Here is a 72,089-nt window from a genome sequence, read left to right as displayed (position 1 = left end):
ATCCATGTGCATGCTACCTTGATTAAGATACAGAACAATTCCCAACATCACTAAAGACCTTTGTATACACTTCTCTTGTCACAACTCCCTCCTTTCCACAAAGATAACTACTACCCTGAATTTTGTATTTATTATTCACTTTTTATCTCTATAGTTTTACCAAATATATATCCAAAACGTATATATTGTTGGGTCATATTTTTCAACACAATTTGGCTCTGTAAAGTCCTACCAAGCTCTGCTTAGGCTAGCATTGCCATCCCCGCTTATTTGGCCTTGGGAAATGTGTTCAATGTAGCATCTATTAATTTCTGAGGAAGTAGTGCTCTGAGGAATTCACCTGGGAAACATCAGCATGTCAAATGTAAAAGGATTTGCTAAGAAGAAATAGTGGATAGGCAGACTGAGGCCAGATTGTGGAAGGGCCAGAATGGCACATGAGGGAATTTGGATTTTATTCTGATGGTGTCAGAGCCATCTGGCCTGTTTTAAAGGACATGGCATGTTCTGACCTGTGCTACAGGAGGGTTCCTCTGGCAGCAAGAAGACAGATGAATGTGGCAAGAGACTGTAGGTAGGAAAGTTAATTTGAAGACAATTAACACTAGCCTAGTGAAAGGTGATAAGGGTGGGAGCTAGACTAGAGACAATAGTTAGAAAAGATATAAAGGTAGAGGTGGGACACTTCAGCTACATTTACCAATACTGGTGAACAGCAAGGGTGAGGAGATGGATGCTTAAGAGATAACTCAGGATTTGAGCATAGATGACAAAAATATAAGCAGTGTCTTTAGGAAAAAATGTCAGAAAGAACTAACCTTTTAGAAAAAAAAAATGTTTAGTTTGACCATAGAATAAGAGTACTCATCCAATCATTCAGTAATGTTTAATTGTCAAGCATCATGGTTGACTAAGATGTCTCTTGTTGTGTGTTCCTCAACACCAATTTTGTATCCACTCACAGATAAGAGTACCTTTGTGGGAGCTGTGGGATCCCGTACCATATGCCAAGAGACTCAGGAGGGCCTCAAACTCCCATGCTTTGGGTAATAGGCACATAGACTTGGTCCTGGCTGTGGACCCTGCAATGACCCATGAATTAGCTCCAGCCCCTTTCAGCTATGCTCCAGAGGCCATGCAAAACATTGTCTTAGACAATCACCCATGGACAAAAAAAGCCTCTGAGAAAGTTCAGATTTCTAGCAGGGAAGTTCCACCACACTGATGGAACAAAAATATATGAGTTTAGACACATTAGCAAGGCCAGTTTGTAACTGGAGGAAGTGACTGCTACTTCAAAGGCAAAGATAGTAGTGAAAAAACACTTCAACGGAACATGGGAAATCAAGAAAACATGGCACCACTAGAGGATTACAATAATAACCTAGGAGCCATTAAGAAAGACATGGAGCTCTACAATTTACTCGATAAAGAATACAAAACAGCTATTTTAAGGAAACCCAACGGGCTACAAGAAAACAAGAAAGACAATTCAATGAAATCAGCAACACAATATATGAACAAAATGAGAAGTTTAACTGAGAGATAAAAGTTATAAAAAAAAAAGCAAACAAATTCTAGGGCTGAAGAATACAATGAATGAAATGAAAAAAATGCAATACAGAGCATCAACAACAGAATAGATCAGACAGAAGAAGAACGTGTATGTCTGAAGAGAGGAATTTTGAAATAATCCCATCAGGAAGAACAAAGAAAAAGGATTGGAAAAAAGTGAAGAAAGTCTCCAAGATCTATTGGGATACCTATTAAAGAGCCAGTTGTGAGTTACTGGAGTTCCAAAAAGAGAAGAGAAGAAGGGCAGAAAGCTTATTTAAAGAAAAAATGGATGAGAACATCCCAAATCTGGGGAAAGATTCGGATATCCAAGTTCATGAAGCTCACAGGTCACCAAAACAACTCAACTTAAAGAGATCCTCTCTAAGATACACTACAATAAAACTGTAAAAAAAAAAAAAAAATCAAAGAGAGAATCTTAAAAAACTTTGAGAAAAGAAACTTGGAACTTACAAGGGAACCCCCAAGGCTGATCAAATCAGCAGATTTTTTAGTAGCAATCTAAAGCCAGGAGAGAGTAGGATAATATATTCAAAGTGATGAAAGAAAAAAATTCCATACAAGAATACTCTATCCAGCAAGGTTATCCTTCAGAAATGAAGGAGAGCTAAAAACTTTTCCAAACAACAGCTGAGAAAAAAAAATCACCAAAACATAGAGAATTTTCTTTGTTTTGTGTAAATATCCAAGCAGGAGTGTTTAAGAACTTCTGGGGTACATATAGTGATGATTTGGAGTCAGTATGTACCAGCTCATGAGAACCTACTGTTAAATTTTCAGAAATTTTGCAAGCTAGTTTTTAAAAATATGCACTTCAAAAAATGAATTACATAAACTTACAATTACATTTCATTTAAAACAAAGGCAATCATACACCAGTAACTGACACATTGTAAACTGACTATACTTCAATTAAAAAAAAATGCCAATCAATACTCAAATTATATTACTTTCTAATCATATTATAAATTTTACTATTATCTGTGCTCTTGAGTTTGTTACACCTCCTGCTATCTGTAAGGTGGTAGTACTACAACGGGGGACAACTGTGCTTCTCTGCCCAGCTCCATGTCCAGTGACATTGTATCCATAGCTTGTAATTGGTCAAGGTGGAAGTATTTACACCATAGAAATTGGCAAAAGCTACAAATCGGGCTTGGTTCCTTGTTTTGTTCACTGACTTTAGACTTAAGAAAGAGATGGGGAAAGTGAAGTGGGCAACATGAGAGAGGCAGAGAATCATCTGGAGTCTGGTCAGGAGCTGGGCAGAGGTTGGATTGTGTGGAGGCTTTCAGGCCATAGAAAGGATTTTATTTGTGGTGGAAAAGGAAGGATAGGAAAGTTGAAAATGGGAATGACATCATCTAATTCACATTTTGTAATGTTCACTCTAGTAGTTCTATTGAGTGAAACTGGAGAGGCTACTGAACCTCTCCAGGTGACATAATGGTGGGCTGGATCGGGAAGACGGTCAGTAGTACTGAAGAAAAGTGGATGAACATGAGGTAAATTCTGAAAGTAGAGTTGACAACCTTGGCATTATATACAGGTAAGCTATCCGACAAAGGATAAACACTCAATATAAAATTAAACTGCGACCTTTAAATGTGACTGGATAAAACTTTAAGGTACAATTTTCGATAGGCTTTACTGCCAGGTGCAAATCTTTTTACTGCTGATTTTTATTTCATTAATAAGAAGTGAAATGTAAGGACAACAGTCCACTGACTGTTTCACATGTTCCTTCAGAGCTAATTCTGAGGGGAACTGAGAGTCACATCATAATTTATCAGTCTCCAAATAGATCCCCATGCTTCCACACCTACATTCACTCTGCCTTTTCAAATTTCTGGTTCCTTCTCAACATTCGGGTCTCAATTTAAATGTTATTACCCGAGGGAGGGCTTTTCTGACCAATCTGAGAATGGATAGTATATTTTCCTCCATTATTTTTCTAATTCAGCACCATGTTTGTTTCCTTCATAGCAATAGTCATAGTTTATAATTATTTACTTGATCATTTAATGTATTTATTTATATTGCCTTTCCCCTACTACAACATTAATGGTTCCTGTCTTATTCAACAGTTCATGCAAATATCAAGAAACTCTTTGGCATATCAGAGGTATTTAGTGGTTATTTGGTAAGTAAGAAAAAAATGACTACGCTCATTTTCTTCAGGCAGAGTCTTAGCACTGTGGTAATGGTAGTAATAGTCAACATCATAAGCAATAATTAGCCACTATTTATCATCCACTTCTCATCTGCTAGGTACTAGTCTAAGCACTTTACATGAACATACTTAACTTAACTGATCCTCAGGGAGGTGCTATTATCATCATTCCCATTTTACAGCTGAGGAAACTGAGTCATAGAGGTTAAGTAGCCTGCCTAAAGTTACACCACTAGTAAGGGCTAAGGTTTGCTCTTGGGCAGTCTTACCCCACACCCATGGAACTTAAACCACAACACATTATTCTGATAGAATCATACAGGCTTGAGATAGGGTCAGCCTTATGTTTGAGCAAGCAAGGAGGCTACTTCTAATAGGATCCGAAAACCACATCATGTTCTATCAGACTCCAAATATATCCTTATGTTTTTCCAGCCATATTCACCCTGTCTCCTGCCTATACGTTCACCACTCTTGACCTGGTCTGATATTCCCACCATCAGTGTTATTCCATGTAACTGCTGTTGCCTTAGATTAGGAAAGTCAGAATAGTCATTTTTTTAAATGTACCTATAGCAGGGCAGGGGTTAGGGTCTGTGCTGTGGGTGGACACTTTTCTGGTAGGGAAGTATTTTCCTCAGGACTTTTTCCACTAAATGACTTCAAATGAATCAGTTTATCACTTACATTTTAGAAGCTGCAAAGAATCTGATGCTGAGGTTTTAAACTGGAGGAAATATGCTCATGAGTGAAAGTGTGTTGATGGGAAATCTTGGTGGTCTTTGCTGGGAAGTGGGGAGAATGCATGAAAGCACCAATCCAAGGGTTTGAAATCTTAGATTGTTGGATGAGGTGAAGCAAGGACCTTAGGAGGAGTCACTGATGGAATTACCAAAGAAAAAAGGAAGATGGAACAAAGTCAGGAAACAGAAATGTAGCACAAACACCCAGCTTTGCAAACCTTATGGTTTTAATTGCGGCAGAAAAATATAAGGCATTTTCCAGGCTGAGGCAACCTTTCTTTAAGCCACAAGTCCCTTTGGTTTCAGGTAGATGGAACTTTCTATTAACGTGCAGAGGGTCCATATCCCTTATTCTGGCTTCTGGATCTCTGGCTTTTATGTTCTCTCTTGATCATTTAACTTTCCTCTAATTTTTGTCTTTGATCTGTCCATCCTCCCAAGGCAATACTCCTCAAGGGCCAGCAAATTCCTATATTTTAGATGACTGAGCTATTAGTAAAAGTTCAACCAATACACATGTAGGCTATCAATTACTATTTTGATGGCATCACTGGATTTTTTTAACTTATCTGACTTTCTCGGATAGTCATCTGACCAAATTTTTTGGTTGTTTTATTTAGTATGTAGGCATAGTCAAATAATATTATTATCTCTTATCTACCTTTTTTACAGATTGGATTATCCTGATAGCATTAACATCTATACTTTTTCTGATGTCTCATTCATTTTCCTTTCATTCCTGTGAACTTTCTCACAATTATTCATATTCTTTGTATTTGGGACATAGGACTTCAAGTAAGTTCATATGATGTAAAAATTCCAGTAAAATAACAAAGGCTAAAATTCAGATATTTCCAAATACATATATTCTATGTGTGTATGTGTGCACATGTGTGTATATGTTGTATTTATACACATAGATCTGACATTATAGAAACAGAGCATCTTCTAGTTTCATCCAGATGTTTGACACTATGTAGTGACTATAATCCAGTCAGCTATTGGCTGTAGATCACTTTTTTTTCTTTTTTGTTCATTTATGGGTGTAACATGAAGATAATCAAAAGATTTGCTGCAATCAAGACAGAGTACATCTATTATTTCTCCTTGATCTACCATATTAGATTAGTTTAAAAGGATTTGGTTTTAAGTAGGACGTATTAGTCACTATCCACTAAGTACCTTCTTGTTTCAAGTTATTTGCAAATTGATTATATCAGGGTTTCTGCCAGTGTTTTCTTAAGTATCCGAGTGAAGGTTACTTGTCTGTTCTGCTTGTTATATGCCTCGTGACTTCATTTAGTCCTTTACTGGTGACAGATTTCCCTGTTAACACTTCAAGATAAAACCTTAGGAAACCTGGCCTATGAATAGAAAGAACACATTAAAACCAAAAGTGGTGAAGTTGTTTCTATTATTAGAGTTCCTACATATGAAATTCTGCCAGTATTTCAAATGCATACGGAATCCTTAAAAATACCATTGCCACTCTTAGTTGTGTATTTAATATCAGACTTAGCAAGCAAGACTGTGGAAGATCCTTAGTTTATTAATTTTTACAACCACTAAATGTGGCAGACTCTTCAGGTTTTTTAGCGTTACCATAACCTAGAAGGACCAGAAAGTTGAAAGTTATAATAAGTTTCAGGTTTTTCAGTTTGTATATTAATTATATGTAACACAAAATCAATGTTATTTCATGAACTCTGTGACTGATATGCAATATGCTATTCCTAAGTGTCTGCATTTAAAAATTAGGTTAATTTTACATATTGATATAGTTGAAAGAAAACATGGTATAAAAGGAATAGGAATGGACTTGGGAGTCCCACAGACCTGGCTTAAATCTTAGCTGGCCCACCTACAAGCTGTATGACCTTGGACAAGGAACCTAAGCTCTTGAAGCCTCAGTTTCATCCATCAGTATGTCAGAGGGGTACTTCCTATATCATCAATTTGTAATGGGTTTACAGGTTACAACATAATTAAGCTCAACACAATGTCTAACACAGTAACTGACAACTAAACATTCTGGTTCCAAAACCTCACAGGTTTTCTGAAGAGAGATGGGAACTGTGATGGGAAAATCTGCTGAACCATTTTGAGGCAATAGTTTTGCTCATTTCATCAGCACAGGGGCAATGCACTGGCATCTGAATTATCATTGTGTGGTTTCTGGGAGTCGTCAGATTAAGTCAGATTAACATTATATTACTGGCTATCAGATTGAGTAGAACTACCCATATAGGGCAAGCTATACTACATACATAAACTCTGAGATTACTTTCAGACATGGATTGAATAGTACTCAGATCACACTACCAAATATAAAATTGGTGTAGTGTCTAACCAAATGTCCAAATTCATAAATTTAACATCATTCCCTACATGTCAGTTCTATATAGAGTGACACACTGCTAAGAATTACACAGTAATACCTCAGAACAAAGCCAGGACTCTACTCACCCTACTCAGCATAAAAAGTGAGCCTCAGCACTCTCTGGGACTTTTTTGTCAAGAAGTTGTAGGATTGCTCCTGACCCTAAAGATGGCCATTATCAACATGTAAACAAACATATAAGGTCCATGAACACAGGGCTCTTGAATATATAGATCTCAGAAAAAAATTTAATGCATAGTAGGTTATTAAAAGCTTTTGTTGAATGAATAAATGAATTAATTTTAAATTAGGCAAATTCTTGAAGAATCACGAGTCTGTAGTGATTGAGCTTGCAAGTTTTCCCAACTGATGGTTAAAGAGTAACCCAGTCCTCTGTTGGTTCAACTCTCATGGTTTCTAAATGTTCCTCGAAATGTCTATACATAATTTCTTGCCTTACTAAATAAACACAGTCTAGTGAACATAACTACATCTCTCAATGAAGTGATGGATCCTTGTAGCCTCAGGATTATCATGCTAAATCCAATCTCATCTTTCAGCTGCCGGTATAGACATAGGATGGGTAAGAGTTGGGATGAAGGAAGTATGGCCCTTAAATATAAATTTAAGATTTTCATTAAAATAAATACCTATTATCAATAAATGTTTTGTCATATATATTTTTCCAAAATCCATATGGAGAAAAATACCAACATTTTCTAGGCTTATGCTATATAAGATCTGGATAACTTTTACTATAATTAAGATCTATTATCACTCAATAGGTAAATAAAGCTTGTTTTATTGCAGAAACTGTTTGTGAGCACTGATTGAATAAGTAGAAGATACATATGCTAGATGCTAGGATAAGATGCTAGATAAGATGAACATGACACGGCCTCTGCACCTGAGAAACAGACTCAGCGACATTTATCACAATTCATTATAAAAACTGCCATTTCTATAACAATATATAATTACAAGATACCGTGTTTGACTAGAAGTGATTATTCTGTGTACAGGACTTCCCAGAAGAGGCAATTTTTGAGATAAGTCTTAAAGGATGAGTAAGAGTTCACCAAGTCCAAGGTCATCTTGTTGTACAACTCTTAGGAGCACCATCACATTGTATATAAGTGGGACCCCTGAGCTTGTGCTTCTGAGGAAGAAGCTCTTTTTGTATATTGGTTAGGATGCCTTCAGGTGCAAATAAACAGAATGTTACAGAAAATGGCTTAAATAATAAGAGGTTTTATTTTCTCAAAGTCTAAAGGGACATGGTCCTAGGGTGGTTCAGGTGTATGGTTGTGTCAGCTAGGATCTTCCATCATTTCACTCTGCTGTCCTTAGCATTTTGGCTTCTGTCTTTGGGTTTATCACCTGTGGTCATAAGAAGGTCTAAAGTTCTCAGAATCATTTAAATACAGGAAAGAAATGGAGAAGGTGAGAAAACTCTCCCTGAAGGTCTCATTTATTTTTTTTAAGGGAGGAAAATCCTTCATAGACATTTACCCCTATGTCTCAGTGGCCAGAACTTATCATGACCATTACTAGCTATAAGGGATATTGAGAAGGAAATGAAATAATATTTTTAATGTCTATTGTGTGAAGCACTCTACTAGGAAAAATAAATATGGGAAAGCCAAGTTCTTTGCTAGGCAGCATCTTCAAACTATTCTAAGGTTAAAAACAAAATTAGTCTTTTGGTCTCAAGAACTAGACATTTTGACAAATATTAAGATTTTTCTTGTGTCTGCTAAAACTATACTTAAGTTTTAATAGCCTCTAGTATTATCTTTTCCTTCTTCAAAAGCAGTGTGCTTCACCTTAACATTTTCTTTTTATTCCACCAACACACCTATGAAATTGATATTATTATAGTTAATTTCCATCTACAGAGGAGAAAATTGGGGCAAGGAAGGGTTAAGTAACACAACTAGCGAATAATTAAATAACAAAGCCGAGAACTGTTCCTGATCTCCCAACTCTTAGATCAACTTTTTCCCTGTGACATCTCAAATGTTTATATTTTCATATATATTACAGTATGACATGGTAATATAATGATACAGTACTTTAATTACATATAGTATAGTACAGTTTGGTACTATAACATAGTGTAATAGTTAATCTCTGCCATATTTCAAACTAACCAGTTTTGCCCAAGATAGACAAACCAGCCTCCTAGGGATTATTCATTACAGGTTTAAAAGCAGCTCTGTTCAGTGGGGCAGTCTCTGTTCCAGGAGCCCACCATCTCCCCAACACAGCCTAAAAGAACAAAAGAATTGGCTTTCACTCTAAGATTAGAGGAGTTTGGGAAATGACCTGGATGTGAGGACAGCAGAGCAGAAGAAAAGTGACTTGAAAGGCAGGAACTCTACATTCCTTGGACTACTTCTCTCCTCTGTCCTCTAGTTTGCATCTGTATCTGGGGAATAACAAAATTCCAGCAAATTAAAAGAACACATTATGCCAAGAGACAAGATGAGCTTTTAGAAACCCACAAGAAACTAAAATATACTTTATCCCTGTGGGAAGGTAATACAAGGGCCATTTGAAACTCTGAGATGTACTCTATGCTCAAGATCAATAGATTTAATATTCGATAGCAGCAGCCATGGTCGCCATGGTGAGCAAGGCTCTGGCTATAATTACAAGGTTCAGCTGGATGGATTATAGGGAGAAATTCTTTATGAACAAAACAGCCTTGGCACCCTTACAAGGCTCATCTCCAGCATATTTCTGACAGTCAGGGACAATTCAAAAGATGGTGCCTTTGATGATATAGTAGAGATCACAGTAACTGGGTCATTTCATGCTAGAGCTTTCAAAGACTGCTCTTCTAAATCAGGTTAGCTTCTAAACAGCTCCCAGTGTCTACAGCTATAATTCAGGACTATGACCACATGTTTACTTGACTTCATTTTCCAACATAAAACATCAGCTAGTAGACAAGTAAAACAATTTCCCCAAAACAAGCACACTTTTGGTCAAAGTAGACTCATTCAAGTCAAACCCTGTAGCATGCATCTAAAGAACGGGAGAGGTCAATGACAGGATTTCCCTAAGATGTCATCATGTATTTTTAAAAGAGTGAGCCAGAAGTGGTGGAATGTCACATTCTTGAAAAGTGTTTCAGAAGCTTTTGCACAGCAGAGGAAATCACTGACAAAAAAAAGACAACCTGTTGAATGGGAGAAAATATTTGCAAATAATATAGCCAATAAGGGATTAATATCCAAAATATATAAACAGCTCATAGGATTGGACATTAAAAAATTTAAAAGTGGGCAGAAGAACTAAATAGCCATTTTCCAAGAGGAAATGCAGATGGCCAACAAGCACATGAATAGATCCTCAACATTGCTAATGATCACGGAAATGCAAATCAAAACCACATTGAGATATTACTTCACACATTTCAGAATGGCTACCATCAAAAAGGCAAGGGATAACAAATGTTGGCAAGGATGTGGAGAAAAGGGAACACTCATAGTTTGCTGGTGGGAATGTAAATTGGTGCAGACACTGTGGAAAATAGTATGGAGATTTCTAAAAAAACTAAAAATAGAACTACCATGTGACCCAGCAGTCTCACTCCTGGGTATACAACTGAAAAAAAACAAAACCCCTAATTCTAAAAGATACATGCATCCAATGTTCATAGAAGCATTATTTACAATTGCCAAGATATGGAAGCAACCTAAGTGTCCATCAACAGACAAATGTATAAAGAAGATGTGGTGTATATATGCAATGGAATACTACTCAGCTATGAAAAAGAATGAAATTTTGCCATTTACAGCAACATGGATACACTTGGAGGGCATTATGCTAAGTAAAACTAAGTCAGGCAGAGAAAGACAAATACTGTATGACACCATTTGTATGTGGAGTCTAAAAAAATACAACAAATTAGTGAATATAACAAAAAAGAAGCAAACTCACAGATATAGAGAAAAACCAGTGGTTACCAGTGGGGGAGGGGAGGGGCAATGTAGGGGTAGAGGAGTAAGAGGTATAAATTACTAGGCATAAAATAAGCTACAAGGATATATTGTGCAACACAGGGAATATAGCCAATATTTTATAATAACTATAAATGGAGTATAACCTTAAAAAATAACTTTGATTATATTCCATAATGAACTATTCATGCATTGGTGGCAAAATGACAAAAACAAAGTTGTGACTTTTTATAAAAATAAATATATTTGATCATTTTAATTCTAAAAAATATATATATATTAAAAATATAAAAATATAAAATAAAAAAATATAAAAAATATAAAAAAAAAAAATATATATATATATATACTTAGTTGTTAATTATTTCCACTATAAAACATGACTCATCAATTACATGCCTGGTTATTTATGCTAGATAAATAAAAATGTTTGTTCTCCCAAAAACCTCTATCTGAATATTGATAGCAGCTTTATTTGTAAGAGGCAAAAGCTAGAAGTAACCCAAATGTCCTTCAGTGGGTGATCAGATAAACAAACTGTGGTGCATCCATACAAAGGACTACTTCTCAGCAATAAAAAGGAATGAACATTGATTTACACAACTTGAATGGATCTCAAGGGCAGTATGCTAAATGAAAAAAACAGATCAAAACATACCCTGCATGATCCCATTTATCAAACAGTCTCAAAATAACAAAATTATAGTGACAAAAAATAGATCAGTGTTGCCAGAGGTTGGGATTGGGAAGAGAGCATGACTATAGAAGAGCGGCACAGTGGAGTTTCTTTATGGTGATGGAACATTTATGTAGGCTGACTGTGGTGGAAGTTACACAAATTTAAAAATATGATAAAATTTCATAAAACTATATATCCTCCCAAAAATGTCTGCATACAGAAAAAAAAAACAGATGAAATCTGAATTAGGGGTGTATAATTTAGTTAATAGAATTATACCTGTGTCAATGATCTGGTTCTAATAATATCCTTTGGTTATATAAGATGCTATCGTTGGGGGAAGCTGGCGGAAGGATACATAGCAACTCTCTGCACTAATTTCGCAACCTCTTGTGAGTCTAAATTTATTCCAAAATTTAAAAAATGGAAAGAAAATTTTATTAATTTTCCCCATTTACAGAGAAGTAAACTAAGATTCAAACAGGCTAAATAACTTGCCCTTAAAAAAACAAAAACAAAAATACCTCCAGTTAGGAAAAAGCCAAGCTGAGATTCGAACACCAGGACTTTTGACCCCAAAGTCTGGGTCTTTTATATCACAGTACTCCTATTAGCCATGTGTTTAGTTTTGGGAAGATAAAGATCCAGGTTATAAGTGAAGGTTGTCCAGGCGGATGGAGCAACATGTTCAAAGTCAGGTAATAAACAAGAGCAAGGGAAAGAGGTACAAACTACCAACGGCTGGGGAACAGGGGAAAACAGAGAGATAAGAGCACTGAGTCTTTGGGGATGGGACAAGAATGGGGATAGAGGGCACAAGATGATAGGTCAGGAGGTTGTGGACCGTGGACCAGATGCCTGATTAAGAGATGGAATAATTCCTGACAATGACAGGCTCTCGGAACAGGAAGGAGATGAGTGACCATCTGCTACTGGAAGAAAAGGTCAGTGAGTGTAAGATGATCAAGGAACTGGGAGGCTGGGGAGTCAAATGAGTGGTCCCTCATGACATTGGAGGGAGCAAGAATGATGATATGGAGAGGAAGATGGAGCTTTATCCCTCCTACTAGTATAAGCTTCCTAGGAGTAATGACTATGCTTTATCTTTCTTTGCTTTCCCCATAGAGCCTACAGTAATGCCTTGGACTTGGAGCTCGAATGGTGTTTGCTGCACTAATAAATGAATGTTCTTAACTCCCTGAAAACCTGAAACAGTTAATGAACCTTATTTAGTACCTATTTTTCCATGAAGAAGTACCTTTGGTTGATCAACATGACACCAAAATGACCATTAAATTCCATTTTAAAATACATCAATTTATCATTTGACACAATGAAGATAATGTATCTTGTTGATTTTTGCTTGTGTCAGATATTATGAATGAAATACTGCTCCATAGATTTCTGATTATCACTAACACCTTCTCATACACTCAAACCTATATGCACATACTCACACACATAGATGTGCTTCTATCAGAGAAGTAAAACCATGAGGAGAGTTGGTCTGCCATGGTCTTGATTCTAGAGCTGTGCTGTCCAATAGGGTAGCCACTAGCTTCACATGACTATTGAGGTTTAAATTTAATTTAAATAAAATTTAAATTCAGTTCCCAGTTGCTCTGTCCACATTCCAGGGGCTCAGTAGCTAAGTGTGGCTAATAGCTAGTATATTGGACAATGCCAAAAGAGAACATTTCCACCATCCATCCAACATTTCTACTATCCAGTATTGCCCAAAGTAACACACTAATTTGTCTTAAGAGGTTCAGCATTCCAGGTCTCAGATGGGACCCTGACATCAAAATGAGGATAGCAGCATCAATTAGTTATTTTCAGCACAATTATGTGGAATTCAACTATATTTAGAACCCTGATGTCTTTTATATAAACATATTAAATTTTATGAGTACGCTATTAATACACCATGGTATGTGTTTAATACGGTTAAGAAATACAGCAGACAGAATAACATTCCCCCCAACTCCAAAATGCGAACATCTTAATCCCTAGAACATGTGAATGTGATATTACATGAAAAAGGGAAATTAATGAAGCCGATGGAGCAGACAGAGTTAAAAGTTTACTAATCAGCTGACCTTGAGATGAGACTATTCTGGATTATCTAGGTCTTTACCAAAGTCCTTAGAAAGGGAAGGAGAGGGAAGAAGAGTCAGTGTCAAAGGATGCAAAGGGAGAAAGATTCGGTTGGCTACTGTTGGCTCTGAAGATGGAAAGAAGCCACAAGCCAAGGAATGCAGGCAGTCTCCAGAAACTGGAAAAGGCAAGCAAATAAATTCTCCCATAGACCCTCCAAAAAGGAATGCAGCCCTGCCAACACCTTTATTTTGACCTTCTCAGAGTGATTTTGGACTTGTAACTCCCAGAACTATAAGATGATACTCTTGTGTTGTTTTTAGCCATTAATTTTGCTGTAATTTGTAACAGCAGCAATAGGAACCTAATATAGGAGTTTCCTAAAATTTGGTATAATTGATATAACTGCTAGTTAATTATTTAATTTTATTTCTGTATCTTTTTTGGTAGTTGTGGGGAAGCAGATTTTAAAAGAATCAGAGGTTCTTCAGCTCTCAGGAGTGTTTTTCCTAAGATACTGAGGCTTCCTAATTGGCCACTTGACCCAGAACTTTGTAGGAAAGGAGTGGAAATTTGAGCAGAGGAAGAGAGCAGACCTTGAGCTAAGCCCCCACACAGAGTTGCTAATGCAGTGTGTTTGCCTGAAAGTGACACGCAGCTTTGAGGATAAAATTAGCTAATCTATTTTGCTTCATGAAAAGAACAAGGAAATGATATAATCTTTAAGAACATTAGAAAAGTATGCACAATTCTATTTATAATAGCAATAGGATAACTGTTCTATTGTGTTCAATTACTGAAATTAAATGTCAGATGAGATTTTATTTTCCATTTTGTCACTTTTTAAAAATTCAATGCGCTTCTCAAGACAAAAGGCCAAAAAAACACTGCATGTTAGTATCAAAATAGAAAAGTAGGTCTAATGAATTCGAGGTGGGAGGAAATTTGTTGGAACTTATGCTAAAATACAGCCTAGAGTTCTCATATGATCTCCCCCAAATCTATGCTTTAATGAGGTTAGGAACTACTTCAAAACTCCCAAAACTTACATACTCATGCCTTTCTATGCCTGCCTGAAATGTCCACATTATTTACTTATTTTGTTTGAGGCTTTAACTGCCAATGTTAAAACGAAAGAAAAACAAAACAAACAAAAAATGGAAAGGGGACTGGTAGATGGCTGAAGAAACCATGTAGCAGATAATCTCAATGAAGTTGCTATGGAAATTATAGGCAGTTTCTTAGTGTTTTCAGGAAATCTATTCTTAATACACTTGCCAAGAGCATGTCCACTCTCAGAGCCTCTGAGACCCTCTACCTGCCTTATATTTAGACTCCTGTATCTAGCTACCTACCACACACCTAAAACTGCCTCAAACTAAACTACTCAAATCTTTTCCACTCCAAACCTGCTCCTTCTCACATTTTTCCTGACCTATCCATTCAAGCTTGCAAGCTCAGTTATACAGAGACTCCCCACCTTTCATCCCCACCATTCCCAGCTCATGACCAAATCCTTACACTCTGTATCTCTCTGGTCAACACACTCCTTCCATCTCCACTTCTACAGCCTTCATTAATTTTGTTGGTTCTCATCTAAATAATCCATCTCTTCTAATTAATCCACCCAATGAAAAGGATTTATAATCACAGGGCATCACCTTAATTCTTTCATTTAAAAATATTTTTTGCATACTTGTTATCTGAAAATCACTGGCAAGACATTGCCCTTGATATCAATGAGTTTAAAACTGAGTGGGAAAGGAAAGAGTAGTAATGTATGATAATAATAAAAATAATTGCCATTATCATTTATTGAGCATCTCCTATATTCTAGACATTGTTCCAGATAATTTGTATATTGTTTCTAATAATCATAACAGCCCTACAAGGTAGGAATTGGGCTCATTTCATAGATGAGAAAACTGAGGCTGAGATACTACTAACTTGCCAAGATCTTGCAGTCTTAAGCGGAGTAAAACCTAACATTCTTGAGAGACAGTCTGTAATTCAACTTTTTTATTTGTTATTGATTCCAGAAGAAAAGAATTTCAGACAAAATAGTACTTGTTTTGTGGATAATGATAAATAGTCTCAGTCAGAGAAAAACTTTAGCCTTTAAAATGGTATTTATATTCCTTAAACATCTTCCATATCAAGGCCTCAGGTTCTTTCCTTTTATGTTTGTGGACTTTCTTTCTCCCTAATAAGCCTTTGTCCTATAATTTCTAGTACCTCTTGGAAAGAAAATATGTGAAATTAATGAGAATTACTCCACAGGAGTGTTGTGAGCATTTAATGAAGGAATGCCTGTGTATTGCACACCACAGTGTCCGACAAATAGAAGACCCTCTATAAGAAATAGTTAATACAGCAAAATGGCCAAAGAGAGTGGGCTCGGGAATCAGTCCGTCACTACTACTTACTAGATGTGTGACTTTTGCTAAATCACTCAACCTCTCTGAACCTCACCTCCTTGTATGTAAAATGTGTCTAATAATATAATACTCATTTGGGGTTAAAGTGGAATCCAATTGGATAATGCATGCAATGTATTTAACACAATTTAGTAGGAACTCAATAAATACTAGCTTTCAGCATTTAGCTTTTCTCCAGAAAAGTAGAGTTGCAGCAAAAGTGTTATAGTAAAAAAAGAAATCAATGCCTGGTTTTAATCCATACCAATCTATTTTGCCAGAAGCTCAATTGGTTCATAATGTGAACAGAAAGATATCAAGTCATGGGATTTGGGAATGCAGAGAATACCTCAGCTGAATTCCAGCTCAATCTGGCCAAATTTAGAGATTTAATAGAGGTTCATAAAAGAAAAATTGACTTCCCAAGGTTGTTAAGCTCGTTTAAGGCAGTTCCAAGAATAAAACTGAGATCTCTAGCTTATAATTTGCTGTTCTTTTAATTACCAAGAAATGTACACCTTTTTAGAAGTCAGCTAAGCACCATTTCATATGTTAGAAATTCTAAAATATATCATAAGTCATATTATTCCTGTGTCTAAATGACTATAGTAAGTGAACTATCTATAGCTAAGTTTAAAATTACAGTAAGAGCAAATTTATATGCTACTGGATATATGTCTATATTGCTTTAAAAGATTTAGGATAAAAATACAAATACTCTTGTTGAGTTAAACTTTCTAAGGTTAAAAGAATTGTATAAAAATGGTCACTAAATTCAGAAAGCAATGGAGATTGATTAAAGGAAGGATTGTCAATAAAACTTGGAAAAATAAAATAAAGATTTAAAAATCCTGAATCAGACAAGTTTTCTGCCCTCAGGGAGATGCCATTTCCTGATAGAACAGATCACAGAGGAGCTCACTACGCACAATCTTCAACTGTATCACCTTGGAGTTAATAGCTTTAACTGATACAGGTTTATCTTGAGTAATACAATGAATATCCTCATTCTCTGGATTTACTGCTGACTGAGAGCTTCCTTTTCCAGGAATGGTGGTAGGAGCTGGAGCAGTAAGAATGAAATAAGATATGTCCCTCTCCTTAAGAATCTTAGGAGATAATAGGAGAAGCAGACAAGTGATTAAGGAAGTACAGTCCAGGATAATGGACATCCACAGCTAACATTTAGGATAATTGATATCAACAGCTAATATTTATTCAACATGTATTATGTGCCAGGCAATCTGCTAAGCACTTCCAGATTGTTTCACAAAACCCTCTGTGATGGCTGCTGTTTTTAGCCTCATTTTCTAATGAGGAATCTGAGGGCAGGTGCTTATTAGAAAGCAAGGGAGGCAGGACTCAATTCCCAGTCACCTGAGTCCAAGCCCTGTCTGTTAACATGACAACAACTGCCTAAGTGGTGGACGGAGAACACATAATGTGCAACAGAGCCCACAGGTGAGGCTCCTACCCCAATCTTGGTGGATCAGGGACCATTTGCTAGAGAACATAGCATGTACGTTTAGATAAGGATTAGGCTAGTTAGAGAAGGATAAGGAAGGCCTTCCAAGTGGATAAATAGTATAAGAGGAACTGCTTTCCCATTGCCCGAAAAATTGTATGTGGCCAAGTCCCTTCATGATATGAACCAGCCCCTTCTCTCACCACTCTCCACTCCAATGCTTCAACTGTAATTTGACATTTCAGCTGTGTCAAAGAACCAAGTTCATCTTCTTGGCTGGGTCTCTGGGCATGCCTTTCTTCTGCTTAGATTACAATTTTGCTCCTAGGTAATGCTTAGTCATTCTGCAGATTTCAGCTTGGACACTGTTTTCTCCAGGGAGCCTTCCAAGAGGTCCACCCATACCTTCTCAAATTGCCTTTAAGGTCCCTACCATGCATGTCTACAGTCCCCTGCATTTCTGTCATCACATCACTAAGCGGACGGCTAAATCCACATTTAAACACTTACTTTCTCCACGAGACTGTGAACTCCATTGAGCAAGGTCTGTTTTATTCATCACTGTTATCCAAGAGCCTGGCACGATGCCAAGCACTTAGTAGGCACTCAATAATTATTTGTAGAATGAATGGAAAGACCTAACTTTGTGGAGTAACATCCCCATCTTGTGGCCTTTTAGAAGTAAAGTCATCGTACCCTGCTGTGTTTTCAATTCCAAAAGCACAGGTGGGCACTCACAATCCTTGCTCCAGCACTGGAGGAAATGAAAGTAAAAGTGAGATCCCACCTGCCAGATCAATGTTTCTACCTTTAGTTGACACAAAGCAGGACAGACATTGGGAAGGGAATAATCCTGAGAGCATGGTTGTAAACAAAAGTGAAAGAACACTCAAACCAGACAATCTACTTGCCTTGTCTACTTCCATTTTTGAAGTGAAAGATTTTATTCAGGATTACCATCTGAAAGGACATTTTCCAAGCGCTTATTTTCTCATAGACTGAGTCATTCTCAGTTAGATTCACAACCTTCTTAGAACCACTGCTCCTCAGATGGAAGGAGAGAGCAGATAATTCAGAGAGAAAGCACACAGCTAGCAAGAGGTACTGCTAGGCTAGAACCCAGACCAGCAGGCTGCTGATCCAGGGTCACCCTGCCGCTGCTAAACCTCAATTGGGTTTGTTAATAATTAAACAATGGTTAGTGAACTGTGGGATGAGTGATGATGACATTTTTTATTATTGCTTCATCATAATTAGTACATAACTTCTCTATGAATGGACCAGAAGAGGGTGGCGGCACATAAATTAAATCAACACCCTGAATACGATGCTTTGAAAATGTTGCAGAAAAAGAGCAATAACATTAAAGTGCTACAGAGAAATTAGAATTAAAATGGAAATTTTTATATACAAATCATTAAATTTTGACAAACAAGAGTATTCATCTGGAAAGTAATAATCTAAAACTTCAGAATCTTGCACAATTGAGAGGAATGAGGCTTAAAGGAAGATTAGCTCTGATAAAAATGAATAAAAGTTCAAGAAGTCTTTGACTTCCGCTAAATAATTATCACTAATACGTATTGAAGTCCTTCCTGTGCATCATAAACTAGATTTGCATGAATTATTTTATTTATCCTCACAACCACTACTGCCCAGTAAGTAGCTGTTATCATTAACTTCATCTGAAAGATGAGGAGACGAAGCAAAGGAGGGGCATGGATCTTGTTCAAAGTCTCACAGTAAGTAAAGGGGGGACTGGAGATTCAAGATGCCTGAGAGATTTGTGGCCCTTTGCAAAACTGAGAGTTAAATCCTTGCTTTCTGTCATTTGTCACTCTTAAACCTCCTTTTGAAGATGTATTAGATTTATGATCTCACTTCTTTGCAGACACTCTATCGATGCCTTCTCAGCCTTTTCTCTAATAGAAACTGCTGGCAGAATCATAAGCCACAGTGAAGTCAAAACAGTGCTGTAGTTGGAGCTGAAAAACAAGGGCTTTGGAATACTTGGATCTTTCATTTTATCAGGTCGCTTAACCTCTTTCAAAATTTTTAAATCTGTAACATGGGAGCAACACTTACTTCACCAAAGTTGTTGAGAGAATTTAATGAAATAATATATTTGAAAAGGCCTGGGAATAGTGTGTGCTTATATATTTGTTGGCTCCAAGTTCACAATTGTCCTTGGGTTCCACAGTACCCTCTGGAAATGTCCCCTCCCGTGTAAGAAGCCTGGATGTAAGGAATTAGTCCCTGAGACAATGGATGGACTGAAGGCACTTCTGTTGTTTAATACTCTTGAAGGCCCTACCAAGTCCAATAAAATATTTTTCCTCAGTTTTGCCTCCTAAGCAAACCAAATCTGGCACTTCTCTGACCACAGGTCCATGTTTACTTAGCCCAACTTTAAAAGTCAAATGACAAGTCATCACTGAATACAGAAGAAGCAAACAAGCCCAAATGAAAACATCCTTCATTTATTTTTCAGGCAAAGTCAATCACCCAATGGTGAGATTCACTCACTCAATACCCATAAACATTTAGTGTGTGCCTACTACTATGTTTGTTTTTAATAAAATATAATTCCAGGTGTTCAGACTATTTGGAGATCAGTAAAGTTCATATAAATTGTCAATATTTTTACTCTCTTTCCAATAATTCTCCAACAAAGAAATTCAGAGTGACAAGCTTAACCCGTGTGAGTAGCACAGAAATGAGTAAATTCTGCAAGGTGATGACTTTCCTTCCCTGATGAGACCTGTCCTCTTCCATGGCCTCTTCAGTCCTTTGCTATTAGTAATAGGCACCTCCCAGTTCTGATTCAGCCTCTTATACATATTCAGGATTATGACTACCACACAATCTGCTCAAGGACATGAAGTCAAACAAACAGATATTAGGCAAATGTCCTCTCATCTCTTGCCATAGAGATAAAAGGGGAAAAAAAAAGGACTGAAGAAACAAATTAAGCCACTTGCTCTGAGTGTTAACAAAACTTAGAAAACTAAGGACTTTGAAGACTGCTGTAAGCACCGAGCGCTGTTAAATATTATTTGGTACAAGCAGGTAGGCTTTAAGGACCAATCTGTAATTGAAAGAAGCTCTTAGCTTTCCCCTCTTTGACCAACGTATGAAATAGTGATACTGCCCCTTGCATTCATCCAGGGGTCAGGGAAAGTGACATGGAGGCGAAAGTGTTGCGTCAAGTAAAGAGAACCACCCTGATACTCTGAGGTTCATGGCACACTTTTGACCCTGGAAATCTCTTCTGCTTTCTATGTTGCTCTGTTTCAGAGGACTGGAGAGGGGATAATGGAAAGTAGAATGGCGTGGTAGACAAAATAATGCACCCCCAATGATGTCTACAATCTAATCACTGAAACCTGTGAATAGAGTACCTTACACAGCAAAATGGATTTTGAAGATATGATTAAGTGTCTAGAGATGGGAGATTATCCTGGATTATCTGGCTGGGATCAATGTAATCATAAGTATCCTCATAAGAGAGGGGCAGGAGGATCACAGTCAGCAAAAGAAAATGGGATGATAAAAGCAAAAGGCTGGAGTGGAGTAATACAAGGAAGGGGTCATGAGTCAAGGAATGCAGGCAGTCTCTAGAGGCGAGACAGGCACAGACATAGATTCTCCCTCAGAACCTCCAGAAGGACCCAGCTCTGCCGACACTCTGACTTTAACCTAGCGAGACTGATTTTGAACTTCTGGTTTCCATAGGAGCAAGATAATAAATGTGCACTGTTTTAGGCCATTAGATTTGTGGTAATTTGTTACAGCAGTCATGTGAAACTAATACAATGGGAAGCTATGTTCTCTAGTAAAAAGAGCAAAGGACTGAGGGTCAGAAGACTTTGGTTCTGGTTTAAAATTTGCCACCACTAGCTGTGGGACCTTAAACAAGTCACACTACCTCTCAGGACTAACTCCTCAGTCCCTTCTAGCTCTGAGAGTCTACGATGCACATGATGCTAAGCGTGCAGAGCCACCTAAATAAACATCCTCTTCGTCCTCCAGATACCTAAAACTCAGTTTACATTCTTCCTGCCATACTATACCTCAAGCGAATATATAGCCAGATCATAAATCCCAGACATTGGCACTGAAGACACAGCAGCACATAAAATGGGATGCATTTTCTAAATCCTGGGATGCATTTGCCTGGTACTTAAGTTGTTTTTTTTGTTTTTTGTTTTTTGTTTTTTAAGATGGTGCCTGCTTAGGCAGGTTTATTTTGGAGAAGGAACTTCTTAGTTCTGGCCAAACATATGGCCTGGTGATTCTACTACACCCACTGAGTGTTTATCTTCTTCACTCCTGTGCAGTAATTTTAATAAAAGCCCTGTACCAGCCCTCACCACAGGTGGTGAGCCAGCTCCACCTGTCTCTTCCTGACAGACTGTTGAACATGGATGCCTTCCAGCAACTAAAAGTCATTACTTGGCCTCCTCAATCTTTCTGCTTTTGCTCCAGGTAGCTGTTGCACAATGTTGTATATTTAGAAACATGATGTCAACTCTTTCTTATTTTGCCATCTTTGCGATGTCGTGTGACTTAAGAGTTTCCAACAAAATAGATCCCTCTGTGCACCACTCCCCATTCTCAATACACAAAAGAAGATTAAGTAGATTAAAGGAATCCCACTATTTTATCTGCATTTCATCTTCTACAGTATACATAAGCCCACTCAGGCACCTGTCAGTGGAAGTGAGCTGAGAACAGCCAAGTGATGCTTTAACCTTCGCTAGCCCTGTGCAGAGGATTTTTTTTGTCTGAAATTGAGCTGTTGATTTCTTTCAACCTGCCAGATTCTGTGAGGACATTTTCACCAAAATCAAAATAGAAGCCAGAATATTCTGAGTACACATTTAAGAACCAGATTGCAGGTACTCAGCAATTCTGACACAAGAGTGCTCACTGTTCTTTGTCAGCTTGACAAAGAATTGCTCCTCCCCTTTGTGAAGCCAGCAAACGTGAGGATAAAAGAGAGGTACACTCCTTTCTCTCAGACTTACAGAGGGTGAGTTTTTTTTTTATATATATATAATGACCATTTTGAAGAATCTGGAGACTCTGAAATCTTGAATAATAAATGGAAGCTTTCTAAAATGTGACATTAAGATGGTGGTAGAAATTATTTCAGCATATTAAGATATAAGAGACATGCTAGAAGAGGATGAATATTCAGTGTGGAAAGGTCTGACCTGTGCAATACTCCTCCTGAAGGCCAGACACTAATGAAGTCCTTTTCTCTCTCCCCCCTTTACCTGCAGGATCTGAAGCACTCACTACACCATTTCTGCACCTGCAGGTCAGCTCCACCCAGTAGTTGAACTAGATGAAGAAAGGGGCAACTAATCCACACTGCAGGCACAAAGGAAGAAATTTGCTTGTACAAAACACAAGAGAAATTCAACAATATTCCCCTTTGTGGATAAGCATTTATCTCCGTGAAAAGGGTTTAATTTTCCATTAGTGGAAGTTATTCTACATTTTTCCTACACTTTACTTTATTATGTGAAAAAGTAAATGAGTTTAAAAAAAAACCAACAATCATACAAATTTTTAAAAATCTGCAGTGTTTTTCGTGTAACCCCTAATTTTTTGTGGCTCACTAGCCCTAGATAGAAATCATACATTATCCACAAATCAGTCTTATAAAGGTCAAGGCTTTTGGCTGCAAGCAGGGGAGACCAAATATCACTAACTTCATGAAGCAGAAAGCTATTTATTGAAGGGATAGTGTGTTGCTAACTCAATCAATAGGAAGGTTAGCAAGGCCAGGCTGAGAAAATGGGCAGGACCCAAGTAGAGTGAACAGCAGGGCGTTGGGAGGCCACTTCTGGTTACCACCAGTAACAACTCAGTGTTGCCACCACCGGACACTTCATGCCATCACCTCTAGAATTTTGGCACTAACCACTGTCCTTGCTGAGCCCAGCATCATTACCCAGCTAGCAGCAGGAAGCATTTTCCGGTAGCTTTGTAACTTTGTGTCATTCTCCCAGAATACCAGAACACGCAATCCCAGGTAATGGGAGTCACGCCCCAGCACCAGGGGCCAGGGAGGGACGTCTGGCCATTTCAGCCTCTGTGACGGGAGGCGAGGCCTTCCTTCACCAAAGTTCACGCTCTGGAGGATTTCCCACAGATGGAAGGATGTTTGGATGCTGGGGAGCCAAACAGCAGCAGACCTCTAGTGCAGTCCAGTATTCTTCCTACTTGATATCTGCATACACTTCTCACCAGAAAATATTCCTGCCTTACATAGCAATGCTACGTTCCTCAAAGGATCAAGACTTTTCAGCCCCTCTCAGCAAAGGAAGGCAACCCTCAGCCTTGCCAGTTACTGCCTCTGGATCCAACTCCAAGATCTCTGAGTAATGTTCTTTTTTTCCTCCATTTCTATTGGATGCCTGCTTAATATTCTGCAATGTATAACCTGAAATGTAAAGTTAACTAACAAATCTTATTTTTAAATGGTATAGGGAAAAGATATGAAAGAAAAAGAAAATTAATTAAAATATACAAATCTATACATGACATGAGAAGGAAGGAAACGCTAGTCGTGGGATGAAGTTGATAGTTACGGCTTCTCCCCTCTGTTGCACAGTTTGGTCCCCCTTCTCCCTCAGTTAGCACTGTAACTGGTATGAGGTCGTTAGCCACCTGGACTAACAAACCTTTTTCCACCCTGGGGACCTCAGCCCTGGTGGGTTGGCCTAGAAGGGTCTATTGAAGGTTTTTATCAACTTACTGGTCAATGGAGTGATAAAAGGATGCTGCCCAAGGAATTATCTATACTCATCTCTCTCCCTTCTGAGCAAATGAAACTTTATTTCTCCTGGATAGTCAGAATCCGTCATCTCAGTCACCAACATGATCTCCTTTCCCTTGTTCTCCCAGAAGCATAAGTCTATCTAAAATGGGCAAGCTTAGCTTCCAATTCAACTGAAAACTACTGTGTGCCCTCTGGAAGAAGCATTTGTCCCTGGGCAACTGACATGACTAAACTAACAGAATCCGAAGCCACAGGGACAGAAAGCAAGGTTTGAGCTATACCAGGTGGAAGATCCGCCCCACCTCCAGTTCATTACTCCTGGTCGTGCACATTCTGGCTGCGGGAGAAAGAGCACCATGTTTCAGTCACCTGTTCAGAGTGCATGCTGAATTTTGTAAGACAGCACCCAGCTTCAGAAGGTGCTGGCAGGAAACCTGAGTGCTGCATAGTCCACTGCACCACTCTGTAACACTAACTGCTTCTGGTGATGAAGATAGAAATCCAGTTAATTGCATGGGCATCAACCGCAGTTTTGTTTCTTTCACTGTGGCCTAATGTCCAGTTGGCCCTTCCTACCATAATAGTCCTTACTTCACAAGTCAGGAAACCAATGAAGATAATGGCTGAGCACTCAGGATACCTATTCTGATTGTACATAATACGTATACTTATTTTTACACATATTTATATGCATACATATATACTTATATACGTACAGGAACTAGGTAAATAATCATGTTCAGGAACCCACTAGACCTACTATGAGGTAGGCCTGGGCCAAAACTCTAATTATTATCTGGCTTTTGTGAACTCCCATTCTCCCTGGTAGACTCAGTGGAATTTGGGTCACCACAAGTTAGCCTGAGTTAGAACCTTCGTGAAATCTTCCCCAGAACATGTGGGCCCATCTACCATGGTAAATAGCTGTAAGCCCTTACAGGATAGCTAGTACGTAAACATGTAAAGAGTCCACACTTGTAACTTTCTGGCTTGTTATTTCTGAGGGGTCCCGGATCTGCCTTCATGCAAGGAGCTCCATCCAGGTCTGTGCTATGGCTCAGGGCTGGGAACTGGGTGAGAAGCTACAGCTCTCTATCGTAAAAGCTCAACCCAAGCCCCCTTTCACTTTTTTTTTTTAATTTAAATACATCAAGAAGGACCACAGAGAGCTTTTATTTATTTTTTTCTCCCAAAGGCTTCCCATTGCTTTGAGGAAAAAACTATAGTCTTATACTTCAGGCCACCAGTGACCTACTCAGTCTCTTCCCAGCCCCATCACTCTCTCTAAACAGATCTTCAGTTGACCGCTTGACTTCCACCCATACTCTCCAAGGTAATCTCAAGTGCCTGCTATTTCTCATGTTCACCCTTCTCAAATTCATTTCATCATCTCTGGTCCTGTTATTCCTTCCATCTTGTAACTCCCAATCCTCCCCTCTCAGCTGGACTAGGTAAAGAACCCGAGAACTGAAGGATATATTAAATAAACAAACAACGAAAAAGGGGAGAGAATTCAACAATTAGATGCTTAGGATATCCTGGGAAGGGTAACCTCGGTTTAGCCAGGTACCTTCCTGGCTAAGTCACAGGAGTGAGGAGGGGAGAAAACTACAGAAATCTCTGGATATTTGGAAGATACAGAGCGAAAGGAATCTGTGCCCTGTGTCCAGCAGAACCTGAACACTGGCAAGACCTTAGTGTTCCCACGTTCAGCATACACAGAAGAACAGAGCAGACACAGCAGCGGAGTGGGGAACCCAGACCAAGAGCCTTAGGTTGTCTCATACAGGGCCTGGGTGCACATTCAGTGTCAAGTAAGAGAATTATTTCATTGCAGCAAACAGCATATTAAAGCAGCAAACAGCATGGAAGAGGGGACTCAGCACTGACAGCCCCTCCATAACCGAGACAGTGCTCATGGTTGGAACAAGGAAGGTACAGCAACTGCCTGAATGAAACGACCTACGACCAATGGGATTCTGTCTCAGCTGATGTCAGAGCAGTTTGATGACAAGGACTCACACAGCACATAGTCCTTCTCAATGCCTGACGATCGCAAAGCCTCTCTGCCTTCTCCCAACCCCCTCTCTCCTCCCACGAACAGTCTGGGTTGGGGAGGCGACAAGTGCTAAACTGACGAAGATGCAATACCAGCATCCTAGCACAGTAGGGACTCCGAACAGAAACTACATTCAATTACAAAAATATATATAGTTACAGTTATTAACATAGTTTCAACCACCTGATTTTATGTTTGAGATTCATAACTGCGTGTATTATGTGTATAGGTATGTATACATTTTTTTCAGTCATAGATCATTGATGAATGTCTTAGTCCATTTGGCTGCTATAACAAAATACCAGACTGAGTGGCTTATGAACGACAGAAATTTATTTCTCACACTTCTAAAGGCTGGGAAGTCCCAGTTCAAGGCACCAACAGATTCAGTGTCTGGTGAAGACTCACTCCCTGGTTCATAGATGAGTCTTCTTGCTGTGTCTTCACATGCAAGAAGGAGCAAGGGAGCTCCCTGAGGTCTCCTTTAAAAGGACACTGATCTCATTTCTCAGGGCTCTACCCTCATGACCTAATCATTTCCCAAACGACCTACCTCCAAACACTATCACACTGCTGGGGATTAGGTTTCAACATACGAAATTTGAGTAGACACACACATCCAGTCCATGGTAATGTGGTTACAAATATTATGACAAAAACAACCTGTCAGTAAAAAGGAGTTTGTGATTAGAAGGAGCATCGTTCTAGACACTCCTAGATACAAAATCAAAGCCAACTAACCAACAAAACAAACCGAAGTTCTCTGTGAGAGCTATCCTTAAGGACCTCCAGGGAGTCATTTTCACAACCTTTCTTGAAAAATTCACGTAAGAATCTATTATAAATAATAGCATCTGACAGCATTGGGAAGCAATTTGTAAATTCCATTCTATGATAAAATTGTGAAGCTGGAAACTTGAGGAATGAATAAGATGACCTTAGAGGTGATTTTAAAACAGCAAACCTCGTTGTATTTTTGGACCCTGATTTTCCTACTCCCTATCTAATTTCAGGACATCTAAATTGCCCATTGCGAGAAGAGATCAGATCAAAATATTCAGAAACTTAAGATACTATAGAAGATACATATCAAAATATGTACATCAAGATATATATATCTAAATATAGAATGTTAAAAATATGCAACTATATAATTCATACTTATATATTGCATATTTATGGGCACATTTTTAACCTTTTTGTAGTTGTGTCTCATTTTTAAAATATCTTGATATGTGTGTATGTGTGTGTATGAATCAGTGGGAGACACAATGATTTACCTAAAATCACTGACAAAAGTAGCTTATTGATGTAGAAAACCAGCAGAAAATATAGGAACATGTCTAATTATAAAGGATGGAAGTTATACATGAAGAAATTTGCATAAAGATATTGAAGCTGAGTCAAGTCAAAGGAAGTCTCTAAGCTCTTTTTTTGAAAATAATTGTTAAATATATTTCTCTGCAATTATACTTCACAACATATTAATTCTCTGTCCCTGAGGGATTCCATTTTACATAGAACCTAAATAGACTGCCTGAAAAAACTCTGAAGAGATTGAGATTGGACTTAATTACCAGACCTAATTCTTCAGTAATGGAAATCAGCCAAACAACTGGGGGTGGGGGCGGGAATGCTGACTGTATAGAGACCCGAATGACCTAGCTAACTGGAAGGGAACAACATTTTTGATTAACTGGAAGGACAAGAACTTCATCTTAAAATGTCCAAAGGTGAGATGTGTAGAACTAAACAAACCTGTAACATTGTTTGACAGCACCTTTCCAGTGACCCTGTGGAGTACTTTTTCATATTATAACATGTGAAATAGCAAGAAGCACATTTTTGCAGGCATCTTTCTACACCTAAAGTAAAAGTTAATGTTTTTTAGACCTCCAGAACAGGCATTTCGACTGCTCATAAAAACAATTTCATACATTTTCAGGGTTACTTTTACTGTGAAGGTCACCAACTGTAATAGGTTGCAGTACTTCTGTATGGCACAGTTGGAGTTGGCAAGAGACTGTTAAGTGGAAAATCATTTTTGGAGCTTCTAAGTGGAGCTGTATTTGTCCTTACAAGACGAACTGCCTCAAGAGCAATGAACTGCAATGACTCTACATGCTATTTCAAATGTGAAAATGTCATAATTTTTCCCTTTGCAAAACCATCCTGCAATCAGCAACAATTAGCATGCTTGTTAAAAAAGAGACCACTTTACTGATATTAATTCAATGCCACGTTAAAATCAAGTTTATTATGATGGTTCTAACAAATCTTGAAACTAACATGCAGACTTTAACTGCTGCATTTCACTTATATGACAATATGTTTTTAAATACTAAATGATTTATTCAAATGTTTCTTAAATAATGAGAGAAAGAAGGGAATTGGCTACTTTAAGAAGTCACTGTAGGACTTGTTTACATTTTATGAAAATGAAACATTGCTAACCAGGAGGAAGTTATTTAAAGGACCAAGAAATGGTTGTTGCCAAAGTAACCTCCCCTTGATTTGAGGAAAATCGTAACAGAGGAATCATGCCGCAGACAGAAACAACACGTCTCATTTTCCTTTCTTCTCTCCTTGCTTTAGCCCAGAGGCAAAGAACAAGGAGTTTCTCTATCCTCAGAGCTGTCTACACCACATACGGAGTCAAGTGCCACTTTAAGAAGCTAAGAGATAAGGAGACACACATCCAGAGACAAGCAACCAGCAGGACAAGGCGTTTAGAAACCAAGTCACCAAATGATTATTTGCAGCACCTGTGAATGTCTAGTTTGGAGAAGGGAACAATTAACGAGAAATACAATAACCAATTCAAATATTTGGAGCTCCATAATATAGGTGTCTTAAAATGTTTGTATGGTGGCAGACAGCAAAACGTACCTGCATCTAAGCAAGTGTCTGATGGTAGTCCCCACCCCAACTCCAAGCCATGGACTTCTGTCCTCCTCCTCCACATTACTGTCCCCCTGATTTCCTGGTGAGGGATTTGGCCACTCTAGGTTTTTCCTCTGGCTCTTTTACCTCTTCCAAAAAATATCCGTACAGATAGATGTATAAAAATATATCCAAAGATAGATACAGTCTTATTCAGCCATCATATAAGCAATGCCGTTTGCCTGGCCTGTCTACAGGAAACTGTATTATTTATGTCAAACTGTAAATATGTATATATATGTGGGGGGTGTATACATTTGCATATACATACATCATATATGTAATGTTTTGATTATAAACATAATTTGTGTTCCTTAGAGGGAAAAATTAAGAAAATGGAGAAAATGGGAATTATCCATAGTCCTACTACCCAATCACTGCAAAATTATGCTCCTTTTCCTCATGACTTTTCTATTTCTATAAAGTTGTGATCTTTGTACACAATCACTTTTATGTACCATTTTCTTCACTTGTTAAAACAAAGATTTTTGTGTTATTAAAAATACTTCTAAACATTAAACAATTTTATACTTTTCCATTATAACATTATTTTACTATTCTTTCATTCTGGAGTATTTAGAATGACTATCAACTATCCCTATTATAAATATACTGGGTTACTTTGTTATTAATCCATCTATTTTTTTCCCTCAAAATTCTTGTTTTGCTCCATGACTCTCTCTTTTAGGTGTGCAGGCTTTGTCTCAGGGAAAGGATGAGAGGGCAAGTGAAAAGGGTTCATGCTCAGCTTCCAAGTTTTAAAGCAGACTTTTGAAACATGCAGCAAAGACAAAGTAAAAAGTTATTTTTGAGTCTCAAAAGCCTGACTTTTGAGTATCAAATAAAATCATGATGTATCTGTGGAATTTCATTTATATCATAAACAACAAACTTCAAAGCATCTGAAATTAGCCAAGGTAGTTTAGAAGGGATAAAAATTTACAAGGAAGAGAGAGTGTGAGATGTGAGGGGGAGCCATGGAATCAGATGGTGTAGGTCTCTGAAAACAGATCCTGCCCTCTGACCATCATTACCAAGGCCAAAACAATTGGGACAGGGTGAGGAGCAAGAATCCCACATGGGTTTCAGAATCTGAGCATAGAGGAGACCAGTGCTCTACTTCCACTAGAGACTAGGCAAAAGGTAAGCCTTAAAGGGGTCCCTGGATCACTCTAGCACAGTGACAGTGGCTAGAGAGAGTGGCATGAGGATGTCTACATAGAGGCACCTGAGAAAGCTCCACAGAGCATAATTTTGCCTGTGCCTCCTTGAGAGGCAAAAGGTGTCATTAAAAGAGAGCTTGCACACTCACCACATCTCCTGGGTTGGGACACCCCAGTGGCCAAAGGGTGTGCCAATGGAGAACAGTAACTGGAGACAGACCAGTGGGAACCCCAATACTCAGCTGACACCAAACTGGGACAGTTACAGAGCCCAGGTAACCAGCAGAATGATGCATCTTGCCAGATGCAGGCCTGAGCAGACAACATCCCAAGTGCACTCTCTTATACATGCCTTGAGGTAATGAAACTTCCCCACAATTGAGATGCAGTCTCCAAAGGGAATCCTGAATGTACGGTTGCGGGGAGGGGGACCTGAATTGACTGAGAAAACCATAACTTGACTAGGTCTACCATGAATTGGCTGAAATTAAATGTCCAAGTAGAATGAGAGGCCTATTACTGATATTAATTTCATTCGTCAAAAATTGATTACATTTTTTGCACACCCAAATTTACCAACTCTGCATAACCCATATTGTATTTTATAGTCTCACAGCAATCATTTGAATCACTTTTCAGCTGTGTTCAGTCATTTACCTTTTTGTCCGTTTACTCCTTCAACAAATTTGTTGAGCACCTATTATTTTCTAGGCACTTTTCTAGATGTTAAGGTTAGAGAAGAGAACAAAACAGATGTAGGTGCTCCCTGTCTTCACTGACTTCCAACTAGGAAGACTGACAGTGAAGAAGTTACTACAACAAACTACCGTGACAAGGGAGAGGTTAACCTACTCTAGCAGGCAAAACAACAGTGGCAGAGAACCCCACAGAATTAGTAGACAAAAGGGAGGGAAAATACCCCAGAGAAAGAAAACAGCTTATCCAAAGTGCCAGGAGTCAGAGAGAAGGATGACATGGCCATACATGGCTGAGCATGCATTCAGCATCTGAGGATGTATAATAAATAGAGTTTCAAATTCAGATGCTGTGACGCCGTAGTTTCAAGAAGAAAGTGGACTAAGAGCTAGAATCAGAAAAACTAATTCTGAAATAACACTCTCTCCATGTTTGATAGCTTACCACTTGTATTTCTACTTACATATGTAAATAGATACCTCGTTCTTCCATGACTGCAACAGAGACAGCTAATTGTCTACCCCAGTTTTCATGTTCCCCTTTTTCTCTGATTTAAAATTTTTAAAAAAGGATTTTACTCAGTGCAGTCATACACCCAGCTTTTCTCCAACCTCAGATGTGACCAACAGAAATAAATTCTAGCCATTGAGAAGTAAAAGTATAGGAGGTACCTCTAGGAAATCTTCTTTGAAGTTTCCTTCCTTCTGCTGTCATCCTAGAACATGACCATGATGTCCAGATCTCCAGGTGTCATCTTGAAACATAAGGACAAAGTTCATACTCTAGGGTTTGCAGAATAAATAGTAGGAAGGATCCTGGTTACCCACAATTTTGTAAAGCTACCTGACTAGTCTGCCAAATTCCTTTTACATGAGAGAGATAAACTTCTGTCATGTTTAATCCACTGGTATTATTTATTATGGGTTTTCTGTTACATGCAGCAAAATCTAATCCTACCTAATCCTAGTACAATGTGGTAAGGAGCTGATTTAAGATCGCTGAGAAGTGTTCTACATCTATAGTAAGGCCCAGGACATAAATCATCTACTGGTAAAGCTAAAAAAAAAAAAAAAAATGTAGAAGTCATCTGGTCCAACTGCTTCATTTTGTAAACCTGATCATATCACTCGCTGCGTTAAAGCTGTTCAGTGGCTCTTCCTCTTGATAAGATATTGTCAAAGTTTAGGCTTCCTGAAAAGTCATAATCCAGTTCCTTCTCCTTCCTCATCCTGACTTCCTAACACAGAAATTATGTTTAGAAATTATCAACTATTTTTAGTATCCTGATACATGTGCATCATAAACCCATGTGTTTATTATGTACTGTTCTGTCAAAATATGCTTGCCTTGCTTAGCCATTTTCCTCAAAATCTTTCTCCATGAGAGCTTCCTAAACTCCAGACCACCAGGCAGACTGATCACTTCCTCCTTTGCTCTTTCTTTATGATATATATTTTCTTCTAATATATACTTAAACATTTAAATAAGCAGTCACCATCTAACATGATATTGTTTATTTCTGTATTCCTAGTGCCCAGCACAGTAATATATAGTAGGTGCTGAATAACTATTTGTTGAACTGACTTACACTTCAGACTAGGAAATTAAGGACTGAAAAAGTAATCAACTCGATATTAACAGAGCAAAGAGAACCAAAGTTTACATCAGGAGTCAAAACAGAAGAGAAAAGATGAAGCCAAAATATCATGTTTATATCTGATAAAGATCAATTTGGGAGACTTGGCTTATGTCTTGGGACTAACAGTGAAGTCCATAATTGGGCAGACTTACCCTAGGCCTGGATGCACTGGACCAGGGTAGGACTCCCCATATGGAATAATGAAGGAACATGCATGTTCATTTCCAAGAGGGGAAAGAGGAGCTGAGCTGAGCATGCCCTGTTATTCCTCCAAAATGGGCTAAGAGTCTCCTTAGAAGCAAGGTGATTGATGGGACAAAGGGAAGCCCAGAGCTGTAACTAATTGAGCTCCTTTCACAAGAACAAAGAATCAGGAGTAGGTAAGAGGGGCATTCACCAGCTTTTGATTCTCTTAACTCACTGGGCTTAAACATGAGCTGTGAACACAATCAATTAAAAATCTAAAATAAGAATAGAGCTTTATTCAAGCCAAGCTGAGGAGGACTCAGCCTCCTAGTAGCTCTGGGGGCACTGATCTGAAGAGGTAGGAGAGGATCCAATTTATATACGGATTTTGGGGGCTGGGAAATATACAAGCATACATCTTAGTAAAAAATCACTGTTAATCACAAAGAACAGATATCTCAAGGTAGTAGTTTTAGTGTCTTCCTCTGTATAGGAAAATAAAAGTATCTGTGGTCACTGAAATCCTTCCTTGATATATCCAAAGCACAGAATGCTTCATTCTGTTTTTCTCATCCTGAATTCCCCTCAGGACACAACTGTTGGTGGGGCGATTGCAATGCTTTGTGACTTAATCCTTTGCAATAAATGGACGATGAGCGATACTCTTTTCCTTAATGGTTACAGCAGACGTACAATGTTATGTTTGACAGGCCATAAAACAGGCTGTTTTAGTTAGTGTAAAGTTCAAGTCAAATTGTGTAAAAATCACTTCCCCATACCTCAGTATGTGTAAATTCCTTCCATCAGAGCCTATGATCAGCAAGAGTTGTGGCGGTCTGCTCGGGAGAATTTTCATGAGACCACACTCTACCAATCTCTGCTCTTTTGAGTTTCCTCCTGGGTCTAGTGGCAGGTAGCCTAAAAGTCGTCCCCACAAGAATCTGCAATGGGTCAGATGCACACATTCAATATATCAACTTTGAATCCACTCCATACCAAAAGTTGAAAATGTATCCCCTATCCTATTTTCTATGTCCATGCATGCTGTCCAATGTAGCATGACAGAGGTTCCTCAGAGATTGAATGCTATCTTAAAGATACTTCAATAATAAAATGCCTATAAAGAGATACTTCAGATTTGAACACTATTTCCCTTCTATTACTAAATTCCAAGAAGGAAATTTAAGTTCAAAGACTAAATTCTTTTACAAGTTGGAATTCAAAGACATTGAAATCCAAGGGAACTAAAGTCTGAAATCAAATTCCTGAATGTTAAAGTTCAAAGTGCAAAGTTCAATTACAAAACAAAATCATCCCGTCTTGTTATTCTCAGGATTGGCTAGAGAGATTTTCTGCGTGGGTGGAGTGGGGTCCCATCAGCAACTGCAATAGTCTCTCTCGGGAATGGCTTTGGAGCTTCCAAAGGCCCAGAAGTCAAAGTAATTCAACGCCTTGTCCCTCAGGAGCCGCACTTCTAAACAATTCAGAGTTAACAGAACAGAGAGAATTATCACAGGCTTTCCCCAGATCCACCTAACATAGAAAGCCATTCTCCTGCCCTTAGATCAATCAGTATAAGCCAGAATTACACTCTCAGAACCCAGGGCTACCAAGACCCAAGAGAAATCTGATGATACCAAAGAGAAAAGGAAAATATTCTTGTGTTCAGTCTCCGCAAGAAGTCTGTCATTCAAGATCAACTGTCTAGATATCATGATCTGCTCACTTAAGCCAAACCAGGAAAATTCTCCCAACATGAAGTTATTTTGAGACTACACACTTAGCACTTTCAATTACATTTATATTTTTGTGAGAAAATAAAATCCATCTATGCTTCCTGCATCCTCACCCAGAGTGTCATGTGAGGCATTTTTGTCTCCTTGCAAATTTAGACAACTGTAATAGGGGCAACTCCAGTCATGGGGGCTCACATCAGGTGCTTTTCTTCACCATCCAGCATACCCAGGATCTCTTAATTCCGTTTGCCCATTAGGCCTTGGGCCCCTAATGCTGCCCTGAGGACAGGCTCTGTCTAATGACACAACTGCACCATCTCTCAGGAAGAGGCATTTTTCATCCTGTGCCACCCTGGCTGTCTCACTACCTCTGGTTCTGGGATTGCTTGGGCAGTGAAACTCATCCCCTAGGGAAGAGTTCCCCCTCATTCCCGAAATGTTTTGGCTGTAAACCCATCTTCAACAGATTCCTGCACGAAGTGCTTTTGATGCTTCTGAAGCGTGTGCCCCTGGGGAAGCCAGTTTTAAATGCCCCAGGGTCTGAGTAGCTTTTTTGTTCAGCCACATCTTTTTCTGAAGTACTGGGACATAGCACTGGTGTTGAATTTCCCTCTGCTATTTTCCTACTCCTTTCAGGAAGGCTATTCAAGCTTCTTAACAATTCAATTGACTTCTTAAAGTGGCCAGTTTCCTTCTCTAATTTGCATGGGAGCTAATGCCACTTACTGGATCTGAAAACCTCCCTTCCATTTACATCTATGCTTTCTGACCCAGGCAGGTATTTTTAGAACTACTCCAGATTTATAATAGTAATAATAATGCCAACAACAACAACAGCAATAAAAAAGGAAATCAGCAAGTTCTGGGTTCCTCATTCAAATTTTGTCTACTTTGCTCTGGATGAGATGGATAATCCCCTGCTGAGATAATCTTCCATCAGACAATATTTAATCAAAGCCTGGACTTGTTCTCTGATTGTCACATCTAGATTTCATCACATCTTTGCTTTCTTTTAGGATCCTCACTCATTTCATGAAATGTATTGACTAAGGTCAGTAAGTTTCCTCAGGGAAAAGGCAATGCCTGTTTCTTCAACTGCAATGATTGGATCACATGGAAACTCACCTGAAAAATGCTCTGAATATTTTACAAGGATTTCCTCCCTCAATTCTGCCCCAGCTTTTTATAACCACTTGGTATAGCTGTCCCACTCTTTAAGGAATGATTCTCCAACAACTCCAGGTAAGGACATGTATCTTTTGGAAGTCATCCCTCAGTGACTTGGCCTTTCTTGGAGGAATCACTCAAGCTTGCTTTGTTAGGTTTGTTTGGGTCCCAGTCACCATTTCTGATCTAGTAGCAAAAATATTTTTCCTTTTTTCAGAGCAGTTGGAATCTGCGTACTTCTTTTTCCTCCTTTTACACTGGTCTAACCTCATCTTTAAAATGCCATTTTCCTCTTTACTCTTCATTAAAATAAATAAATTTTAAAAATATCTTCCTCCAGCTTAATTGGCCTGCATTTCTTTACTTTTTTTTAATCTTTCACTGCTTCTGAGTTTGACAGTAAAGCTGAAGTACCCTTTTCAAACCACTGTAGTTTCTCCTTGTTTTCCTAAGCAAATGGGTTTACTAGAGGCCAATAGTTTCAGGCACAAAGCACTTTTGTTTCCTTCTACCTTTGGGTTTGTAATAATGTCATTCAGTTCATTTTCTATCTTAAGAGGATGGCATTTTCTTTCTAATAAGGGCTCACATCTCTTACTTGTTCATTAAATCTAACACAAGAATAAGGGTGAAGCCCACAATTTGGGTCTCAGGTATCAAGTTGGGGTTACAACTTATGATATTAACAAAAGCAAAGCCAATCTGAGATTCTATGATAGGACATTGAAATCTTAAAAGTCAGAGGAAATGTTACATGAAATCCAGGCTAGTCAGTCCCTGCACAGCGCCCTCCTTGATCCTGATAGAAGAATAGAACCTAGAATTTCTAATCTATGTTACCTAACCAGGCTCGGTACTAACTGTATAAAGCGAGCGCATCTTTAGCGTTCTGCTGACGTACAGAATTCATCTGTCTTGTTTAAAAGTGGCAAATATTTTTCTAACCACCAATGTGTAAAGCAGTTGTAAAACTCTTCTGCACAATGGAATCTTCGTCTCAATTGAGGAAAAGCGAGGCCTGTGCAGTAAGCTAAAGCAGTCTACCTGAAGCCCCCAACACAGCAGAGGGTTGTGTCTTATTTTCTCACGTAAGTTGCATAAGGCATAAATTATAGTCACCTGTCAACCTCAAAATACGTCATGACAGCTAAAGTTTCTTTTTCAGGCTATAGAAGTTCGAAGCTAAGTACAAAAGAGTAGAAACACATTTGGCCTAAAATAAGCCTCTATAAACCAGTAAGGTTTCTTCCCCAAACTAAAGTCTAAGATCCACAGCGTGGGCCCCAGGTGCACAAAAATCTTCTCAAATTTTTCTTTTCTCTTAGTGTTCCTGGTTAAAAAAAAAAAAATCTGGGGATCTCTGAGAGCCCCTCCCCAATAAACAGCCCCCCTAATCTATACTCAGCTTAAAACAAGTTGAGACATACAACAAACAAAAAAGTAGGAGGCCAAAACATCCCCCATTCCTGACAGAGGGCAGGCTGCAGGACACAGCCTGGGCTTGGGCTTGGGGTAGGGGCAACGCTCTCGTGGACACAGACCCCCCTGAATGTAGGAAGCCTCAGTAGTTAAGATTTACAGCTTAGGATACACAGGCTTATCCCAAACAGGAAGAAAGCTGGAGCTAAATTAAGCAGGTTTATTTATAATTCCCAAAGTTGACAATCAAATAAGACACTTAATCTCTCCAGTAGCTGGATGAATAAAGGATGGAGAGAGACCCAGAATTACATTAACAGATCTCACTTCACAGGATGGAAACATCAGGAATGAGGAATAATTATTTCCAGTTAACAGCACTTTCAAACAAGGTTAAATTCTTTGCTTACTTGTTTTTCATAGAAAGAGCAACTGTTCTCAAGATATTTGTACCATTCTGATAGTATAATATTCTCATATTTAGTTTTTAGCACCATATTGCACTGCAATTTAATAAATCCCATTCATGGAATATCAATGTTTCACAATAGCAATGTTAGTTCATTTCCATAAAATTTGATATCAGAAAGTCAATTTTAGAGTTCAGTATTCAACTCCACAACTTGAGGACTATATTCATAGTTAGGTCTGTTATTTAAATATCTGGAAATTGATTTCCCGTAAGATTGCAGGCCAGATTATTCCCTGTCAACTAATTCCCCCATGACCCAACTTCAGTAGGAATAAGTGCTTGGAGCATATATGTAATGGCTTAAAAATAACCTTACACAAAAATATGCACTGTTTATATGCTCTGTATTATCACCTAAAGAATCCAATCTTTAAAAGCAGGAGGTAGGGGGTGGGAAAATTTTAAGAACAGATTTTTCCCTTAGATGACATGAACAAAGCTGACTACTTTAAACAATTCAAAAATCATTTTACCTAACCTTTGTGTAAAGACAGCAGATACCTATATTACACTCAGTTTATCCAAGATATATCATTCCATGTATACATCTTCTTTAATTTCTTTTAACAATGTTTATTTTCAATGTACAGGTCTTGAACATCATTTATTAAACTTATGTTAGGATTTTTGATATATTTAAATTGAATTGATTATTTAAACTTTATTTTTCAATAATTGACTTCTACTATATAAAAATACAATTGATTTCTGTATATTAAATTTATATCTTGTGAGCTTGTTGAATTCACTTATTTGTTAAAGGAATTGTTTGGGGTTTTAAAAGTAAATAATTCCATGTGAATTCCAACATTCCAAAAAGAATTTTCCTCCACTCTTTTGTTTCCTTATGCGTGTTATGTATTTTTCTTGGCTTATTAAACTGGCTAATGATGTACATGCTAACAAGCTTGGGAGAAAATGTACTGATACCTGTAACTTACTTTGAAATGCAGCAAAAACCTAAGATAACTGAAGGATGAAGGGATAGATATGTGATAAAGCAAATGCAGTTAAAATGTTCATGCAAAATACTGGTATGATTTCTTCTGTACAGCACAGAGAACTATATTCAATATCTTGCAATAACATTTAATGAAAAAGAATGAAAACGAATATATGGACATTATGCTGTACACCAGAAACTGACACATTATAACTGACTATACTTCAATTAAAGAAAAATACTCATATGAATGTTCTTTGTCATTTTTTTTTTAGTTTTTTCTATGTTAGCAACTTTAATAATAAGATACCAGGAAAATCAAAACGAGAGCAAGAATCCAGTTTTGAGAGAGGGACTAAAAAGACAAGAAAGGGACAAAGGACGTTGTAAAGTTTTTCAGAGACAGGCTTAAACTGATGAAATCCAAGGCACAGGTTTAAAAACAATGAGAAGATTCTCTGTTGTAGCAAGAGAAAGTACAAATGTACACAGAGTAAACAGGATGCATACAAATGAACATATAGTAATACAGGATGCATTCATATTTGGTTTTGGTAGCTGGCTGATAAGGAGGTAATGTTACCTGCTCTAAATGAAGTCTTGAAAGAGGCATTGTGAAGATCTGATCAGAGAAACCTGAGTTTGCTGAGCAGTATTGAGGGCCTAATTCTTGGTTGGTGGCTATAAATGTATTAGTATTAGAGGCGAGTCTGTGCTGAGCTGTCTGCATCCAGTTTCTTCATCTGCAAATAGGATAATAATGCCTAACTCAGAGATTGTTAGAAGAATTAAATGAGAGAATGCCTGCAAAGAACCTAACATAGTGCCTCACATGAAGGTACTTTATGTTATTCTGGAAAGGCTGTGAAGTTCTTTCCATGCCTACTGCTAGTGATCATTTTGCACAGCTGCACTTCATGAAGTTGCTAAAGTTTCTTATGCTGCTATTTAAAAGCGATGGTAACTTCAGGAAGCAATCAGCTCATCAAATGAGCTGCGACAGGCACAGAAAGTGTCAAGCCCCACAGGTACCATAGCGTGTCTGTAACCAGCAACAGGCTGTAATTCAGACAGAGTTAAGGTTTGTAGGGACCATTTTCCTTCACTGAGAGAGAAGTAATTTACTGTTAAGTCTTACACACCATGATCAAACTGATGGAAAACATCTTATAATATGTTCCAAATTTCCACTGGAATTATACATAAGAAACTAGGAGCAAATAGCTAGTAAGTTTAGTTCATCAATTCGAAAAATATGAAATGATTATGTTTTTCCTGAGACCTAACTACAAGGAAAATTGCCGCCAAGGGTTGATTTTTTTAATTTTTAAGGAATGTGTTTCATGAGTTGCCGTGCTACAATTTGGAACATTTAAAATCCTATCACTCAGTTCTTCTATAACTCAAAAGTACAAAATGGCACTTTAGTAAAAACCACAGCAAGGTTTGTGTGTGTTGTGTGTGTACATTGCACAACCATATGAAATAGTGATTCACACCCAGGAGGCAAGGCCTTCAGTTAAAATCCTAACTTTAAAACTTTCACCACCAGTTATAAAAGAGTAACTGATACAAAACTTGCCCTCCCATTGTAAACACCTAGATGACTAGACAAAATAAAGCAACACAAACCGGAGAAAGCAGTGCAAGACTGTGATGCATCAGAGAAAAGAAACCAAGAGGCTAATCTCTAAAATTGCCCCTGATTTCTGCCTAGAGGCACTTTCCAGACTGCAGGGTAGGAAGGGCAAATCTAAGCAGACAACTGCAGTAACAGTGAGTTGTGGAGAAGAGAGCAGAATTCAAAGAGACTGAGGCAGCTGAATATGCATGACAGAGATCTGGAAAGAGGAGAGTTTATACAGAAAAGTGCAAGAGAAATCTAATAAGGGTGGCCTTGCATCTTTGATTATTAAGCTGCATATACATTGAATATGACTCCACGAAGCCAGGCAAGGAAAAAAGAAACAACTAAACTATTGGGGAAAGATCTGGAAACTAAGCTGGACTATCACGAGAGCTCACACAGGGCTAGAAGACAATGAGTTCTGGTGACTCTGGATGTAGACACCTCAATGATCCCTGGGGCATTCAACAGACACCACAAAGATCACACCTCAGTTGTAAAGCTCAACTAGGGATAAAGACTACTCTAGGCCCACCCTAAAAACAGGTGAAGAACAAGCATGAAAAGGATCAATCTGCTAATCAAATAACTACCTGTCAAAATAAAGTTCAACACAGTTTTTTAAAAAAAAGATTTCACTGAATGGTCTTAAAAGAAGGTTAGACTGTGCAAAAGATAAGTGAATTTGAAGGAAACAAACTTTTGAAACTAAAGGACAGTAAGAAAAAGCCTAAGGGGGGGGGGGGCGGAAAGGCAGAAATCCTTGACTTATGGGGCACTATCATGAAGTCAAACAGAGATATAACCAGAGTCTCAGAGAAGGAGGCAGAAAAATACTTGAAGAAAACGAGTAATTTTTCCCAAATTTGATAAAATACATAAACTCACAAATCCAAGAATTGAAGCAAATGTAAAACAGTATAAAGCAGGATGAACACAAATAAAAATCATGCTAAGACACATTTTAAACTGCTGGAAATTGGTCATAAAGAGAAGCTGCAAATCTTAAATGTAGCCACAGGAAGTAAAATAAAACAAACAAAAAAACACATAGGAAAAAAAATTACAATGCAGATCTCTCTTCAGAAACAGTGCAAACCAAAACACAAAACAATAGTTTTAAGACACAGAAAGAACAAAATTGTCTAACTATAATTTTATATCCATTAAAAATGCTTCTCTAAAAAGAATGCAAAACAGACATTTTAAGCTAAAAAAAAACCCCACAAAAACACAAAACAAAAACAAAAACCTTGAGAGAATTCACCAGTAGATCTGCCCGAAAGAAAACTAAAAACTGATTTTCAAAGTAAGGGAAAATGATTATCAGACTGAAATTTGGATTTACAAAATAGCAACGAAAAACTGAGTTAGTGGAGGGCTACTTCTACCAATTGTAACAGGAGGAGATTGAGTGATTTCCCTCTAAAGAATAAAGTATAAAAGTGGACAAAACTGTCAAAAAACAATCAGGACACTGAAAATTGATCAAAATCAGACAACAAATTTGAAAAGTGTTTATTGTTGGAAAACTAATTAGCTTTGGATAAAAATGGCAGCAACTCTGTGACTTTCTATACCTGGTACTATTATCATGCACCTACCACCTCGTCAGTAAAAACTGTAGCTTTATAAGTTGAAAGTTGGTTGCAGACAGAGTAGTGGACTGAATTAATAGTTGGGAACAAGGAAAATCCATAGCTTTGCTAAACCAAGGTTGCAAGTTCAGTTCATGGCCATTGAGAAACCAATCAGTTACTGAACTGAGAGAACCTGGAAGTAAAAGCCACAGAGTGGCTAAGATAAGCTTTTGACTGACACATGCCTGACTGACTGCTAAACTGGAAAAGCGAAAACCAAGGGATACTGAGGACTGGTTGCAATCTTGAAGGTATTCCTGAACCCAGATATAGCCCAGCAGACTTAAAGTCCAAACTTTAAGATGTCTGAGCTCACTCTCTGGCCAAATTGTTCAAAAAAAGACAGAGTGGCGATACTAATACAAGATAAAGCAGATTTACAGCAAGAAATATTACCAGGATATTACCAAATAAAGAGGTGCATTTCATGAAGGGGACAACTAATCAGGAAGATGTAACAATCCTTAAAATGTATGCATTTAATAACAAGCTTCCAAATGCATGAAGTAAAATCCAAACGAACTGAATTAGACAAATCCATAAAAAATAGAGATTTCAATACTCCTCTTAGTAAATGATAGAGAATTAACAAGGGTAGAGAAGATTTTAAAATATATCTGGAAATTTTCAATTACTTGGAAATTAACACAATTCCAAGTAATCATTTGGTCAAAGAAAAAAAAATTTCAAGTGAAACTGAAAAAACAGTCTGAGCTAAATGGAATTGAAAACACAAGATATCAAAATTTTTAAGAGGAATTTAGATCAGGGTAAAATTTGTCATTTTAAATGATATTATAAACGAATGGTCTAAAATCAATTATCTAAATTTCCATCTTAAGACTGGAAAAATAAGAGCAAACTAAATCAAAAGTAGAAGGATAGGATTAATAAAGATAAAAAAGGAAATCAGTAAAATATATAACAGATAATATAGAAAATTAGTTAAACCAATTTTTTAGAAACAACCAGAACTCTCATATATTGCTGGTAGGAACATAAAATGCTACAATCACTTTGGGAAATTAGCAACTTCTTAAAAGTTAAACTGACACCTATCTTACGTCTAGTCATTCCATGCCTATGTATTTACCTGAGAGAAATGAAAACATTCATCCATAAAAAGACTTAATCAGAAATACTCAGAGCAATTTTATTCAGAATAAACAAATCCTGGAAAACCAAAGGTTCATCAACAAATCAATGGGTTGTAAAAGTGTATATAAACATATACTAATCAATAAAAAACAAAGAAATTAGTTAACTATGCAACAATATGGGATGAATCTCAATTATAATTCTGAGAGAATGAAGACTTAACCAAAGACTATACAGTATTTGACTCTATTTAAATTCTTGAATCGGCAAAACTAATCTATAATGACAGAAAGCAGAACAATGGTCACTTGGGTCAGAGTAGAAGTGGACTGACTGCAAAAAGATATGGAAGGAACTTTTCAGCGAAGGAATCTGTATCTTGATTGGGATGATGGTTACATTCAATACATTTGTCAAATATCAAACTGCAGACATAAATTGGGTATGTTTTATTGTATAAATCACACTTTATTTCTATAAATCTCTAGCTTCTTATTTATAGATCAGAAACATTATGTACTTCAGAGTGGTAAGGTCATAATGAAATAACGCATGTACCCAGTGCAACACCTAGCATATAGTAAGCAGTTCATTCTTCATCAATTCTCCACCTGAACATTTGCTGTTTATAAGGACCGCTCAAGCTTCCCACACCATTAAAAGATAGCTGCTGTTAGAAAGTTCTTCACAGGGAACTAAAATGTCTCTCTCTAACCTACTGACCCTAAGTCTACAGTCTCTAGAGCATTGGCTCTCATGCAAGAGCAGGTCTCCCCATTATTCTTATACAGGAAATTTAAATTATTCAAACTTAAAACTTCTTTTTTTTGCCTTAGTGGTTTTAACTGTTTTTGAGTCCTGCTTCCACTGCCCAAAATTTTAAAAACTGCTCAGAACCTGTCACAGAATTTTGGTCAAACTCTTTGTTCCATGAGCCAAATTTCTGAATAAAAAATGTTCCAAAGGACAGGACCAATGACACAATAGTACACTTGTTCAAAGAGTAATTTCTATGGTATATACCTTTGCTTCAGAACTACATAATGCACATTCCTCAGGAGTCTCAAGTGAAAACTTAACGAAAACGTGCTTATTTCTTAGTAGCCAACCTAACAACAAATCTGAATCATTGAAATAAAAGTTGAATTTCTGAAGTTTCAATGGCAATGGTACCTGCAATTTTCTCTATACCCATGCTATTATGTTTCAAAATTAATTCCTTATATTTCCTGCAAAAATAAATTTTGGTTGAGGGAAAATATGATTAAAGGTAATGACCTGCCAAGTAAAAACTTATGTACCTGTGGCCAAAAATGGTCATCTGGAGGATAGAAAACGATTTTTGCATTTTTACATATAAAGTTCCTCCAGCAGGTAAGAGAGTGGATAGAAACAAGAGGCTCAGTATTGCATATATGGGTAAGAAATTTTTAAAGTAACTTAAAATAGTGTTCCCAGACTAAAGTTTCTAGCTGTGTCCTTTCAACATACTTCAATAGTTCAGGTACAATTATTTAACTCAGAGAAAAATGATTAATAATTCGGAGGAGTTATTACAAAAAAGTACAAACAAGACATAATTAAGTAGAGTTATTTTATTTTACCTGTAGCTCTTCCAATATAAACTGAATGTAAATGCTGATACTGAGAAATATTAGGAAGAATTACTGATAGACATCAGAATATCATGCCTTCCAATCCATCCTCCATGAACTTCTTATAAAGTGCCATAAATTTGGCCACAAATGCTTCCAAGTGATAAATGGCTTTGCTACCCAGTTGTAGACGATGTTCATAGTAAGCTGCCATTTGGGCCACTTCCCCTTTCAGCTGTCCATCACAATTATGCAAAAGTTCTGAAAGAAGGCCCTGAAGAAAGATAACTAGTAATTAAAAAAGTAATCACTTATAAAACTTAGCTGAACAAGCTTTATTTCTCTCATTCAAAAAGGAAGTAAAACTTAAGTTAAATATGTTTCTTTTTAATTTTTGAAATCTTTTAATTCTTTTATATGGACCAGTAGACTGCATCCAGTATATCCCTCTTTAAAATTTAAAAATACGGTAGTTATCTATCAAATTCCAAACTCCAAGTATTTAAATGTACAAGGGTGCAAAGATATAAGTACAAAGATGCTTACTGTAGCATTATTAATTATAATAATCTGTAAACAACATAAAGTTCAACCAATAGGGGTCATATTTTTTAAAAAGCTGATAAAGCCATACCATGAAATCCCATCCATCCACTAAAAAGAATGAGGTAAATCTGTACTGTCATGAAACAAAACCTATGTCACATTGCTGTATTTAAAAAAACAGTCCAGGACACTGAAGTTCTGTGAAACTACACACACACACACACACACACACACACACACAAAGGGGCTTATTTTCATGTAACTAGAACAGAGGACTTGTAGAAATGGAAGGGTGGACCTTCACTTTTTTCTTTGTATATTTGGTATCATTTGAATTTTTTTATTTAAGTATTAACATGCAAATTTAAGAAATATAAACAAGCAAAAAATCCTGTATTCCCTAACATCTAACAATCAATCTACCTGGCTAGGGAGCTGATCAGGTTTAGACCAGACCTCAAGCTATGCCTTACAACATCATTCTAGGTGCACTGAGCCTTGCTGTCTGAAAAACTTGTTCCCTGGCTCCTTACGTGGTTCCCTTCTTTAAATCCTTCAATTCTCAATTTAAACATAACTTCCTCACAGAAGCCGTCACTGACCTTCCACAGCCCTTCCCTCCACTGTTACGATTTCACCAAGCTACTTTCTTTGTAGTACTTAGAACATTCTGAAATCCTCTTGCTTCTTGTTTCCCATTTCGCCCCACTAAAATGTAACTTCTCTGAGGGCAGGCCCTCCCTCCCATCTCCTTCAACACACCCCTAATGGTGCCTGACACACCAAAGAAGCTCAATAAATACTTTCTGAACTAAGCTGGACAGAAAAAGGTAAAATGTTTCCTAATACAGCAAAAGCCCTGAGACCACTCAAAGTCCAAATTTTATGGTAACAAACAGTTCAAGATTTGAAATCAGGTTACCTTCATTATTATTTCAGGAGGAATACAATGAGTTAGAAGCTCATAGAGTCTTCCACGAACTTCAAGGAGCCTATATAAGACAAAATAATACTTTGTGATGAAAATAAGAGATGATATTTTCCATTACCTACTGTGCTATCTTACTTTATGAATTAAATAATCCAATACAGACATTTTCTTAAGTGACTTATCATACTTAAGATACACATACGGAAGCTTTTCCTAATTTCAGTTCATTTTTCTAAAAGAAAAATTTCAGAATTCTTTTAAAGTTAGACAATACTATATTTAGGATTATTAGTTACACCAAAATACTATGAAAATACCAGATAAAAATTAAGACTTCATGAATAGTGAGGGTTGAGCCTATTCACAGCACAAATTTTATTACCATATTTTTTTATTCGTTTTTTTTGTGGGGAGGAGGTAATTAGGTTTACTTATTTTTTTTAAGAGGAGGTACTAGGGATTGAACCCAGGACCTTGTGCATGCTAAGCATGCGCTATACCACTTGAGCTATGCCCTCTGCCCCACATCACAAATATTAATATGCTTTAATGATATAGCAAGTAATGTTTATTTTGTTTTCCAGATAGATGATACCTAGGACATCTAGAAAATGGTCAAGAAAAGGATTAAACAATCACTAGTCAATCACACAAGTGAGAAAAGGGAATATAAGCATGATATATAATGTAATGTTATTGTCTCAGATGCAAAGTTAAAAAACAATATGGCAGAGAACAGCTCTCTTGTCATAGAAGGGGCAGTACAGGCAGGCACAAACCAGGCTGGCCAAGTGAATATGAACATTGTTGGAGGGCTCTTTGAGTCCTTAATTCTAGCCTCTTCAGAAACACTTTCAGGCAGAAAGATGGTGAAGGAGGGAAATAGATATGTGACATTTTAAAATAGCAAGAAAAAAAATGACAAGTTATAAATACACATAAAACAAGTACCTTTATCTTCCTGTATATACTTACCTACTCTAAAGGGAAAATACTGTTCTGAATCTTTACTAAAATATCACAGATGTTCTATATTTCAGATCAATCAAGGTAGTGATTCATTAATTTCTTAAAAGTAGAAGCTCAGACCCTCTTCCTGAGACCACAGGAGTATGAAGCTGAGCCACAACAAAAATAAAGTGGGGGGGGGGGGAGACTAGCATATTCTGAGCACCTGCTATGTGCAAGACACTTAACAATAATTTAACTCAGTCCTCAGCTTTTAGGAGGCATTATCACCTTTTTTCAGATGAAAAAATTAAGGCTCAGGTGGTTTAAGTAGCCGGATAAAGCTGACCATAGCAGAGTCATGATTTGAGCACAGATCTGTCTTACTTCAAAGTCCATACATTCCCAATGCCTGCCAAAGCATTTATTTAATCTCTTTTACCTGTACGATGCTCACTGCAGTACACTATTTATTCCTTACAACACCACTCTCTTTTACTGACAAGGGCCTGAAGTTCAGAGAGGTTAAGCTTCCAACAACACTCATGCAGTTGAAGCAACATTTTAATTTAAGTCTAACTCCAAGGTCCCTGATCCCTCTTGGACACAGTTGTCTATTCCAAAAAATAAAACCTGATTATTAAAGCATAAAAATACACACAAATGACAGATGGTATGAAATTATTTTAATAATTATGCATATAGCTTATTTCTGAGAAGTTGATTCACAATATATTTACCTATAAAACTATGCTGTAACAACACTGTGCGTATTTCATGCATGTTCACATGCTTCTCAGCTTAGTCTGAGTTCATTTCTAATATGATTTAGTTTCCAAAAAATGAATATATTCTACATTTACTATGTCTGTGTCATTATTTCTTGGGGGTTGCAAATGACAAAGACTACAAATTCTTCTGTCAGAGAAACATGGTATTTTAGAACTGGCTCTGCCTCTTACTAACTGAATGTCCCTGAAAAGGCAACAATATCCCAAAGTATCAGTTTTCTAATCTACAAAATAAAGATGGTAATAATACTTTCCTCATAGTACTGTTATATGAATTAAATCAAATAACACAGTGTAAAAATCAACATAATTGCTCACTAAATATTAGCTGTTCTTCAAATTAGAAAATTATGACTTCTAAGATATACCGAACAAGAATCAAGACTATAAATATTACAGCAAGACTAAGGAGTCAAAAATCAGAAGTAGTCATTTGGTACTATGTGGACCAACGTTCAGATGACACCAGCCATCCCAGTATCTCTGCACAGCTCCAAGGCTTTCTGGAATTGAGGGAAATTTCTTTGTATACAGCATAACAAATCAGCTCCTAAAACTGTTACTCTACATAGGGAAAGGCAGCACCTCTTCTTCAACAAGCTCATTCAGAAGCTGTAAAAACCTGCTGGAAACTGGAGGAAAGGGCAGCAGTAACTAGGAGAATTAAGTAAAGCAATAATCAACTAAAGTCTTAAAAAATACACCTAGTAATAGTCAAGTATTGCAACATCTGTACCTATATTTCTGAAGAACAGGAAAGTGGACTACGACCACAAACTTTTCTTCTTTAAAATCAGAACAGAAACAAGAAAGTCATCTTCAGTGTAGAAATACTTTACGAAAGTAAAAGGCTCCTAAAACATGCTTCGTTTGAATTTTATTTCTTTAAAGCCTGAGACTTCTTTACTTCTTGATAATGTATTACAAAAGGGAATGCACACTTTTTCCTAGACTCAAGGTTTCTTTCCTAAAGAAACCACTTACATTTGGCACTTTTCGAAAACTATTAATTTCTTCAACTGACATAACTGAATTACAGGAATTCAACTCAAACCCTGATGAAATGTCAAGTACCATTATCTATGACTATTCACCTCCACTAATCTATATGGTATCCAAAGTAGACATGTTACAATTTCCTTTGAAGAATCTCATAAAAATAAGAACTTATCATATGTATCACACAAGAGGAGAAACACTGTATATTTCTCCCACAATTATTTTCATGTAAACCAGAGAAGCTTAGGTTTCAATGGCTGCACTCAGTCTAGTCTGTTTCCTAAAATAACCGACGACCTTCTATAAAGTCCAAAGGTGGTTTCTCAGTTCTGACAGGCAAGAAAGAGTAGAGACTGTCTCAGTGAGCCTAAGGGGCCTTCACCAGGATTCCCAAAGGCAGTGAGCTTTAAGACTGTCACTCTTGATTTTCGGAGAAGAGCTGACTGCCCTTCTCAGTCCAAGTTGCCATAAGAAATCAATAAGCAGTGGCCGAAGTATCTCCAGTGCAGTCCACTGCTGAATAAGAGACCCAAGAAGCAAACGGGAGCAACTGCGCAGCAAGCACGCACAGAGCACTTCCTGAACACTGACAGCACGTACACAACACTGCTCTCAACAGAGCCTATCATCACACGTGAGCACAGGGTCTTCCAGCTCTCAAACCATCATCACACAATCTCTTCTGCTCTTATAACCAAGGTACAAGTATCCTTGGCAGGGTAATAATAGTATCTGCAACACACAAATGAAAAAGCTGAAGCTCTAAGATGAGTTACCAGCTCAAGGATACTTGCCAATTTACAGCAGGAGAAGAACGAGAAGCCTGATTCACAGCATGGGGTCTTTCTAGCAATGACATATCAATCACAAAGTTACATACTGTTACTTCCAATATTAGAAAGCTAGATACATCATGTTACGTATTAATATTAAATCATCCAAGATTCCGGGTAAAAAAATTAAAACTTCCAAAATTTAATTTATTTAAAAGTTCCACATTTACATGACAATAGCTTAATAAAAGCTGTGATATCACACACCAACTATTCTGAACTACTGAATGTCTAAAATTAAATCCTACCTTTTCTTTAAAAGTATAGTACTTAAATTTAGATTAAATTGTAATTCTAAATGGCATGGTGTTAGTATAAAACAGCTTATCTAAAGCTTAGTATCTGTACTATCTCAATGATCAAACTTCTATGGTGATCTTTCACCGTGGTTACCTTTGTGGAGTCTGCTGACTGACAATAGCATTGGCAGTCTCCCTCAGATACACCTCCCAATCTGTTTCAGGGATTTCTTGATCTTCAGTAAAAGGATATCTACATAACAAAGAGAACACAATAAACTAAATGAAAAGTAGGCTTACATCCCAAAACATTTCCTGGGGTAACTGCCCCTTCTTACTCACTGTTGCACTCTGCAGGCTTCACACATAAGCAGGGCTTTTCTGAGATTTCTGCAGGACTTCTCTGCAAGTCTACGAGCCAGCTGCGAAGGAAGATTCAGACCTTCCTTCTTACACACAGTAGATAACACATGGCAAATCTACAAATAAAACAATTAACAAATATGGGCAATCTGTCAAACAGCAAACAGACAACTTCTGTTGATATCTTCCTAGACCCGTCTCCACTTCTTTTTTTCATCACTACTCTACCTAACCACTGCTCTTTCAGCAGGAAACCAGGGGTCCAGTCTAGCTGTCAAGAAGAGGCAGGAGCTAGATGTACAACTGGAGGAAGATCTGGTTCCAACTCCAAGCCTGCCAGCCCTCTCAAGGCAGCAGCGAGTTGGAAACAAAGGGTCCCAGGTTGGTGGCAAAGACACTGCTCACAGGGCTGCCAAATAGAGCCCACAAGCTGAACTGTACACAACTCATGCACTGAGATGTGAATGATGCCCATGGGAGTGGTACAGCCTGGTGGTCTTGCTACTTTATAAACACTTTAACTGTATCACTCCCCAAATTTTTACAAGTGAAACTTATAATGAAGTCACTTTACCACTTTGCAACTAACAAAACGTTACATGTTATCCCTACTTTGCATAAAATCGCCCCAAATGTATTAACAGCAGAAAAATTGCTTATTGTGAGAAATGAATTTTTATTGATAGCTATTAAGAATGACACAGGAAAAAAATCTTGTTTAAGAATAACTTTGGTCACCTAACTAGGAACTAGATATTCCCAAGTCATCTTCTTGCAAAATCTATTTCCTGAATACTCAAGTCTCCTCCAAAGCCAATTAAGGTAGAAGCCACGAAATAACTAGCCCTTAGCTAGTTTAGTAAAATCCCTAATACCTACTTGTTTAAAGTCAAAGATGATTTAAAGAGAAGAACACTTTCTATATACTGGTATCTGGTATTCACTATGATATATACTGGTTTGTACATTTACTAATGGTTAGCATCCAGGCCTTAGCTGTTCCTGAATTACTGATACAGTTCACTATGTGTTCACAAAAACAAACATGACAGGGATGTACATACAGTACTCATGGAACCTGAACTAAATTGTTTCTGCAAAGTTTAACAACTTACATCTTCAATGCTGGGAGCAGGCACACGAACTGCCAGGCACCTACTACGAATAGGTGGTATCACTTTAGATGTAGAATTGCAGCACAAGATCAATCTGCAGGTGGACATATACTTTTCCATGGTTCTGCGCAAGGCATGTTGGGCATCTTTAGTGAGTTTGTCAACCTCCGTCAGTAACACCACTGAGTCAAGGAGGAAAAAAACAAACTTTAACTTGATAATCTATCTCTTTCTCTTCCTCCTCATGATTCAGATTGAAAGCCTAAATAATAAGCCTAATATGCTACTTTTCCCTTCGGAAAAGGGACAGCCTTCAGGACATGAGAACCCCAAAACATCCACAAGAGCACCCTGGCAGGATCACTAACCAGTTTGAGAATGGCACTCACAGGACTTAATTCGTGGACGAGAGCTAAGGAACCTGTTGCAACAAGGTCTGACAGAGCAGTAGACTGAGAAAAACAAAATGAAGCTCCCTTCCAAGATAATGCTGCACAATAAGGAGAAGTTCTGGAAACAGAACCCAAATGGAACAAAATAGGAAAAGTAAAGACAAGGAGATTAATCCCAAAATCTGACAAGGATAAGCACCAAACAAAATGATACAAAAGCAATCATTGGTATGCAGAAAATAGCAGCATTATTTTAAAAATTAGTACATAACAACCAAATGAGGTTTACTCCAAAAATGTAAAAGCAGTTTCATCAGAAGATTCAGTAATATAATACTAAGAACCAGGAAGAAAAATCATAAAACCACATTCATGGATGTAAAAGAGTATTTGAAAAAAAAATTTTTTTTAATTTACTTTGACATATAGAGACTGAGGAAAAGTTAAGAAATAGGCCAGAATATGCACAGATAATTCACAAAACAGTAAAATGAACAATGAGCAAAAGATAAAATTATCACATTCACTAAAGAAAAGGCACAATTTACTTTCTCCACTCAAACCTACAAGGATTAAAAATAATTATCCACTATTGATAAATGTTAGGGAAAAACCGGCACTCCTCAACACTGCTGGTGGTAGCACAAATCTGAATCCTCTTTCCAAAGAATAATTTGACAAAATATATCAAAAGCATCATATATTGGCATATTTATCAAAAAATCTCTTGTAAAAATGTATGTATATATATGCACATAAATAATACTGGAAATGTTAACAGTAACTGTGTCTGGATGGTGGGATTATAGCTGATTTTAATTATCTTTTGTTTGGCTAAATATTTAATAATGAAAATACTACTTTGGTTCTAAGAACCGTTATTTTTAAATCATTCAATTTCTTATTTTAAATTAAGTGTTTTTTCATCACTCATCTAGTTCTAAAATAACAAATGGGTGGCACAAATAGTTTTTTCTACTAAAATTCAATTCTGTTAGACTATAAACTCCCACAAGCACAGAGATCATGTCTCTCTTGTTCACTTTCGTATTGAAAAAATATACATATATAGCATAGTGCACAGCACAGAACAAGAGGTTAATAAATTTGCTAAATGGATGGAATTTACATTACCCACTACGTTTTTCTCTTATACCCGCTGCTTACAATTTAAGTGTCGGTCTCATAAAAATTTTTTAAAAATCTTTTTATCACATACCTTTAAAATCTTTTTGAGAGTTTGTTTCGAGTTGCTGTGATTGTGCCACTGTTTTCAACATCTCCTGAATTACCACCCGGTCACTATTTCCAGCATCACTACACAAAACAAAAATAGCGGTAAATATATACGTAAATATTTAGAGAGTATTAGGCCCTTATTCTTAGTCTGTTATTGCAAGAAAAATGTTGAAAATCTTAAGTGGTTAAAATTTTAATCAAACTTAGTAATGCCTATTACGGTCACAAAACTTTAAAAGTGAAGTGTTGAAGGGTCATTAAAACTACTAACAATATTTCAATACTGAACTACAATTTGATTAATATAACTGAAAACACCAAACATGTTCTTATATTAAGTTTACTGTTACTTAAAAAAAGCAATAGCTAACAATGAACAATTTATCAAATACTCTGACACTTCTGTACCCAAGACAGTAAGATGTTGACTTGTAGGCATTATCTGCCATTTATACCAATATCATTGCTTTAGCACTTAAGTCATGCACCTCACAAGCCAAAATTAGTCACCTAGTTAATTTAGGCTGAATGTCACTTTCAAACACCTGAAAAACAAACAGCTTAATCTCTAACTGACTATTCTTACTACAGAGGAACTCACAATGAGAAAAAGTGGGCAAAGCAATCAGCTTTAGTTTATTTTCTCAAGTAGCCATCAAGTCTTTTTTCAATTCACTATTATTAGATCGATATACCTACAGTGTTTCTTTTATGATCATTTCCTAGTCAAGAATCCAAAACATTCCGCTTTTGTCTAAGGATTTACCACTCTCTACTTTTATGATTAGACCCTTTCCCACCAATCTCATTTCTTAAGTTTTCTTTGGCATACCTAGGAAAAACAACAGTATCAGTCTGTTAGGGTTGTTTTGAGGACTAAATAAACCATGGAAAGCTTCTCACACAGTGCCTCCTACATAATACATGTTAGCTTATAACATTATTCCTCTTCTCCATTCAGTCTTGAAATGGATGTTCAATCACGTCTCTGTACCACTGCCCATAAAGCTGCCTCTTCCTGAAGATGTCCTTGATTCTGTTCTCCTTCAAGAACATATCAGACCCCAGAGAACCCTGAAGGTTTAGCCCACTTGCTCTCAATACAATTATTTCCACATCATTTACTTAAGCAGAACTTAACTGCTGTGGCATGAGTTTTCAATGTGCCGCCTACCAAGATCCTAATCTTATTATCTCATGATAGATAATACAGACAATGGCTGATGGATTATTATACCGGCTAATCAAAAAACTGAATTGAAAAAAAGAGGACCCAGTATTGCAAATTCACTTTCGGAAATATTCATTCTAGAAATTTACAAACCTTTTAGACACACTGCTAACCAGTTCTAAATGAGTCAATATAAATCAACAAAAACTTACTGACTATACAAAGTACTCTGTATAAAACACTGAGCTCTGTAGAGCAAGAAAATTTAATTATTAAAATTATTTCACAGGGGTCTCAGAGAGAAGGGAAAATGGGAAGGCTCGAGGCTCTGTTTCACACAGGGCAGCTTCACTTTTATCTATTTTATATATTGTGTTTCCACACATGATTTTTTTTCAAAAAAGCATTATACTCTTAAAAAATGAAAAAGCCTGAACAACACTATTCTAAAGATGCTTATTTCTGTGTAGTAGTAACTTACCTGGGATTAACTTCAAGATGGTAATTGCTTGCAATAGTGCTAATTTCAATTTTCTTTTTAGATGGAGTCTGTGGATGAAGAATATAGATTTTTTTAATGTTCATTAGCTATTTCTCCTCTTATTTGTATTTTATTTTTTCATTATATAAACACTTTTTGCTTACTAAAAAATAAAACTTTAGATAACTACCACTAGTGTTTCCACTTCATTAGCCATTCTTAATGTGCAAATAAACATGTTTTTATATAAATTGGGTCATATCACACATCCTGTTTTTAGTGTGATCACTTTTTTCCTTTACTTCCCAGAAATTTCTAAACCATTCCCAGTTATCGGCAGATCATCACAGTAAATAATCTGCATGTGTCCTTTCACAGTCTTTTCCATGTTAACACACAAAAACAAATATAGACTAATACGTAATTATATGGAGTGTGTCAGCATTACTTGTTAAAAATTTTCTTAAGAGGCAATTATATATACTTCTCTGTGTTGTGCTTTTCCTGCTTAACAACATGGGGCAATCCCCCTCAGACAACTGGTATAGGGTGTTAACAGTTGCCTACCAACCTATAACATAGATGTCCCAAAGCAAGTCACAGATGGGCATTCGTTTTTTGCTTTTTACCATGTCAATTCCAAAATTAACATCCTTGTATGTACATCTCATGTACTGCTTTCATTTCTATGTAGCAGATTCTCAATAAAAGATTCACTGAATTGAAAACAATATTTTTCTATAGGTGTATATATGTTTATGTGTAACCAGCCACTTTCCAAAAAAACCTCACAATTTACTTTTCAACTGGCAACAAATACTCTTTCCCAACATTCCTCATCTGTAGGTTTCATCATGCTTTCAATTTTTGCCAATATGATGACTATATAATAGACTCACAGTTTTTCCTCGACTATCACAAAGGTCAAAGATCTTTATATATTTTTATTGGCTATTTATCTTTCTTTCCTGTGACCATTTTTTATTCAGACCTGATTGTCTTTCCATTGTCATTTTGTAAAATCCTTTATCTGACACATTCCTTTAAAATATTTTACAATCTTTCATTTTTCTATAGATTTTATGTACATTATCTTATAGAAACTTTTAAAATTCATATATATACTTTTTTCTTCTATAGTTCCATGTTTTTTATTAAAAGGTGTTCCTGACTGTTCATATAGTTTCAGAAATTTTATTCTAAGAAATGTAGTGTTTCATTTTACCATTTCAGTCTGTAACTGATTAGGAGTTTATAAATTATGAGTCTCAGGTATTCAACATCTTTTTTCTTCTGGGTTGATAACTAGTTATGCTAGCACACTTCGCCAACTAATCCTTTTCCTACTGATTTGTAATAGATCTTCTATCATATTTCTGGGCTCTCTATTCAGTTCCACTGATCTACCTCTCTATCCCCATACCGTTACAATATTGTTTTGATTATAGTAGCCTTACAATATGGTTTAATATCTGGTAACACAAGTCCCCTTCACAAATCTTCTTTTTCATAATTATTTTAGCTAGCCTCAGAAATGTATCCTTCCATATGTATTTTAACATCAATTCATATAATTTTTAAAAAGTTAGATTTTAATTGGAATTTCACTAAAATTTATACTGTAACATGAGAAGAACAGGTACTTTAAAGTACTACTGAGAACATAATGCATCTTTTTCATTTGATTGGCTCTTGTTTTGTCCTTTTAGAAGATAACAGTTTTCTATCTTTCTTACTAAATTTGTCCCTGCATATTTTATAAGGATCTCCACCAAGATATACCTTCAGCATCTCAAACTCAATGTGTCTAAACACAAGCTAATCCACATGAGCCTACAAACCATTTATCTTTCTAAAGATTCTATTAATAGCATTACATACTGTCCAGTCACTCAGCATACATTTTTTTCAGTGCCTAGTATGTACAAGACAGTATGCCAGGGGCTATGAAGGATATGAAAATGATAGCAACTGTATTTATTGTGGTGACTATTCCATAATGCATAAAAATATCAAGTCACTATGCAATATACCTGAAACTATTAATATAATATTGCATATCAAGTAAAACTTTAAAATTTACCCTGTATAACTTCAAACAAATACAATGTTTTCAAAGTAAAAGATGTATAAATAATTATAACCAAGGGAAAACAAAGTAAATGCTCTCAAATGTACAAACTATGGGTTGTAAAAGGAAAAATTAATTATAATGGGGCTGGGAAGCACTTCCAAGAGGATACATTTCAGCTGGGTCTTAAACATTGTCTATAAGGAAAGAGTATGAATATGCATTGCATGGCATAAGGCTGGAAAACTCAGCCAGGCCAAGAGCCCCATGCCTCCTTTCCCAGTCAGCTAGCTGCCCAATCTTGCCCAAGTTGCCTGATTCCATGTTTAAAATTTTTCTCAAACTCATTCCCTTTCTTCCAATACCCACTATTGCTCACAGAAAAATGAACTTCAGAAACTTGAGTTCTAGTTCCAGCTGAAATGCTGATTTGAATCTAAAATGAATCTCACTATCTATATTTTACCTAAAATCTCTTGTTCATATTTCCTCTCTAAAATAACTGACTTTGGTCTGGTTATAATAGTTATGTCTATAAATCAGCAGCTCTCAATCCTATACACCAGGATTACCTGTGAAACTTTACTTAAATCACACACTGGGCAGCAATGAGACCTATATGATGAGGATCAAAAATCCCTGCAATCAATATTTGGAGAGCCTCAAAGTGAAATGCTTACTGTGATGGTCTGATGCTCAATTCTCAACTTTTCCACGCCAACACCGTAAAGTTCACGTAGAATACACATAATTCTTGTCTTTTTTCCAGCACCTGATGGTCCATACACTAGCAGATGAGGAAAGTCACCACATTGCACCTGGGAAAAAAAGAACGAGGCATATTCCTTAGCCAAACAACTGCTCCAGGCAGAAGTAAACTACCTTTTAAGTATCAAGTATTTTGTGTCTCTACCTATGAAGCTTCAAATGTATATATGTATGTATGTGTGTGTGTTGTGTGTTTATGAATGTATACAGAGACAGATTTTTTTATTAACTCTGAAATGTTGACTATTCCCCTGGAACTAATGTCATGTAACTTATATACCTAGCACAGTACATACAAGATAAAACACTATATGCTAGAAAGCAAGAAATCTCAAAATCGGCTGACTGTTAGAAAATTTTAGAGACCTTTTTAAAATAAAAGACTGATTACTGGACCCCATCCACAAAATTATAATTCAGTAACTGAGACTGATGCCTGTCTTAGTTTGGGCTTCTACAAACTTTGATAAGAAATGAGTGCATTTGGTTTTATTTGGGAGGTAAAGGAAAATTTTGCAGGGGAGCAGGAAAGTAAAAAGGGGGAAAAAGGTAGCCAACAAGAGTATTATCAACTTAAATACCACTCTGGCATCTGGGGCTTGATCTTGTTGGAGTAATTTTGAAGCCAGTATAAAAATATACCACAGTATTAACCCATCCAAGCAGTGGGGAAGCTAGCATATGATACTGTCTCTCATCAATCTTTTGTCTGCTTGGGAAAGTGAATAGCAGGAAGGGGAGGGCATTAGTTCCCAGGCATTTCAAGTCTGCTTAGAGGTGTAAGAGAAAGCCTTCAGGAACCAATGCAAGAGGTGGGAGTCAGTCTGCGTACACTTACAAGTTTAGAGCAAGGGGATGGAGTAGGATACTGACAGTGCTGCGTTACAGAACAAAGATTGTGTATTTTCAAAAAGGTTCCCAGATGATCCTGATCAGTCAATCAGGTCTGGGGATCAATACTATGAAGGCTATAAAGATGAAAAGAACACAGACCTTAGCCTCAGGTGCACAAAATCTTGTGGGGCAAAAGTTTAATAAATAACCATTAGAGAAAAAATGAAGATAAGTATCTTAATGGAAGTACGTATTACAGTGAATTTTTATATTTTGTAAACACATCTATCTCTGGTACTGAAAAAAAATCTCAAGGAAAGGACTATTCACCTAATACAGTGCATGGAAAAGAGTAGGTGTTCCACAAATCCAGCCTTCATTTTTTAAAGATTTAATCTCATCAAAAATAAAGGTTATGTTGCAAATGTTTCACAATTTTATTAAGCTGTACATTCAACAGTAAACATGTGAACATCTTTGAAAAGCAAATCTAGTAACACAAGACTAATATGTTACATTTCTGTCCAAATATTTATTCCAAATTCTATATAATAAAAAACTGGCATAGAAAATAAAATATATCCTATAGTTAAGAAAATCAAAGTCAAAGCTATTGTAAGAAAATTTAATTTGTCTATAAATTAAGTATACAGCCTATAGTAGATTTATTTAAAATTAGTATAGACAGACATAGAAAACAAACTTGTGGAGGAGAGCAGAGGCAGCGGGGGAAGATGTAGGCAGCAGTTCCGCAGCAGGCCTGGACCATGGAGCAGCTGCGCAGCGAGCAGCTACCCCAGAAGGACATTCTCAAGTTTCTGCAGGATTCTGGTTCAAATTTGTTTCTTGCAGAACATAAATTACTAGGAAACATTAAAAATGTGGCCAAGACAGCTAACAAGGACCATTTGGTTACAGCCTATAACCAACTTTTTGAAAGTAAGCGTTTCAAGGGTACTGAAAGTATAAAAAGTGTCTGAGCAGGTGAAAAATGTGAAGCTTAATGAAGATAAACCCAAAGAAACCAAGTCTAAAGAGACTCTGGATGAGGGTTCACCAAAAAAGGACATAAAATCAAATTTCCTAAAAAGGGAGACGTTGTTCACTGCTGGTATACAGAAACACTACAGGACGGGACTGTTCGTGATACTAATATTCAAACCAGTTCAAAGAAGAAAAATGCCACGCCTTTGAGTTTTAAGGCTGGAATAGGCAAAGCTATCAGCGGATGGGATGAAGCACTCCTGACTATGAATAAAGGAGAAAAGACTCGACTGGAGATTGAGCCAGAATGGGCTTATGGAAATAAAGGACAGCCTGATGCCAAAATTCCACAAAATGCAAAATTTATTTTTGAAGTGGAATTAGTGGATATTGACTGAAATAGTAATGCTTCAGATCTAAAGACACCAGCAACAATAAAACATAGCCTTGAAGGAAATGTATGTATCTAATTAGAGCTGGTTACTCTTAAAGGGAAGAGTCAACTGGAAAATTCAGTAAGTTAGAACTTGTTTACTTGATCCCCAACTTTTAAGAAATGTAATGTGTTAATAAATCCCTGCAGTTTAAAATATTTTACTACAGCTGTGTAAAATATTGGCTAAAGAGAACTGATTTTCCTTTTACCTCATGTTGTAAACTAAAAGGCTCAATAAAAATGTATCCAATGTCAAAAAAGAAGAAAAAGGAGACAAACTTACGGTTACCAAAAGGGAAATGGGAAAGGATAAAATAAGTATAGATGGAATACCAATAATTAAAGAACAGAACTTTAAAAAAAACTTTCACTCTCATAATACTACAAACTTTTCTATTGTCTTTCATATATAAGGATAGAATTCCTTTATTTATTATTTCTTATTTTAAAAAAATACTTTACAAATAGTACATGTAATTCTGAAAAAGATGGGGATGGGAAGACCAGAGTGCTGAGCAAAAACACTTTCATCAGCACATGGAACTTTAGGCCCTTAAAAGGAGTAGATAAAAGGTTTCTGCAGACGCTAGACTTTTCTACTCAAGGCTCCTCTTCACCCTCCATTCTCTACAAAATTCAGTTTGCTTTTCACTAAGCACTGACATTAGACACATTTATCAACTACAACATAAAAACAGGCGTCAGGGCAGGGAAAAGAAAAATCTTCTATTAAGGAAATTAAACTCAAGGACAACCTAATACCACCGAATTTTATAATTATAAATGACTTTAGGAATTAACAGACCCAATACCTTCTTTTTTGTAAATGAAGACAATGACATTCAGGAATTTTAAGTAAGCCTATTAAAAAGTAAATCGGATGATGTCACTTCTCTGCTCAAAACCTCCAATGGCTTTCCACCTCTGTAAGAATTTACTGTATCTGCACCTCCCCCCAGTATACTCCCCCATTTCCTACTACTCTTCTAGCCGGCCAACAATTACCCAGCGGCACTGGCCTTCCTGAGTAACAGGCTGTGCACACTCCTGCCTCAGGGATTTTGCACTTGCTGTTCCCTCTCCCTGCTCCACTCTTCCCCCAGAGTTCTGTATTGAGGGCTTTCCCACTTCCTGCAAGCCTTGGCTCAGATGACGACCCTCGGGGAGAATTTTTTTGTTTACAAGCATAGCCCCCGCCCCGACACTCTTTCCCCCTTCCCTGTTTTACTTTTCTCCACTGCATTCACCGCCTTCTGAAGCAAGGGCGACGCTCCACTCCTGAGGGGCGCGAAACCCCCGAGCCGCCGGCCTCTCTTCCGCCGGCTTTCCCCGCCGCGTCCCGCCAACTCACCAGGTTGCGCAGCTGAGCCGCCTGCTCCTTATGATAATCAAGCTGTCCCAAGGAGCAGGGCCGATATTTGTCCACCCAGAGGCTCATGCCAGCCCTGTTCACAGGGTCCGACACTTGAACGACCCGCGAGCCCGCGCGCGTCCTCCGGCCCGATGCAGAGACCAGTTTTCCCGCGGGCGGCAAATCTCGCGATGTCTCGGCGAGATCGCGTAAGCGTTTTAGGGACGGAAAGGCTACGGAAACCCAATGCGGACAGAATTAGCCGCGGCATCGGTAGTACCTGTTCAATAATGTTTATTGTTTTATTTACTCATTTTTCTCTTTGTTCTCACCCTCCATCATAGTCCAGGAATTATTAGGCAAAATTGAAAATTTGGCTCTGATATTCTAGGCGTCAAATCTGGATATTTAAAAAAAGTCACCCTCCTGAATTCATTTCGTTCTTTCCTTCATTAATTCATCCATTCGTTCGTTCTACAGAAGCCTACAAAATATTTACTATATGGATATCCGCTCTTGCACTAGAATATATCTAGCTTGGGGATTTTTTTCACTTGATAGGCACCCAAAGAAGCTTTATTGAGTAAATTGCTGAAGTTAAGATCTAATCTTCACTCTTTCCTTTCCTCCATTCCACAAGATTCTTACTGAATTGAAAGCAAAGGAAGCTAAAGATCGTGAAAAACTATAGAGATGGGGCCCCTCAAACTGCACCTCTCAAATGCACTTTTCTAGGTGTACATAACACTATTTCCTTATTTAACTTGTGCTTTTATTTGACATATTGTCCAGAACACTAAATATTGTTACAGGACTGGAATTTATTTCCAAATATATTTAATAACCTTCCCTCAAGGTGCCCACTCATTCACTTATTACACAAGAATTTATTATACTCCCATGAATCATCATATTAACTGAATTATTCCTGTGGGCAAGAAATTACTGGGCACAGTTAATAATACCGCTGAGTATAAGATACAACCCCTGTTCTAAAGAAACTTTCTGAAATGGTCTGGGAGACTCTCACCTCAAGGCCTTTGCACTTACTATTTCCTCTTCCTGAACCACTATTGTCCAAGTGTCAACAGAGCTGGGTCCCTCACTTCCTTCAAGGTGTTTGCTCTGAGTCATCTCCTCAGCTGAGGCTTCCCTGACCATCCTGTTTAATACTGCAACACTCTCCACAATTGCTATGCTCCTCCCCTGCTGAATTAGAATGTTTGAAATTAGAAGGTAAAGGAAATCATAAGCAAGGTTATTGAAGTGTCATCTATGTGGATATGAGAATCATGAAAAATAACAATGGAAATTATTACTGACAGGTGTAATTACAGGTGCCAAAACAATCAGTGATTTTACGTGAGTGACAGTAAGCATGGCAGACAACTGCAACAAGGAGGGGTAGTAGAAAGTGGAGTCTGAAGACGTGTTTCAAAGTTGCCAGTTTCCAAAGAAGGAGAAATGGTGTGGAGGGGACAGCAGTGCACAGGAAAGACACTTATCTGAAGTTCCCAGATTTCACAAATGAAAATACAGAAGGCCCAGTTAAATTTGAATTTCAGATAACTTTTTAGTGTAATTATGCCCATGCAATATTTGCAGTAATATTGCATGGGCATACTTATACAAAAATACTCACTGTTTACCTGAAATTAAAATCTAATTGGTCTTCTGTATTTTATCTGGCAATCCCACTCCAGATGCTTGAATATATAGGATGTTAGAGATGGCTGCAGAGGAAGTAGGATCCTCAGAGGAGAGCCAGAATATAAAGAAGTATTCGGAGAAAAAGGTATGAATATATAACAGTGGCCAGCAAAACACAGTGCCAATCATTTAATGACTCAGGTTCCTCAGTTCAAAACAGGGTTAATGAAACCTGATTTGCCTGGCTTACTTGGAGATTAAAGGAGATAATGTAAACACCTAACATATAGAAGGCACGCAATAAATAGTGGTTACATTTTGTTGAGAAAAGACATTCACAGTGATGCAGGATGAGGGGCATAATACAGAAATAGTAAGAACACATGAAGGTTAAATCTGCACTGAAGTCATCTGAACAAAAATGATGTATCTTCCATCTTGTACCTGTAACTGAGGACTAGGAAGAACCAACCAAACTGTCCAAAAGTCCTGGGCTCTTCTGCTCCAACCCTTGGCAGTTCATCCCAATGCACCCCTCTGAGGCAAACTTATAATCAGTCCTTGCTAGAATCAGGAGTAAGGTCCTTCTCAAGACTGGATCTAATTTTGGTTCTTTAAAGAGAAGTACTGAGGCAGAGATTTCATGATCTCAAAAGGCTAAGAGATTACTTAAGGATATATGTGTAGTTTTACTTCTTTATTCTCTATTCAAAACAATATTAAAAAGAAATACAACTTTGGCTTCACTCCCATGCTTGTGCATTTTTTTTTTCATATGCCTGAGCAGATCTGGACCTTCCTTCTCAGAGGGCATGCCCAGAAAATTTTGCTGGTACCCTAGCCTCTATTTAAAACTGAGTAAGTGTTCTGGCCCTTTTTCTTATCATTTGTTCTCTGATTGGCAGTGATCAATTATAATTGGTAATTACAACTCTAATATAGCATTCCTTATCATCCCTCATTTGAAGCAGGATCAATAGGCAGATCCTTCTCTGTGCTTTAGAAATAAAATTAAGTGGTAAGCTGGAGAAAATCTTGAACAGTGATTTCTCCCAGGCTCCCATCCCTGTTGGTTGAGGGTCTCTTCCCAGAGGATGGTAATGCCCACTGCACACACACACAGAGTTCTATACTGGGCCTGTGTGCTAAGCAGGATGCCGCCAGTGCCCATGCTGTCAAAGCACAAGAATCCTACCATTGTTTCTTATCTATTATCTATTTCCTTATCTCCTTATCCATTTATTATCTTATTCTCCAGGAAAATAGGTAATAGTTGGTTTGTACTTTCCATATTAAATTTGCACACACTCTTAAAATTATCCTAGGATATTAAATTGAATTTTTATAAGGATAATTATAATAGAAATAATAGCCATGATATATCAGAGACATTGAATCAAAAAAGGCAAAGTGGCACCTCCTTAAACGTGCCTGGAGTTTTCAAGCTGAGTGGGGAGGCAGCCGGTTCTTTGGCTGGTGCCCCTTGGCCCCAGTAGTGTTGACACTGTGCATTGCTTCAAAAAGGAAATCCAAGAATTCAAGCGCTGTGCGTCCACTCTATGGTGAGGGACGCTGCAGCCAATTGTCACCAGTCAAGAGTATGTGCTAACTGAATGACCTCCATCACTAGAGTAAATTTTGTTCTGATTTTATTTTATTTTTAATATGAAGATTGTTTTCCTTCTAAATCCATATTTCTTTTCTTATGGTAAATCTATCGATTATTTGAAAACAGGAGTGTCTCTGAAATAATGTATTTTGAAAAAGAAGGCAAAGTACAGCTGTGGTGCACTACAGCGTGGGGGGGGGTTGGTTATGTGAGGCACTTTTGCTCATGACCTACATATCCTAGATAGGTTTCTGAGGGTGTTGGGTGTGAACTGGCATGGCTGCTGTCTCTGGCTCTGATGAGTGTCTCAGGATGGCAGCTGTTGACAGTGGACAATGGAAAAGTGGACGCTGTGAATCAGAGAACATGCCAGCACGAAGGGTCTTCCTCCACTGCTCTCTGAGCCATAGGTCCAAGCAACACCACCCATCCAAACAGGAGCCAGAACGCAAGATTCAGATCTGTGCCTGGGAGACAGGGACGGAAGGTAGGAGCAGCAGACACCATGGGTGTGTTCAAATTCAGTCTGACAAGAGTTGTCATTTATGTTGTTATACTTGTATACATCCAGAAACCACAATCCAGATCAAGATACAGAACAATTTCACCACTCTAGAAGGCTCTCTCATGCTCCTTCCCATTCAGTACATCCCCTGGAGTAGCCACTATTCTAAATTCTACCATTGTATATTATCTTCCCTGTTCTTAATCTGCATGTCAATGAAATCATATAGCATATTCTCTTTTGTATCAGACTTCTTTTACTCATAATATATCTGTGAAATTCATCCATTTGTTATATGTAGCATTCATGGGAAGGAATGTCACCAGTGCAGTGCCACATAGCCTTTGGCTTGGTGTAATGGTGAAATTCTTAATAATTTCTTAACAAGGAACCTGCATTTTCATTTTGTCCTGGGCCCTGTAAATTATGTAGCCAGTCCTGATCAATGTATCTTAATTTATTTATCCATTGTTTTGTTGTTGGACATTTGGGCTGTTTCCATATCTTGGTTAGGAAAAATAATACTGCTGAACATTCTTGTACATATATGGGATACGTACTAATTTCCATTGGATACATGCAACTAAGAATGAAATTCCTGAGTGATAAGGGTAGGCTGGCTTATATTCAGTTGCAGTAGATACTAAACAAGAGTTTTCAAAAATATTTGTACCAATTTACACATTCGTCAGCAAAGAATAAAAGTTACGAATTTCATATCTTTCACAGCAAACCTCTTTTGTATTGTGGTAAAATATATTTAACATAAAATTTACCATTTGACCCATTTTAAAGTGTACAGTTCAGTAGCATTAAGAACATTCATCAACACCATCCATCTCCAGAACCTTTCTTCATCCCAAACTGGAACTCTGCACCTATTAAAAGTAACTCCCAGTGCTTCTACTTTCTGTTCTCTATAAATTTGACTAATTTAGGTGCCTTTTATAAGTGGAACCATATAATATTTATCTTTTTGTGTCTGGTTAATTCATTTACTACAATGCCTTTAAAGTTCATCAATGTTGTAACACATATCAGAACTCTGGGGAGTGGGTATAGCTCAGTGGTAGCATACATGCCTAGCATGCATGAGGTCCTGGGTTCAATCCCGAGTACCTCCATTAAAAAAACACTTCATTTCCTTTAAGGCTGAATAATATTCCATTGTAGGTATATACCATAGTTTGTTTATCCACTAGCCATCAATAGACATTTGGGTTGTTTTCATCTTTTGGCTTCTGTTAATAATGCTGCTGTAAACATTAGTGTGTAAATATCTATTCAAGCTTCTGATTCCAATTCTTTGGGGTATCAACCCAGAGGTGGAATTGCTGTAGTATACGGTAGTTCTATGTTCAATCTTCTACATAATCACCATCGTGTTTTTCATGACAGCGGCACCATTTTACATTTCCACCAGCAATGCACAAAGGTTACAATGCCTCCACGTCCTCATCAACCAGCAAGCTTTTTTAATTTTAGCCATTCTAGTAGGTTTATGCTTTTAATTATCCTGATGGTTAATGGTGTTGAGCATTTTATCATGTGGCTACTGGAGATCAGAATATTCTTTTGTAAAGGGCTATTCAAGGAATTTTTTGCTATTTTTTTTTTACTAGATTGGCTCCTCTTATTGACTTCTTTCTTTTCAAACACTGTATTGTAAATATCTATTTTCTATGTGTGACTTGGCTTTGAACTCCCTTAATGATTTCTTTTGATGAATATTCTTAATTTTACTGTAGTTTACTGCATAGTGTTTTAAAAAGAAGTTTGCCTACTCCAAAGTCATGAAGATGTTCTCCTGTGGGGTGTTTTTTTTTTTAAACTTTGTTTTATTCTCACATTAGATTTTAAATCCACTGGAATTGATTTTTTGTATTTTAAGTGGCATGAGTCAAGATCTTTTTTTCCATTTGAATATTTAGTTAGCACTATTTATTGAAAAGGCCTTTCTCCACTGTGCTCCAGGATAACCCTGTCATAAACCAGGTGACCAGAAACATGGGATTAGTTTCTGAATCCCCTGTTCTTTTCCATCGGTCTATGTGTCTATCCAGGCACAGATACCACACCGTCCTGATCATTGCAGCTTTATAAGACTTCTTGATTTCCGGCAGTTTGTCTTTTTTCCCTTCTTATTCAACGTTGCATTTGCCAGTCTTTGTCCTCTGCATTTTCATGTAAATGTTAGAATCAGACTGTCAATTTTGAAAAAATCTTGGCTAAGATTCTGTTTGGGATTGCTAGTTATAAGTATTTAAGCTCATATTTGAATTCTGTGGATTTCATCTTATTGGTCTTGGAAATCATAAAATATAACTTGTTCCACTTGAGCACATTACAAATCTATCACTCATTTTACTCAATGCTTTATATGTGTAGCTGTAATTTCAAAAGCAAAAAAACACTTTTTTCTGCATGATTTAACTGTGTTATATATGTAACACATCTTCAACTGCCCTTGCTACCTTCTTGAAAAGTAATATATTAAGACTAAAAATAGCCAGTCAAAGATGTTAAAAGGGAGAATTTATTTTACACAAAATGGCATAAAAAACCGATTATAACTTTAAAAACACAAAATGTGATTAAATATCTGGGAAAAAAAGAAGACAGTGCCTTTATTTCTTTGAGGCTCTGTTGCTCTTGTCACTGACAATACTTCATCTTGATGTTCTAAAAATGATTAATCTGTGGCCTCTGAAAGAGAGATCTAGAAACAGGCGATCCCACAATAAAAGAGAGCAAGAGGGCATTCTAGGCAACAGTGCAGGACAGTCCCGGGTAACAGTGACAGAGCAAGCTTGCAAAATGACCTGTTCATGCTGGAGCAGGAGGAGGACCATCTCCAGAAGACGAAACTAGTATCTGATGTGTTCATACATACTGAGTTGAGATTTACACACATGCAAGAGCGTCTGGGCATAAATGAGCAGTAGGTACATTAAAAACTAACCAAAGAGAAAACAAGATAATTACTAAGAGCTGCAAACATAAAAATTATATACAAGGAATGTATAGAACATAAGACAGAAAATGTTATAACATTATATCATGTGACTCAACTGTACATAATAATTACATATTCAAAATAATATAAACACCATATATTTACCTAACCAGAAATTATTACATAAATGCACTGGGAAGATGACAAGAGGAAAAGTGTGTTTACGTGTGAGAGGTCAGTGATGTAAGAGGAATATGACTTCATTTTCCCATAGTAGACAAGCAATAGTCAAAGTTTCAATATCAAGAAAAATAAGTATTAGTATTTTATCAACAAATATGGAGTTAATACCAACACACACACACACACACACACACACACAAATAGTTGAAAGTGTTTTCTCCAGGAAGGAGAAATGAAATGGTAGGGCAGAGGCTGGGGACAAGGCTGCTATTTTTCATAAAAAGCTCTGTGGAACCTTTGACATTTTTCAGGATGTAATTTGATAAAAGTAAAAATTAAGTAAACAACACAGTGATTAATACAAAGTGAACCCAAAGAACATACTGGCCTCTACTGCTACACAAATTGAAGTTAATTATTTTGCTAATAGCTTTAAATGGGATTTCTAGGGAGACCCACCAAATCAGCAAGGTCGAGACAGGTTTCTTTGGAAGAGTAACCCTCAGAATAAAGCTGGGGCAGTGGAATCAGCCAGAGAAGGAGAGTGTAATTTAGGATAAAGGACCAAAATTTGCACGCACCCTGAATAGGGAAGCTTCTGAGCTCATACTGAAAGCTGTGTTGTCCTGAGAGGAGTAAACAGGGAGGAGAAAGGCAGGAGAGGAGGCCGGACAGGCCATTGAAGAGACTGCGCTAGGTGGTCCTCCAGGGTTTTCGGAAGGACTTTTTGGTCTGTCTCCTGAATTTCCTCTAGTTACCTCACAGGTAACATTACAGGATTAAGCTGGTTCTTCTCAACTCCAACGTCCTATGATTCAATTCCAGCTCTAAATGTTTGACACAATGTTTTACTTATTCATTCTTGGTGGAAGTTGAATAACTATATTCCTATCTTTGGGTTTAAAAGAAAAATCTATTTCCAGATGGTCTAAAGTTTTATATTCCTTGAGACTTGCGCATTGCTCTCTGTGAGCTGGTATCAGTGTGCTCTGTGTAATTAACAAAAACAGGGAGATAGGAAGAGGAGAGTTTAAATGGTTCAAAAGCATGAAATGTAAACCTAAATGCAGCTATTTTGACTTCAAGAATTACAAAGAGTTTAGAGAGATCATTCATCCATTGACTTATTTATTCTGTACTTAAGATTTCTACCTTTTAATCAGAATTTAAAGCATCATCATTAAAATGTCAAAGACATTAAAGATGAAGATATACTTTTTTCATTTTGTACATTATTGACTAAATAAGACAGAAAAACCCTGACATAGTACATGTAGAAAGATAAACACATTTATAGTAAATTAACAATTATTTCTTTGTTTCAATACTTCTTATCCAACTTCATAAAAGAAAACCCAACAAAGATGAGGTACAGAAAGGAATCTCAGCAAACCAAAAAGCTTTTTTCCCTGTCTTGTAGTTTAGTTGCTGTACATAAAATCCATTAAAATAAATGTATTTGTTTTGAAGTGGCATTAGTACTAACAATTCTCATTTTTCCTCTTGAATGAAGATCTAAGTGATAGAGTTAGAAATTTTTTTCTTCTGTATTTTTTTTATCACTACGGCTTCCCTCCCAACACCCATTCGTCTTCACAGGAGCTACAAAGCAAAATGCCAGCAGGAGCCGTGTAGGCAAGTGCAGGATCTAAGCTTTGGGAGAATAAAACAGAAAGAGAAGGCAGGAACTTTCTTTCCACCAAAAGAGGGTGGCAGCCTTCCGCTTCACTTGATCACCCACAAGTGGGATCCTGGACCACCCGTGATAGAACTTCATGTGTTTTGAGAGAAGTCCCAGTCCAGATTATTTCCTTCCTTCCTTCCTTCCTTCCTTCCTTCCTTCCTTCCTTCCTTCCTTCCTTCCTTTCTTTTTCTTCCTTCCTTCCTTCCTTCCTTCCTTTTCTTTCTTTCTTTCTTTTTTTTTTTTTTGTAAAATCTGCTGAGAAAAACAAGGACATTGTTTGGGCCAACAGAACTAATCTGCAGGCCACATTCAGCCTGCTTCCTTGGCTTGCAAACTCTGCTTAGCTTGTAATGTTCAGAAAGAGAAGAAACAAACCAAAAACTCAGATCATGCAGTATCTGATCTATTTCCCCTTCTTAACACTGGAGTGAAAACTCTGGCGCAAACAGAAACTGAAGCAACTGACTAAAAGAAGGGAGTAGTCCGTTTGATGGCCACTGATGCAAGTATTCCCTGCCTCCTAATCTTAGGGATTCCCAGCAGCCGATAGCTGTTATCTGAAAGGCTCACTCTGGTTTAACAGGTTAATGGAGTTTTGCTTGTTTGGTTTACAAAAATGTGTAATTCAAGGAAACACATTTATCTGTACTTTCCACATTTGAAGACCAATCACATTTTCTGTAAATAATAGCCTGTCCACAACTGATACACAGAGATGTAAAGCAAAGCACATCTGAGTCTTTAGTAATTTATCTCCTCAATAACCCGTTATTTGGAATCCAACTCTCTGTTCCATGTCTGGAATGAAAATGTTCAGAAATCCCTTCCATTTCATTTATTTTAAGAGTTGGACAATATATGTCACAGCCAATAATTATAAAAGGCTTTTATTATAAACAATGTGATTATACAGGTTAAAGTGCAAAGATTAGTAATAACTTCTAGCAGAACCCCACTGATTTTCCTTGTATTATTTATACTGTTTTTATGTCTCTGATACATTTATTCAAATATTCTACTAAATTCTTCATCCTTTCTTCCCGCTACTTGGAGGAATGATTACGTTTTTAGGAACTACTTACCTATAGAGGTGATTTTGAATTATCATGTCCTGTCCCATGGTGCTTTTAAATATTAGTCATTAGAAACACAGTTTCAAAAAACCGTTCTGTTTATTCATGGGTTATGGGTTTGAAAACATCTCTATTTTAGATAATTCCCTAGGAACCATTAGTATCTCAAATTTACTCATAATTTTGCTATTACTGAAAAAAAATTGGACCTGCAATTTCTATGTTGCATTTCACTGGTAAAACTAGATACAATCTAAGTAAAGTGGGTTTTTAAAAATTCTAGATAAAAAAAGCAATGATTCAAATCAGAACATGGTTTATAATGGTATGCAATAAGCCTGATGCATCCACCTTTGAACTTGGGTATATAAATAAAATGAAAGCTAATTTAACTCAGGTCCCTGGTTCCTTGCTGACTGTCAGCTGGGGATGGAAGTTGCAAAATGCATCCGGAGGTGGTACTACTTGCGTTGGGCCCTACATGATAAATAGGAATCTTCTAGGCCATGAGAGGGATCTACTAACACAGAGGCTTGATAGCAAAGATTTATTCAAGAAAAGATGAATGGTATATTGTCAATGGCTGTGTCTGCTAGGATTGCATTTGGTCACATGTAAAAATGACCTGACTTGGTGGCATAAACAAATAGGGACTGATTTTTCTCACACACACACACACAAAGGCAGGACTGGTGCAGCAGCCATTCTGTCTGCCATCCATACGTGGGTTCCTTTCATCTCTCTGCACCACCATCTGTAGCAGGTAGCTATGATCTTGTTTGTCTCATGGTGAAAAAAGGCTACTTTACCTCCAGGCTTCAATCCACTGAGCCAGGCAGAAAGAAAAAGAAAAAGGAACTAGTGAAGAGAAAACAGGGACACTATTTCAAGAAACCAAACTCTTCCCAGAACCTCGGATTGGGCAATTAACTGCCCACATCTCAGTGGCCAGAACTGTATCAGATGATGATTCCTGGATAAAATGAGGCTGAGAAATATACCTTCTTCTTAAACTGAGCATACTGATGCTCCAAAATAAATTGGAGTTCTAAGAATAAGAAAAAAGGAGAAATTAGATGTTCAGTAGGTAACTACCAGCATCTGCCAAATCCTGCACAGAGTGAAGCTGAGGAAGTGGTGAGAAATGATGGAGAACTAAATCAGTGCCAGGTAAGAAAAAGGTATTTTGTCCTATGCTGAGCAATGTGTATTCACATTTGCAAGACACTGGTGACTTGTTTTAGAAAAAAATATAATC

The 72,089-nt window shown here is 37.3% G+C and overlaps 1 protein-coding gene and 1 pseudogene across 1 annotated transcript; one reads left to right on the top strand and one right to left on the bottom strand.

Moving 5' to 3' along the window:
• Positions 1–44,664: 44,664 nt before the first annotated feature.
• On the bottom strand, positions 44,665–61,366 carry RFC3 (replication factor C subunit 3). Its single transcript, XM_006208966.3, has 9 exons — positions 61,172–61,366; positions 57,479–57,616; positions 54,728–54,795; positions 53,056–53,153; positions 51,445–51,626; positions 50,309–50,445; positions 50,121–50,219; positions 46,148–46,217; positions 44,665–44,953 (listed from the first exon to the last, which is right to left on the bottom strand). The coding sequence occupies exons 1-9, from the start codon at positions 61,256–61,258 to the stop codon at positions 44,762–44,764; spliced, it is 1,071 nt and encodes a 356-aa protein (XP_006209028.1). The 5' UTR covers positions 61,259–61,366; the 3' UTR covers positions 44,665–44,761.
• Positions 59,135–59,834, top strand: LOC102541140 (peptidyl-prolyl cis-trans isomerase FKBP3 pseudogene; annotated as a pseudogene).
• Positions 61,367–72,089: the final 10,723 nt, after the last annotated feature.

This window comes from Vicugna pacos, chromosome 14 (genome assembly GCF_048564905.1).
Source record: "Vicugna pacos chromosome 14, VicPac4, whole genome shotgun sequence".
Lineage (NCBI taxonomy): Eukaryota > Metazoa > Chordata > Mammalia > Artiodactyla > Camelidae > Vicugna > Vicugna pacos.
Note: the sequence above shows the minus strand (reverse complement) of the source record. Positions and strands in the feature narration are given on the sequence as shown.

Excerpts from the sequence above, each read along its gene's own strand:
- RFC3 (XM_006208966.3), bottom strand. The coding sequence starts at position 61,258 with ATGAGCCTCTGGGTGGACAAATATCGGCCCTGCTCCTTGGGACAGCTT. Across the intron at positions 54,796-57,478 it reads TTGAGCATCAGACCATCACA|ACTCCATCTAAAAAGAAAAT; the intron begins GTAAGCATTTCA and ends CTTCATCCACAG. Across the intron at positions 50,220-50,308 it reads GAAGCCTGCAGAGTGCAACA|ATATCCTTTTACTGAAGATC; the intron begins GTGAGTAAGAAG and ends TTTGTTATGTAG.